At 45.9% G+C, this 72,089-nt stretch overlaps 1 protein-coding gene and 1 long non-coding RNA gene across 2 annotated transcripts; one reads left to right on the top strand and one right to left on the bottom strand.

The window, feature by feature from the left end:
* The first annotated feature begins 24,911 nt into the window (after positions 1 to 24,911).
* On the top strand, positions 24,912 to 27,314 carry LOC123180438 (laccase-19-like). The gene is made up of 2 exons (XM_044592493.1): positions 24,912 to 25,063; positions 25,448 to 27,314. The coding sequence occupies exons 1-2, from the start codon at positions 24,962 to 24,964 to the stop codon at positions 27,110 to 27,112; spliced, it is 1,767 nt and encodes a 588-aa protein (XP_044448428.1). The 5' UTR covers positions 24,912 to 24,961; the 3' UTR covers positions 27,113 to 27,314.
* Positions 27,315 to 27,515: 201 nt separating this feature from the next.
* LOC123180439 (uncharacterized) lies at positions 27,516 to 34,138 on the bottom strand. The gene is made up of 5 exons (XR_006491004.1): positions 33,894 to 34,138; positions 33,028 to 33,086; positions 32,396 to 32,491; positions 32,217 to 32,267; positions 27,516 to 27,890 (listed from the first exon to the last, which is right to left on the bottom strand). It is a non-coding gene; the product is annotated as an uncharacterized lncRNA (long non-coding RNA).
* Between the last annotated feature and the right edge of the window lie 37,951 nt (positions 34,139 to 72,089).

The following is a 72,089-nucleotide window of genomic DNA, read 5'->3' as shown; positions in this document are numbered from 1 at the left end:
GATGGACCATCGATGGGCTGGGTGCAGGACCCTCATATTCAAGAGCTGCTTCTCAAGCAGACGGGTAACGCAAGAGCTGCCGCCCGAGAGAAAGCCAAGCTGGATCAACTGGAGATAGACGCGGTTACTCCATTGTATGAAGGATGCAGGCCCGAGGATACCCGCCTGAAAGTAACGCTCATGGCTCTGGAGATGAAGGTAAAACACAAAATGACCGACGCATGCTTCGACGAGAACATGTCATTCTGGCACGAACGTCTTCCCAAGGGGAACAAGTGCCCGACCAGTTTCGAGGAGGCGAAGAAAATCGTGTGTCCTCTGGATTTACCGCACGTGAAATACCATGTGTGCATGAACGATTGCATCATTTATCGGGACGAGCACGCGGAGTCTACCATATGTCCGGTGTGCGGCGTCACTCGATACAAGAAGAGGAAGAAAGCTCCTCGAAAAGTGGTGTGGTACTTTCCGATCACTCCTCGTCTGCAGCGGTATTTCGCGGACCCTAAGCTAGCAAAGCTCCTGCGTTGGCACGCGGATAGGGAGGAGAAGAAGCGAGAAGATGACGGAAATGATCCGGAGATAAATAAAAAAGACAAGATGCTGAGTCACCCTAAGGATGCGAGCCAGTGGCAAGCGTTGAACTTCGAACACCCAGAATTTGGGGACGATCCAAGGAAAATCGTGCTGGGCGCGAGCACCGATGGAGTCAATCCGTTTGGCAGCCAGAGAAGCACACATAGCACCTGGCCTGTGTTTGTGTGGATGTACAACCTTCCCCCTGGTTGTGCATGAAGAGGAAGTACATTCACATGAGTATGCTAATTGAAGGGTCGAAACAACCAGGGAACAACATCAATCTGTATCTGGGGCTGCTGAAAGAGGAGCTAGACACACTGTGGAAAACGCCAGCCAATATGTGGGACGCCGCAGAGAAAGAATATTTCCCTATGAGAGCCGCACTGCTCACGACGGTGCACGACTATCTCGGTTACGGATATGTCGCGGGGCAGGTGGTCCACGGATTTTGGCATGCGTCAGGTGCATGGATGACACAACGTATCGCCAGCTAGATAGAGATCCCGGGTCTTCGAAAACCGTGTTCATGGGACATCGAAGGTGGCTTCGTGACGATGACGCATGGAGAAAACGCAAGGATCTATTCGATGGTGAAACCGAACCCCGAAGATGCCCGCGTACGAGGAGCGGCGATGAAATAGACGAGCTGTTGAAAAATTGGAAAGAGTGCCTACCACCGGGAAAGAAGCGAAAGGCGCCAGAGCCGCTGCTGAAGGTATGGAAAACGAGGTCTGTTTCTGGGACTTACCGTACTAGAAGATCCTCCGTGTGCCTCACAGCCTTGATGTCATGCATATCACGAAGAACGTGTGCAAGAGTCTGCTTGGTACCCTGCTCAACATGCCAGAGAGGACCAAAGATGGGCCGAAAGCAAGGGCAGACTTGCAATCAATGGGCATCAGGGAGGAGCTTCAACGCCCTAATGATGATGATGATGATGAGGCGAAGGACACGGAAAGTCGTCGCAAAGGCAAAAAGGCCAAGAAGATCGAATATGACTACCCTCCTGCGTGGTTCACTCTAAGTCAGGAGGAGATCGAGCACTTTTTCACCTGCCTCGTAGGAGTAAAACTTCCTTACGGTTACGCGGGGAAGATAAGCAGATACCTGGACTCAGCGAAATAGAAGTTCAGCGGGATGAAGTCTCACGACTGTCACGTGCTGATGACGCAGATACTTCCAGTTGCAATCTGTGGGATCATGGACGCGCACGTCCGTGAAATGCTATTTGGCCTATGCAACTTTTTCGACGTCATCTCTCGGAAGTTGGTTGGCGTGAGGCAACTCAGAAGGCTACATGAAGAGATCGTGGTGATACTATGCGAGCTTGAGATCTACTTCCCGCCCGCATTCTTCGACGTTATGGTGCATCTGCTGGTCCATATCGTGGAGGATATCTTCCAACTCAGGCCGACGTTCCTGCACAGCATGATGCCGTTCGAAAGGATGAATGGTGTCATCAAAGGATACGTTCGCAACATGGCACGTCCAGATGGAAGCATAGCCAAGGGCTTTCTGGCCGAAGAGTGCATCTCCTATTGCACGAATTATCTAGGCATCGAGAACCCCGTTGGTCTGCCCGTCAACAGGCACCTCGGCAGGCTCGCTGGATGGGGTCACCGCGAGGGTCGCCGCGAAATGCATGTCGACTTCAAGGGTCGACTCGCCGACTTTGAAAGAGCAAACCTAGTCGCGCTACAACACATAGACGTGGTCGATCCTTGGGTGGTAGAGCACAAAACCTTTATTGAGAAGACGTACAATGACCGAGGCCAACAGAGGACGGACGGAGATATAATCAAAGAGCACAACTCATGTTTCACGCGTTTGTTCAAGGACAAGCTTCTGTCGTACCCTTTACATGAGGATTCTTCCGCGGAAGAAAAACTCATATTCGCCTTGTCACAGGGCGTCGAGCACAACCTGATGACCTATGAGGCGTACGATATCAACGGCTACACATTCTACACCAAGGAAAAGGACATGAAGAGCGATTATCAGAACTCCGGGGTAACAATGGCATCCTACACCGGTAACGACAAGGACAGATACTATGGAAGGATCGAGGAGATCTGGGAGCTGAGCTACGCTGGAGAGAAGGTCCCGATGTTCCGTGTCAGATGGGCCAAGAGCGTCCTAAAAGAAGACCGGTATTTCACCACCATGGTTATACCCGAAGCCAAATCCAAGACTGCGGGCGCAAACGTCACCGTGAAAAATGAGCCATGGGTACTGGCTTCCCAAGTGGACCAATGCTTCTTCATTACTGACCCGTCAAAGCCCAGTCGTGTTGTCGTGAGGAGAGGCAAAAGGAACATCATCGGAATGGATGGAGTCGCCAATGAGCAAGACTTCGACAAGTACGGCGACCCGAAGATGGAAGATGACGACGACGATGAAGTACCATACACCACAAGAAGAAGCAGGACCATCCTACCTAAAGGACGCACGTTCAAGAGAAGAACTCCATTTGCGAAAAAGAAGGGCAAGAAGATTGTGAAAAGATAGTTAAGATCGAATCATGACGTGTCGGCCACGTGTGTGTGTGTGTCAGTGGCAAGCTCAATTATTACATGCAACTAAATTATTACATGTATCACTTGATTTCAACCATGTCATCTAATTCTAAATCTTTGCACAATGGTTTAAATTGTAGTCTTTATTTCTCGATTGTATTTCGACATATAGAAATGGCATTTCTTCTGTTCTAGTCCTCTATTCAGTAACCTCTTTTGTTCAAAACAGTGGGGATTAATGTTGCCTGTACTTACCTTCCTTTTGTAACTTCTCCATCACCAAGTTGAAGTATCGACCACCTTCTTCTTGGATTTGGAATTTTTGTTCTTCTCCCTCTTGTTTTGTTGCAAATCATCATTTACAGGCACCTTGGGCTTCTTTGTGTTTTCTTCTGGTATTTTAATTGTTTTTATTTATGTTTATTCCGGTAAAATAAAAAAAGTTAGTAATGGCACACCAAGAGAAGGTGCGCCATTGCTATCACTGTGTTTATGGCGCACCCCTAGAAGGTGCTCCATTGATATACCAATTTTTATTTATGTTTATTCTGGTATTTTATTTTTCAGTGTTTCTTTTCCTGCTTAAATTTGCAAACTTTTTTGAAAATGCGAACATTTTTCTAACTCAGAAAAAGTATTGAATTTGTTAATATTTTTTGAACTCATGAATATTTTTAAATTTCATGGGCACTTTTTGAATTCATGAATATTTTTTCAAATTTGATGATATTGTTCCATATTCATAAATATTTTACCAATTCACAAATGTTTTGCAACACAAGTATTTGAAAATTAGTAATAACTACTTATATCGTAACATTTTAAAATGTATGGTCATTTTCTAAAAAAAATATTAGATGCAACTAAAAATCCAAAAAAAATAAAAAGTTAGTAATGGCGCACGAGGAGAAGGTGCGCCATTGCTATCATGGTGTTTACGGCGCACCCCTAAAAGGTGGGCCATTGCTAACCTCCCCCCCACTAAAATATCCAAGACGACCCAGCCGGTCGTCCTTCTCCCATCTCGCCCCTCGCCCCTCTCCTCTCGCTACCGCCGCCGATCCCCTTCCACCACCACCGCCACACGACGCCGCTTCGCCGTCGCCGTCGTTCTCGTCCCCGCCCCCCCGCCGCGCCCAGCGGCTGCTCCCACGAGATCACCGCCCTCCCGACTCTGACCCCACCGCCGTCCACTGCCACGAGCTCACCGTCGCCCTCCCCCGAGTCCGCCGTCCCCATGGCCACCTACTCCGAGCCGACAGTCGCCCCCTTCCTCGACCCCACCGTCGCGCTCCCCTTCTCCCAAGATGAGCTCCGCTAGATCCCTCCCCCTCCCTTCAATTTTCATCGATGCAGAGCTGTTCTGCTGCGTGTGATTCAATCTGAAGCTCCTCCTTCCTCCCACTCAGGTGCACCGCCGGCCCTCTCCCTCCCACTCAGGTGCGCCGCCGGCCCTCTCCGTCCCTCTCTGTTGTGTCGCCGGCCCTCTCCCTCTATCCATCTCCCACGCCACGGATCTCTCCCTCGATCCAGCCTTCTCTTCCTTCGATCTCCATGGACGGCTTATTCATATCACCCTCTCTCGATCTGCAGGGTACAAGGTGAAGAAGGCAGGTGCTACTCCGGCACGGCGGCAGAGCGAAGCAAACCCTCCTCTCCTCAAGGTACGAATCCCTCTTTCTCTCCCCTTGTATATGCTGCTGTCCAGCACATTTTTCCTCAAATTGCTGCTATCCAGTACATTATTTTGCTCAAATTGGTGCTGTTCATTACATATTTTTGTTCAAATTGCTTCTTTCCAAACACTGGAACGGAACCACCCCGTTCCACCTTGGTGCTGCTGCTAATCCGCCTAGCCACAATTTATTCAGGACTTGCTGCTGCTAATCCGAGCCGCACCACCTACCTCGCTGAAGATCTGTCCCGGCAGGTGTCTGTGAGGTAAAAAAATTAACTTTTGTGATGTACAAGCCCCTGTAGCATGAGGAGTTTCTGTTCTGGGTTGATGATGATGTGCAAATGGGTAGTGCTAGGTTAGTTGTCATGTATGTGTATCATTCCTGACATGTTTTTGTGAATTCTTGCTGCCATATTTGTGTGAATTCTTGCTGCCATAATACAAACTGTGTTGATGTATGTCAAATACTATGGTCAAATTAGCCTATATTAGTATATGTGTTGATTGATTAAAGTGTTATGGCAGCAATGCAGACAGCAGTATGTGCCAGTCTTTGATTTCTTTTGAGAGTTTGCTGAAAGCATGGTTTCATGTTTCCTTTCATCATGAATGCTACTTTAAGTTGAGTCAGGTTTAGCAATGGTGCACTTAGTAGGATATAAAATATATAATCTGCAATAGTGCACTTAGTAGGATAGGAATAGTGCACTTGGAACAATCTTTTGGGTAAAGGGGTGTTTATAACCTGTAATGTGAAAATATATAGGATAGAAGAATAGATACTACCCTGATCTCATCCAATAACTCTAGTAGCCTTTTTTCCTATTTAGAGCGAACATGGCCGACAACGATGAGGCCGGCGGTTCGGGCAAGTCATTCTGGGAGCTGTCCGAGGAGATGGAGGAAGAACCTTACCGCTATGAGGATGCCGCGGAAGACACCGATGCCGACTACACAACCCCTAGTGGCGTCGGGGATGACACCACTGATGGTGCCGCCGGGGATGCCACCACTGATGATGGCAGCAAACACATAGATGGCAGCCAACCGAAGAGGCAACGGAAGGACCGGCGCCCGAACATGCTCGACACCGTCAAGGAGGAATTTACTGAAGTGTCCTCCAGTGGGCATCCAACGGCGCCCAAAGAATTAGTCAGTGGGTACGCGAGACAACTCGGGTGCATTCTCCGGAGCACCGTCTCGATCAACACCGAGAACCTAAGACATCGTGACCGAGGGAATTTGCGCAACCTCCTCTTCACGAAGCTGCACGAACGATACAAGTTCCCTAGTGACTTCGCAAACACACGCCTCTCAGGGAATAAAGTGAACAGTGCCGCCCTCACGAAGATGAGCACGACCCTGGCTCCTTGGAGAGCCGCGGTGAAGAGAAGGATTCTAAGTGGTGATAGTTATGAGAAGATCAAGGAGACAAATCCTTCGATCAGCGAAGCTGACTACCTGGAGTTCAAGATCAAGTGCGAGAGCAACGCATCCACGGAATCAAGTCAGTGGGGGAAAGGTATGCGGGACTTGAACTTAGGACACCACACACTCGGTCCCGGCGGTTACAAAGTGGCGGAACCTATATGGGACAAGGAGGACACGGAGCGTGCCGAGCAAGGCCTACCGCCCCTCTTCGATAAATACCGTGACAAGCAGACCAAGAACTATGTCAGGGCCCGGTACAAGGTGGACCCGGTAACAAAGGAGCTTACCACGGATCCGAGGACCAAGGCGCTTGAGCTTGTTCTGGTAAGGAATACACCCCCGCATAATTAGCTCCATATGGTTGCATTCTAATTAATGAAGCCAAATTTCTAAATGGTTCATGTTCCTTCCGTAGGAAACTGAAAGCAGTAGCGCGAGTTCTCAGAGCTCCCCGTCTGTCCCTTGGGACAACACTTTAAATAGGGCATTGAACGTAATGAAACACAAGGCGTCAGCTGGTCGTGTGGCCGGCAAAGGCTTGTCCACGAAATGGTCGGAATACTATAAGGCTGGGCGAAAGGAGAGAAAGACCAGCTCAGAAATCCAGGAGCGCGAGGTTAAAGAACTCAAGGCACAAGTGGCGCGGATTATGGAGATAGTCGAAGAGCAAGTGCGAGACCAACTGGGAGCGATGATCACCGCCATTATGCCTACCTTGCTTGAGGGGCTGCAGGCGTGGATTGCGGGCGGCCAACAGGGGCCGCCCCGGATTCCCAGCTTCACGGGCAGCAACTCGCACAACGCGCCGGCGCCATTGGTGTCTCCGGTGGAGGCGGCATTGGTGTCTCCGGCGTCGGCGCCGGCATTGGAGCTTAATGCACCCGGGTGTGGGAAGAATACGCCGGCCGGTACCTCGGAAGCAAGCGGCCCCTCCGTCACTTGCACGCCCGCCGTTGGCGGTGCCTCAACATTAGCCGAGCTCGACGCCATCACGATAACTAAGCCTCGGCCGATAACTTCATCTCCTTGCCTTTGACTGGGCATCCCTGACGCCCTACATGTTTTCACAGGGCGCCGCCGACGTTCCATGCACTCTCCTGCACTTCGTGGACGGCGAGTTGATGTATGTCGCCAAGGCCATAATCGTTCAACCGGGCAACCGCGTGTTCCAAGGTAATCCAATGCCACCCACCATGTATAGGGTTCAACTGGTTCGGGTGCTGCGGGGCTGCGACGACTTGTTACCTCCGTATCGACCCCCTGGGGCCGACGAAGATGATGTGATGACCCTCAGCGCCTGCATAAGCTGGTCCATGCTTTCGCCGAAGAGCTAGATTCGTTTGGGGGCGGGGGACACCACCCCACAGACAACACCGCTAGTCGTGCCGGCGCCAAGCCATGGCAAGACCGCCGCAACGCTACCGTCGTCAGCTGATCCGGACATGCATATGGCACAGGATCCGGATGACGACGACGATACATTTTCCAACATCGATAAGTACTTCAACGAACATGGGTACGGTGATGAATTCTTGGGGCCTCCTTCTCAAGAACCCAACCCTGCAAAGGACGATCGTGATCTAGCTGGTATCGCGGAGAAACCCAATTGCAACAGGCGTCGTCTGGCGTTCAGTTCTCAGGAGACGCCTCCAGCTGTCGCCTTCACCGAGCCTCAGATAGCCGAGGTGCGAAATATTATCAGCCCCAACACACTCAAGAAGGTGGTCTCTGAGCAGAACTCGATCCCATTACAGCAGAAGAAGCAGAAGGGACGGAAAAGAAAAAATAACAAGGGTCCAAGCCAGCCGGCACTGAGTACGATCCGTGCTCAGGACGGGCCACCTTCACCTAAGGATATCTCGAGGAGGGTGCATGTGGCGGGTAGGCCGATGCTACCAACTAATCTGCTTAATGCTGCAACCGGTGCTATGCGGAGTCTGCATGATAGTGTTCTTTCTATGGAGAAGCGGCGTCTCTCCGAGAATGATGTGGCATACCTGGTTTTCGTGGTCAAGGTGCCAGAGGGCAAGGTCTTTGTCGATAGCACCATCAGGCGTATGATCGTCCTGCGGTTTGATGACATCTTCGCTATGCTTAACCTTCATCCGGTTGCACTACACCTTCATTCGGCTATTTTCGCTCAGTATGGAGATGCCGATCATTAGAGACAAGACCCCAGACATCGTGATAGTCGACCCTTCTACATGCGTGCCAAGATCTTGGGCAGCGCCGGGGACCGGCAAGTCGCGAGTTCATACCTCGAAGGCGTCATTCTGGCGAACCCAGATAAGGATAACTTCCTCGTGCCGTACTTTTCCGAGTAAGTCATCCCCTCACCGCCCCGTAACATATGATTTCTTAGATTTCGATCGTTCTTTTTTTTCTAACATTCCGTGTTTTGTGCAGTGACACACATTGCACACTCATCCTCTTAAGCCCGAAATATTCCATGGCCACGTATTTCGACTCGGACCGTCAGTCGAAGAAAGACTACACAAATATGAAGAAAGTTCTTGATAATGCTCTCCCCGGCTACGCCAAATCTGGAGGCAAGCACGTGTTCACCCACGTAACGACGTTCCCCTGCGTCAAGCAGCCGCCTAGCAGTCAAAAGGATGCCTACTATGCCCTCCATCACATGCGGGCGATCGTACGGGACCATAATCACCTTATGCTACCAAATAATCTCAAAGATTGGGCCTGGAGGAAATATGCCCTAGAGGCAATAATAAAGTTATTATTTATTTCCTTATATCATGATAAATGTTTATTATTCATGCTAGAATTATATTAACCGGAAACATAATACTTGTGTGAATACATAGACAAACAGAGTGTCACTAGTATGCCTCTACTTGACTAGCTTGTTGATCAAAGATGGTTATGTTTCCTAGGCATTGACATGAGTTGTCATTTGATTAACGGGATCACATCATTAGGAGAATGATGTGATTGACTTGACCCATTCCGTTAGCTTAGCACACGATCGTTTAGTATTCTGCTATTGCTTTCTTCATGACTTATACATGTTCCTATGACTATGAGATTATGCAACTCCCGTTTACCAGAGGAACACTTTGTGTGCTACCAAACGTCACAACGTAGCTGGGTGATTATAAAGGTGCTCTACAGGTGTCTCCGAAGGTACTTGTTGGGTTGGCGTATTTCGAGATTAGGATTTGTCACTCCGATTGTCGGAGAGGTATCTCTGGGCCCACTCGGTAATGCACATCACTATAAGCCTTGCAAGCATTGCAACTAGTGAGTGAGTTGCGGGATGATGTATTACAAAACGAGTAAAGAGACTTGCCGGTAACGAGATCGAACTAGGTATTGAGATACCGACGATCGAATCTCGGGCAAGTAACATACCGATGACAAAGGGAACAACGTATGTTGTTAGGCGGTCTGACCGATAAAGACCTTCGTAGAATATGTGGGAGCCAATATGAGCATCCAGGTTCCGCTATTGGTTATAGGCCGGAGACGTGTGTCGGTCATGTCTACATAGTTCTCGAACCCGTAGGGTCCGCACGCTTAAAGTTTTGATGACAGTTATATTATGAGTTTATATGTTTTGATGTACCGAAGGTAGTTCGGAGTCCCGGATGTGATCACGGACATGACGAGGAGTCTCAAAATGGTCGAGACATGAATATTGATATATTGGACGACTATATTCGGACACCGGAATGGTTCCGGGGGTTATCGGATATATACCGGAGTACCGGGGGGTTACCGGAACCCCCCGGAGGTTATTGGGCCTCATGGGCCCAATTGGTGCAAGAGGAGAGGCGGCCAAGGGGTAGCCGCGCGCCCCTCCCCCCAAGTCCGAATTGGACAAGGAAGGGGGGCGGCGCCCCTCTTTCCTTTCCCCCCTCTCTCCTTCCCTCTCCACTCCTAATCCAACAGGGAAAAGGGAGGGAGTCCTACTCCCGGTGGGAGTAGGACTCCTCCTGGCGCACCCCTCCTAGCTGGCCGCCTCTCCCCCTTGCTCCTTTATATAAGGGGGCAGGGGGGACCCTAGAGACACAACAATTGATCTGTTGATCTTTTAGACGTGTGCGGTGCCCCCCTCCACCATAGTCCACCTCGATAATACTGTAGCGGTGCTTAGGCGAAGCCCTGCGTCGGTAGAACATCATCATCGTCACCACGCCGTCGTGCTGACGAAACTCTCCCTCAACACTCGGCTGGATCGGAGTTCGAGGGACGTCATCGGGCTGAACGTGTGCTGAACTCGGAGGTGCCGTGCGTTCGGTACTTGATCGGTCGGATCGTGAAGACGTACGACTACATCAACCGCGTTGTGCTAACGCTTCCGCTTTCGGTCTACGAGGGTACGTGGACAACACTCTCCCCTCTCGTTGCTATGCATCACCATGATCTTGCGTGTGCGTAGGATTTTTTTTTGAAATTACTACGTTCCCCAATAGTGGTATCAGAGCCAGGTTTTATGCATAGATGTCATATGCACGAGTAGAACACAAGTGAGTTGTGGGCGATATAAGTCATACTGCTTACCAGCATGTCATACTTTGGTTCGGCGGTATTGTTGGATGAAGCGGCCCGGACCGACATTACGCGTACGCTTACGCGAGACTGGTTCTACCGATGTGCTTTGCACACAGGTGGCTGGCGGGTGTCAGTTTCTCCAACTTTAGTTGAACCGAGTGTGGCTACGCCTGGTCCTTGCGAAGGTTAAAACATCACCAACTTGACAAACTATCGTTGTGGTTTTGATGCGTAGGTAAGAACGGTTCTTGCTAAGCCCGTAGCAGCCACGTAAAATTTGCAACAACAAAGTAGAGGACGTCTAACTTGTTTTTGCAGGGCATGTTGTGATGTGATATGGTCAAGACATGATGCTAAATTTTATTGTATGAGATGATCATGTTTTATAATCGGGTTATCGGCAACTGGCAGGAGCCATATGGTTGAGCTTTATTGTATGCAATGTAATCGCCCTGTAATGCTTTACTTTATCACTAAGCGGTAGCGATAGTCGTAGAAGCATAAGATTGGCGAGACGACAACGATGCTACGATGGAGATCAAGGTGTCGCGCCGGTGACGATGGTGATCATGACGGTGCTTCGGAGATGGAGATCACAAGCACAAGATGATGATGGCCATATCATATCACTTATATTGATTGCATGTGATGTTTATCTTTTATGCATCTTATCTTGCTTTGATTGACGGTAGCATTTTAAGATGATCTCTCACTAAATTATCAAAGTATAAGTGTTCTCCCTGAGTATGCACCGTTGCGAAAGTTCTTCGTGCTGAGACACCACGTGATGATCGGGTGTGATAGGCTCTACGTTCAAATACAACGGGTGCAAAACAGTTGCACACGCGGAATACTCAGGTTAAACTTGACGAGCCTAGCATATAACAGATATGGCCTCGGAACACGGAGACCGAAAGGTCGAGCGTGAATCATATAGTAGATATGATCAACATAGTGATGTTCACCATTGAAACTACTCCATCTCACGTGATGATCGGACATGGTTTAGTTGATTTGGATCACGTGATCACTTAGAGGATTAGAGGGATGTCTATCTAAGTGGGAGTTCTTAAGTAATATGATTAATTGAACTTAAATTTATCATGAACTTAGTACCTGATAGTATTTTGCTTGTCTATGTTGATTGTAGATAGATGGCCCGTGCTGTTGTTCCGTTGAATTTTAATGCGTTCCTTGAGAAAGCAAAGTTGAAAGATGATGGTAGCAATTACACGGACTGGGTCCGTAACTTGAGGATTATCCTCATTGCTGCACAGAAGAATTACGTCCTGGAAGCACCGCTGGGTGCCAGACCTGCTGGAGGAGCAACACCAGATGTTATGAACGTCTGGCAGAGCAAAGCTGATGACTACTCGATAGTTCAGTGTGCCATGCTTTACGGCTTAGAACCGGGTCTTCAACGACGTTTTGAACGTCATGGAGCATATGAGATGTTCCAGGAGTTGAAGTTAATATTTCAAGCAAATGCCCGGATTGAGAGATATGAAGTCTCCAATAAGTTCTACAGCTGCAAGATGGAGGAGAATAGTTCTGTCAGTGAGCATATACTCAAAATGTCTGGGTATAACAATCACTTGATTCAACTGGGAGTTAATCTTCCGGATGATAGCGTCATTGACAGAATTCTTCAATCACTGCCACCAAGCTACAAAAGCTTCGTGATGAACTATAACATGCAAGGGATGGATAAGACGATTCCCGAGCTCTTCGCAATGCTAAAGGCTGCGGAGGTAGAAATCAAAAAGGAGCATCAAGTGTTGATGGTCAATAAGACCACCAGTTTCAAGAAAAAGGGCAAAGGGAAGAAGAAGGGGAACTTCAAGAAGAACAGCAAGCAAGTTGCTGCTCAGGAGAAGAAACCCAAGTCTGGACCTAAGCCTGAGACTGAGTGCTTCTACTGCAAGCAGACTGGTCACTGGAAGCGGAACTGCCCCAAGTATTTGGCGGATAAGAAGGATGGCAAGGTGAACAAAGGTATATGTGATATACATGTTATTGATGTGTACCTTACTAATGCTCGCAGTAGCACCTGGGTATTTGATACTGGTTCTGTTGCTAATATTTGCAACTCGAAACAGGGACTACGGATTAAGCGAAGATTGGCTAAGGACGAGGTGACGATGCGCGTGGGAAATGGTTCCAAAGTCGATGTGATCGCGGTCGGCACGCTACCTCTACATCTACCTTCGGGATTAGTTTTAGACCTGAATAATTGTTATTTGGTGCCAGCGTTGAGCATGAACATTATATCTGGATCTTGTTTGATGCGAGACGGTTATTCATTTAAATCAGAGAATAATGGTTGTTCTATTTATATGAGTAATATCTTTTATGGTCATGCACCCTTGAAGAGTGGTCTATTTTTGTTGAATCTCGATAGTAGTGATACACATATTCATAATATTGAAGCCAAAAGATGCAGAGTTGATAATGATAGTGCAACTTATTTGTGGCACTGCCATTTAGGTCATATCGGTGTAAAGCGCATGAAGAAACTCCATACTGATGGACTTTTGGAACCACTTGATTATGAATCACTTGGTACTTGCGAACCGTGCCTCATGGGCAAGATGACTAAAACGCCGTTCTCCGGAACTATGGAGCGAGCAACAGATTTGTTGGAAATCATACATACAGATGTATGTGGTCCGATGAATATTGAGGCTCGAGGTGGATATCGTTATTTTCTCACCTTCACAGATGATTTGAGCAGATATGGGTATATTTACTTAATGAAACATAAGTCTGAAACATTTGAAAAGTTCAAAGAATTTCAGAGTGAAGCTGAAAATCATCGTAACAAGAAAATAAAGTTTCTACGATCTGATCGTGGAGGAGAATATTTGAGTTACGAGTTTGGTCTTCATTTGAAAAATTGCGGAATAGTTTCGCGACTCACGCCACCCGGAACACCACAGCATAATGGTGTGTCCGAACGTCGTAATCGTACTTTACTTGATATGGTACGATCTATGATGTCTCTTACTGATTTACCGCTATCGTTTTGGGGTTATGCTTTAGAGACGCTGCATTCACGTTAAATAGGACACCATCGAAATCCGTTGAGACGACGCCTTATGAACTGTGGTTTGGCAAGAAACCAAAGTTGTCGCTTCTTAAAGTTTGGGGCTGCGATGCTTATGTGAAAAAGCTTCAACCTGATAAGCTCAAACCCAAATCGAAAAAATGTGTCTTCATAGGATACCCAAAAGACACTGTTGGGTATACCTTCTATCGCAGATCCGAAGGCAAGACTTTTGTTGCCAAATTTGGAATCTTTCTAGAGAAGGAGTTTCTCTCGAAAGAAGTGAGTGGGAGGAAAGTAGAACCAGATGAGATAACTGTACCTGCTCCCTTATTGGAAAGTAGTTCATCACAGAAACCGGTTTCTGTGACACCTACACCAATTAGTGAGGAAGTTAATGATGATGATCATGAAACTTCAGATCAAGTTGTTACTGAACCTCGTAGGTCAACCAGAGTAAGATCCGCACCAAAGTGGTACGGTAATCCTGTTCTAGAAGTTATGTTGCTAGACCATGACGAACCTACAAACTATGAAGAAGTGATGGTGAGGCCAGATTCCGCAAAATGGCTTGAGGCCATGAAATCTGAGATGGGATCCATGTATAAGAACAAAGTGTGGACTTTGGTTGACTTGCCCGATGATCGGCAAGCCATTGAGAATAAATGGATCTTCAAGAAGAAGATTGACGCTGACGGTAATGTTACTGTCTATAAAGCTCGACTTGTTGCGAAAGGTTTTCGACAAGTTCAAGGGATTGACTATGATTAGACCTTCTCACCCGTAGCGATGCTTAAGTCTGTCCGAATCATGTTAGCAATTGCCGCATTTTATGATTATGAAATTTGGCAAATGGATGTAAAAACTGCATTCCTGAATGGATTTCTGGAAGAAGAGTTGTATATGATGCAACCAGAAGGTTTTGTCGATCCAAAGGGAGCTAACAAAGTGTGCAAGCTCCAGCGATCCATTTATGGACTGGTGCAAGCCTCTCGGAGTTGGAATAAACGCTTTGATAGTGTGATCAAAGCATTTGGTTTTATACAGACTTTTGGGGAAGCCTGTATTTACAAGAAAGTGAGTGGGAGCTCTGTAGCCTTTCTGATATTATATGTGGATGACATATTGCTGATTGGAAATGATATAGAATTTCTGGATAGCATAAAGGGATACTTGAATAAGAGTTTTTCAATGAAAGACCTCGGTGAAGCTGCGTATATATTGGGCATCAAGATCTATAGAGATAGATCAAGACGCTTAATTGGACTTTCACAAAGCACATACCTTGACAAAGTTTTGAAGAAGTTCAAAATGGATCAAGCAAAGAAAGGGTTCTTGCCTGTGTTACAAGGTGTGAAGTTGAGTAAGACTCAATGCCCGACCACTGCAGAAGATAGAGAGAAGATGAAAGATGTTCCCTATGCTTCAGCCATAGGCTCTATCATGTATGCAATGCTGTGTACCAGAACTGATGTGTGCCTTGCTATAAGTTTATCAGGGAGGTACCAAAGTAATCCAGGAGTGGATCACTGGACAACGGTCAAGAACATCGTAAAATACCTGAAAAGGACTAACGATATGTTTCTCGTTTATGGAGGTGACAAAGAGCTCATTGTAAATGGTTACGTTGATGCAAGCTTTGACACTGATCCAGATGATTCTAAATCACAAACCGGATACGTGTTTACATTGAACGGTGGAGCTGTCAGTTGGTGCGGTTCTAAACAAAGCGTCGCGGCGGGATCTACGTGTGAAGCGGAATACATAGCTGCTTCGGAAGCAGCAAATGAAGGAGTCTGGATGAAGGAGTTCATATCCGATCTAGGTGTCATACCTAGTGCATCGGGTCCAATGAAAATCTTTTGTGACAATACTGGTGCAATTGCCTTGGCGAAGGAATCCAGATTTCACAAGAGAACCAAGAACATCAAGAGACGCTTCAATTCCATCCGGGATTTAGTCCAGGTGGGAGACATAGAAATTTGCAAGATACATACGGATCTGAATGTTGCAGACCCGTTGACTAAGCCTCTTCCACGAGCAAAACATAATCAGCACCAAGGCTCCATGGGTGTTAGAATCATTACAGTGTAATCTAGATTATTGACTCTAGTGCAAGTGGGATACTGAAGGAATATGCCCTAGAGGCAATAATAAAGTTATTATTTATTTCCATATATCATGATAAATGTTTATTATTCATGCTAGAATTGTATTAACCGGAAACATAATACTTGTGTGAATACATAGACAAACAGAGTGTCACTAGTATGCCTCTACTTGACTAGCTCGTTGATCAAAGATGGTTATGTTTCCTAGCCATTGACACGAGTTGTCATTTGATTAACGGGGTCACATCATTAGGAGAATGATGTGATTGACTTGACCCATTCCGTTAGCTTAGCACATGATCGTTTAGTATTCTGCTATTGCTTTCTTCATGACTTATACATGTTCCTATGACTATGAGATTATGCAACTCCCGTTTACCGGAGGAACACTTTGTGTGCTACCAAACATCACAACGTAACTGGGTGATTATAAAGGTGCTCTACAGGTGTCTCCGAAGGTACTTGTTGGGTTGGCGTATTCCGAAATTAGGATTTGTCACTCCGATTGTCGGAGAGGTATCTCTGGGCCCACTCGGTAATGCACATCACTATAAGCCTTGCAAGCATTGCAACTAGTGAGTTAGTTGCGGGATGATGTATTACAGAACGAGTAAAGAGACTTGTCGGTAACGAGATTGAACTAGGTATTGAGATACCGACGATCGAATCTCGGGCAAGTAACATACCGATGACAAAGGGAACAACATATGTTGTTATGCGGCCTGACCGATAAAGATCTTCGTACAATATGTGGGAGCCAATATGAGCATCCAGGTTCTGCTATTGGTTATTGGTCGGAGACGTGTCTCGGTCATGTCTACATAGTTCTCGAACCCGTAGGGTCCGCACGCTTAAAGTTTCGATGACAGTTATATTATGAGTTTATATGTTTTGATGTACCTAAGGTAGTTCGGAGTCCCGGATGTGATCACGGACATGACGAGGAGTCTCGAAATGGTCGAGACATGAAGATTGATATATTGGACGACTATATTCGGACACCGGAATGGTTCCGGAGGTTATCGGATATATACCGGAGTACCGGGGGGTTACCGGAACCCCCCGGAGGTTATTGGGCCTCATGGGCCCAATTGGTGGAAGAGGAGAGGCGGCCAAGGGGCAGCCGCGTGCCCCTCCCCCCAATTCCGAATTGGACAAGGAAGGGGGGCGACGCCCCCCCTTTCCTTTCCCCCTCTCTCCTTCCCTCTCCACTCCTAATCCAACAAGGAAAAGGGAGGGAGTCGTACTCCCGGTGGGAGTAGGACTCCTCCTGGTGCGCCCCTCCTAGCCGGCCGCCTCTCCCCCCCCTTGCTCCTTTATATACGGGGGCAGGGGGCACCCTAGAGACACAACAATTGATCTGTTGATCTTTTAGCCGTGTGCGGTGCCCCCCCTCCACCATAGTCCACCTCGATAATACTGTAGTAGTGCTTAGGCGAAGCCCTGCGTCAGTAGAACATCATCATCGTCACCACGCCGTCATGCTGACGAAACTCTCCCTCAACACTCGGCTGGATCGGAGTTCGAGGGACGTCATCGGGCTGAACGTGTGCTGAACTCGGAGGTGCCGTGCGTTCGGTACTTGATTGGTCGGATCGTGAAGACGTACGACTACATCAACCGCGTTGTGCTAACGCTTCCGCTTTCGGTCTACGAGGGTACGTGGACAACACTCTCCCCTCCTGTTGCTATGCATCACCATGATCTTGCGTGTGCGTAGGAATTTTTTTGAAATTACTACGTTCCCCAATAGGGCCGCACACTTGTCGGCAATCCAGGACGAGGACATCAGACAAGAATTCTTTCGCATCCAGTCGGAGTTTGCGGAAATCATCTATCAAGATGTCCTTCGTACCTCCGGGCAGTTCTACCTCAAATATCAACCGTCCAACAGTGAAATAGAAACAACGCTACAAATGCAGGTTGACAACGACCGCACATTCATGACCATCACGAAAGACGGTGGCTTCATCCACGCTCCGGTCCCTGAGTCGATTCGAAAGTATTGATGCTATGTAGTTCTGAAATATCGATTAGCCGCTCATGATGTAATTAAACTTTAATGAACTTGTATGTCTCTTTAGTTTGGACAGTCGTTCAACTTATATGTAATCGATGCTATTTATTAGTAGGACCATGAATCTTGCTATTAATGTGTTGCTTTTCTCTTCCAATCCTTTTGTTGCATACTTATATATTGCTTATATATTATATGTGAATTGCTACTAACGTTTTGTTTGTCTAGTGCATAGAGATGTCGTCGTATGTCGTGTACAAGGGTTAGGTTCCCGGAGTCTACGACGACTGGGAGGAGTGTCGGAGACAGGTTCACCATTTCAGCGTTAACAGTTACAAAGGGTACACCACTAGGGCGGAGGCGGAAGCTAGATACGCACGCTATCTAGCGGGAGAGAGGAGGGAGCGGAGGAGGAACCGGATGAAGACCAGTTTCATTGCGATGATGCTCATCGTGACCGCAGCTCTCTTCTATGTGATGGTAGTTTAGATGATCGATATCGACTTTGTAATGTGACGACAAACTCGGCTAATATGATGAACTTTGCTAATGTCTCGAGACCTAAACTTGGCTAATGTTTGAACTTTGTTCGCTATTTCGAATTTGGAGACTAATATGATGAATTCTATTGTGTGATGTTTATATTCTGTGCTGTAACATATTTTGTAACCTGTGCAAATACCAGAAAAGCAAAAAATAATAATTCCTAATATTCATAGTAGTGGCGCACCATATTGAGCATTAGTGGCGCACCAGGGTTCTTCTATTCCACTCGTAGCTCTTCTTTTTTTTAAAGCTTAACTCACATTTCGGGAGCGGATGCTGCTCGAGCTAAAGATATGCCCCCAACTCTTGAACAGCTCTCACTTGCCTTGGCCTAAATACCAGTGGCGCATTATGGGGCATAGTAATGGCGCACTTGGGGGCATACGTGAAGGTAAATATGCCCCCCTAGGAGGCATAGTAATGGAGCATTGTTGGACATAGTAATGGCGCACTATGTGGTGCGCCACTATTATCTGGGATACTAATGGCGCACCAGAGGTGCGCCATTACTATTTGTTACTAGTGGCGTGTTAATAGTGGCGCACCTATAGTGCGCCATTAATAGCAAAAACAGGTGCGCCACTAACAACCTTTTTTCTAGTAGTGGTATAGGAGTAACTTGCCTTATCCATGTACTTCTTTAATTCTGACCCCCTAAAACCAGCAGTCTGGAAGTTTTGGTAGATGTGTCTAAGGCAGAATCTTTGGGGGCAATTGGGGAAAACTTGGCTCACAGCTTTCAGAAGACCCTATTTGGAGAAATGACCAAACCTACTAATAAGCAATGAATATTAACTACTTCTAGCAATTACTATGAACTACTTATATCAACTAGTAATGAGCAATGAATATTAACTAATACTAAGCAAATTTTATGAACTACTAGTAAACAATTATTACTATGACTACTAATATCAATTACTAATATGAGTAATAACAAAGATAATACCTTCTGTCTATCAAAGATTATGGTGTAAAAACCAAATCTCCCAGATTCTCCACCAATAGCTGCCTCCAGTTCTGTGAGAAACCAGGTCCAACTCTTTGTGTCCTCTTTGTCCACAACTCCAAAGGCAATGGGATAGATGTTATTATTCCCATCCCTTCCTGTGGCAGCAAGGATTTGTTGGCCAGTAGAGAGCTTGATGAAACATCCATCCACACCTGCAATGGCACACAAGATATGCTATAAACAAAGTATGTAGTACTAAGCATGCACCACATTTATGTCATATATAACACAGTTTAGTAGTCACCTATGAATGGTCTGCATCCATTCAGGAATCCTTCCTTGCAAGCATTCAAACATATGAACAAACCATGGAACCTTGGATTGATGCTTGGATGGTCTTTTAGGAACTTAGTAGTGACAATGCACCTACTGCCTGGATTGGTGTCTAACACAGCCTGCAAGTAATCCCTAATCCTGGTGTATTGCCCCCTCTGATCTCCTTGCACCACCTTAATAGTATTGTTCTTAGCCTTGTAGGCCATATGAGTGCTGATCTCAACTCCATACTTGCTCTTCAGATTTTGCATTATTGTACTTATTGGTGTGTTCAGGTCTGTTCTTATTGCTTCTAAAACTTGATGTGTAACCCACTTTGTAGTCACCTTGGTGCTCTCTGCTACGGCTGGACATGTGTGCAGCAAATTTGTTTTCCTAATGCAGAAAGTTTTCTCTTTTCCCACCACAGAAGCTGCAATGAAGAAAGGGCAGTCTTCATGTGTGCACACAGCTATAATTCTGTCATTGCAGTTCCTATGAAACTGATAGTTTTTGTTCTGTGCTATGTGGAAAGTTAGAAGTGCCCTTCTAAATTGGTACACATTATCAAAGCATAGCTTCTTAGCAAACTGCAGCTCTGGGCTCTCTCTATCCTCATGATGCCATACCCTTGGTTTGGGTTTTTTAGCCCTAGTCTTACTGCCAAGCACAAATGCTAGGGGTACATCCCCATCATCTCCCTCCTCCTTCAAATCACTAGGATCTGGATCCTCATCAGATGATGGTACCCAAACATCCTCAAACTGTTGCTCCAAACTAGCATGTGATCTTGTTGTTGGCCCCTTTCTTACTTTCAACTTCTTCCTCTTTTGCCCCTGTGGTAGCACCTCTTTTTCAAGTTCCTCATCATCTCCATGCTCCTCTTGCTCTGCATTTTCCTCATGCACTTCCTCTTGTATCTCATAAGGTTCATCTACATCAGCGTCCACCTTCAAAGTGTAAGAGTGGGTCCTCTCTCTGCCTCCTTAGCTCAGCCATCCTAGCCATGAAATCCTCATCTTCATCCAAGTCAGAGTCATCTTAAGTTAGTAGCATAGGAAGTTTTCTTTTCACTGCCTGCACCCTCTCAACATTCTTCTGACGCTGCTTAAATCTCTGAATTTTTGATCTCCTTCTAAGCTCCATACTTCTTTCTAACTCCTGTTGCTCCATGTCAACATCATCTCCATTGCCTTGCTTAATATCAACATCTGCTTCATTGCCTTGCTCCATATCAACATTGTGGCTCTGCTGTGTGGAGAAAAACTGGATTGGTTCAGCCTCCTCAACTACTGCATCTCTTTTTGATACTTTGGATGGTGACTTGTACACCACCCCAACATCATTCACCTCATATACAATGCTCTCTCCAACATTGGCTATAGGAACTTGCTGATCACAAACATAACCTCTGTTTATATCTGCAGGTCTAGGCTCACTACTCCTAACTATTGTCAGGTTTACTATGTTCTGATCTTTATTGGCAATGTGATCCAGCATCTCATCCACCTTGTCATCATCACATATCTCCTCCAAACCAGCTACTCCCAACCCAGCACCCCTCACATAATACATATAGTCTTTACTTCCATATCATGCTGTCTCTATGAGTGCTAACAGATTGTAAAAAGTGATGTCTGAAACACACATAGTCCTTTCCAAGTTATCCCTATCATGAAAGTGCAGTCTAACCTCCCAAACATCATCAGACAAGCTACAAAAAGGAACAATTCTTGTACTTATTAATTAAACAGTATAGTACTAACTACAAACAATACAAGTGGCCAATTTAAAATATACAGTGCATGCCAATTTAAATAAGAGCAAATTGTGACCCTAATGTCTACTACATAAACAGTGCATAGTAACCCAAATATCATCAGTGCCAATTTGAATACACTGAAAATAAGAGTACACTTTGTACTAAATCATACAATAAAATTAGCATTGTCTACTACATAAACAATGCATAGCAATTTAAATAAACTCTAAATGGATACTAAAATAGTGCATAACTATTTGTCTACTAAACAGAGCATGGGAATAACACTCTCTGCTGAACTAAAAAATTATCACTATATTGTCTCCTGAACAGAGCATAGTAATATCACTACAATCTAATTTACAGGGCGGATGAACACTTAATACTAGGCAAAAGAACCATTTTTGATTTACACACCTAACCCTAACTATGGAATCGACAAAAAATGAGGGTGGTCGTGGGGGGGGGGGGGGGACAGAGGAGATATCTTACTCCACACCGCCGAATGCAGATGCCCAGTGGTGGCTCCCCGTCGGAGTAGCCTGCACAGCACAGGCGAGAGCGCCGGCAACACGGTACTCCAGCGACGGGGACGGTGGTCTGCTCCGCGGGGCCTGGCTAGGGTTAGAGCTCCCGCAGACCTCCTCGGGTGGCTTTGGATCTCCGCCGCCAAGCAACCCTCCTGCGCCGTCGCCGCCTCCGCCATCCACTCCGCCGCCGGCGTCCGGGCTCGCCGTTGCCATGAATGAGACAGAGAGAGAGGAGAGCGTACCGTCGCGGGGATGGTGGGGAAATTTTCAGATGCAGGAGAAGTGCCGATTCGATCGGGTCTCTTGACCTAGCGGGGGCGTCGGTGGGCACTGTAGCGCCGTTACACGCTGTCAGCTCGCAGCCATTAGCCACGTCGATGAGACAGGGTCCCACCTGTCATAATAGTGCTTAAACTGCCCGAACAGAAGGTTTGGTGTTTTTTTACAAAAGATTAGAAAAAAATCAATGTTTTCTGCAGCAAAAACGTAGAAGAGTGTTTTCTGCAAATCTAAGTTAAAATGTGGTGGTTTTCTACTATTCACTCCGTTAGCCTTTATAATAGTCATAAGTCAAGGCTGCTGAAGTAACAAGAGATGTACGTATCCGAGTCATTAAAATACTACACCTTGCCTGCAGCGTGGAACATCCTTCGCCGTGCAGTATCCGTTGCCCAACAGAGCATCGCGGTCAGACTATGATCGATGCTAGGTCGGTAGAGGTAGGTGGACACAGTCTTTGCATATCACTGGTAGTAGTACTGTAGACTGTAGTGTGTGAAGGAGTGGATTTATTTCAGTTTCCTTAAGGAAGAAAAACCATTACTACTCACGTTGCGCAACCTCAGTCTTGCGGCTAACTGTATAGTACTCCCTCCGTAAACTAATATAAAAACATTTAGATCACTATTTTAGTAATCTTAACGCTCTTATATTAATTTACAGAGGGAGTACTTCTTAGTACTACCTTTGTAAACTTTTATAAAATCTTTTAGGGAGTAAGGACATTTCTAACCGATCCCCTATAACCGGTTAATGAAGAATGTTTAGCTTTTTACTCATACTTCACTAATCGGCATCTAGCCGATCCCCTATCCGGTCTAACGGAGTATAATTTTACGCTTCAACTTAAACATTTCCCTATTTATACTCACTCTCTCCTTCACCGAGTAAAACGGCGTGGCTCTCTTCGGCTGCCTTTCCCTTCCCTACCGCGCCGCATCTTTGCACCCACCGCCCCTCCTACCCCTCCTCCTCCCCGCCGGCACCGGTCCACTGCCGGGGAAGCTTTGTAGGCTCCACCGCTGTCCTCCACCACCTCCTCGTCCCGCCGCCGACCGAAAATCGAGGGGATCTGCGGCTGCTGTCGCCACCGCCAGATTTGGCGTTTCCGGCCAGCGGCGGCTGCGCCTTGCCATGGATTGGCGGGAAATGGCCCACAAAGCCCCGACAAAGCCTCCGCGCCACATGCAGGTACCGGCTCTTCCTCTAGCCACTTTAATCACTCCCGTCGTCGATTCACCGACAAATACACGGCCGGCCGTCGCCCGGGCTCGGCGCTGGCGCAGCGGCTCGCCGGCTCGCAGCTGCCGGTCATACAGTGCGACGACTGCACACGACAAGTGGTGCGTCGAGTTTCTACCACGCCGCAACATCCCAATGGGTGTTCTTCAAATGCACAAACGATGAGGTATGTGCTTGTTTTGATTCGGTTTTCACTAGATTCAGTTCAATTTCAGTAGCTCATTGATACTCATCTATGTGTGTAGGATGATGGATGCTCGTTTTGGTATTGGGAAGAAGATTACATCAATCTATTGATAGCACGTAAATCAAATAGATGTTCGTGCACTCGTTACTAGAATTGAGGCTAAAGATGAGACTAGATGGGAGATTAGAGGGAAACAACGTCTACTTCTTTAGAATCAAAGAAGAAGAATGAAATATGCAAGGTCGAGAATCCGCAGATCAACAATAAAGACATCGAGAAGATATTAATCCAACTAGTGGAAGCAGTTATGAAAGTTGGATATCTTCTAAAATGTCTAATTGTGGTTCTTGTTTTCTTTTGTCTTGCTCTTCTAGCAAATACATGGTGAATTATTATGTAATCCAATGTCATTGAATGAAATAAAAAAAGTAAAGAAATGTGTTTCAATGGCCGAAATTGAAATGCAAATGATTTTTTCTACTCCCTAAGTTTAGCGGATCGGTTAGGTCTGGCCAAAACTTAGTGAAGTATATATATATAAGCCTTTTACTTCGTCAACTTATTGGGGATCCGTTAGAGTTGCCCTAAGTACTACAGTGCCGACCGATTTGCGTGATGATGCCCATTCATGAACGCCTAATTAGGTTACTGAAAAACAGTACTCCGTCCTTCCATCCCTCTTTTGATCCCGCGTTAACTCAGTGCGCACTGCACTTTCTCATGCCGGCTAGAGGAAGTCTCGTCGCTTAATTCATAGTCACGATTGACTTTGTCATTGTCTCTGGATTATCAAGTACTGCTAAACTAATTTAGCCTCAAGGCGAAAGGTTAGGTGGCCTCTTACCGGCGCAACGAAAAGTAGTGTAGTACGTGCCAATGATGCTAATCTGTAACCCCCCTTCACATCACGGTCCTTCCTTGAAGCCTCATCTCTAGCCAGCCTATAGCTAGCTAATAGTAATAGCCATGCATTGCATATTGCATGCATGCCCATGCCACAAGGTTGCGGGGTACGAAAAAGTAGCATAGTGATCTACTGGGCTTGCGTGATGGATGCTATCATGGCGTTTCATGTCGATCGCTTGGTTTGATTATCCTGGTCAGCGGTTGCAAACGGCCGTTGGATGCCGACGCCTTGGCCCACGAGTGTATAAATAGGCCACAGCTCAGGCTTTGCAAAAGCATCTTTCCACTGAGCAGCGAGTTGGGTAGCCAACTACTGATCAAGAGCACTGAGCTTGCAGAGCAACCAAGCATGGAGAAGCTCTCCATGGCGGCGACCATCTTCTGCGCCGTTGTCCTTGCGGCTCTGGCGGCGGCCGGCGGCGAGGCGGCGGTCGTGGAGCACACCTTTGTCGTGAGTACAATATATATATCTTTCTATCTGGTTAATTATGATATGTTGTTGATCACTTCATGGTAGGTTTAACTTTGGTGGAGTATATATTGTCCGTAATTGTAGCATGATTCGTTTAACTTTGGAAGGTCGTGAAGACAGTTATCTTGCTTTGGGCTCGCTAAAATCTTAGGCTTACTACGTTGGATAGAGTATGCACTATAGCTTTGCTACTCCTATCTACTGTATAACTTTCTTTTTGCGATTCCTATCTATAACCTCTTGATTAGTTATGAGATCTCATTAGTTGACTAATGACCAATCAATTAGTAGTTGATTAATGATGTTCAGGTGCACGAGATGAACCACTATTGACCAATCAATTATCTGATTAATGATGTTCAGGTCCACGAGATGAACCAGACGCACCTGTGCAACACGACCAAGATTTACGTGGTGAACGGGCAGCTCCCGGGCCCCACCATCCACGTCACCGACGGCGACACGGTTGTCGTCCACGTCGTGAACCGTCTCCCTCATGGGCTCACCATCCACTGGCATGGCGTCCGGCAGATCAGGAGCTGCTGGTCCGATGGCGCCGGCTTCGTCACCGAATGCCCCATCCCTCCCGGCGGCAAGCACATGTACCGCTTCAACGTCACCGGCCAGGTTGGCACGCTATGGTGGCATGCCCACGTCACGTGCCTTCGTGCCACAGTCGCCGGCGCCTTCATCATCCGCCCCAAAGGCGGGAGGTACCCATTCCCGACGCCCGCCAAAGACGTCCCCATCATCATCGGTGAGTGGTGGCAGCTCGACCTCGTCGAGCTCGACAAGAGGATGCACGACGGTAACTTTGCCGACAACCCGTTGTCGGCGACCATCAACGGTAAGCTCGGCGACCTCAAGAACTGCTCCGGCAAGCCGGAGGAGAGCTTCGTCCTTGACGTGGTGCGCGGGGAGACATACCTGCTGCGGATCGTGAACACGGCCCTCTTTTCGGAGTACTACTTCAAGGTCGCTGGGCACACGTTCACGGTGGTGGGCGCCGACGGGTACTACCTGACACCGTACAAGACGGACATGGTGACCGTCGCGCCAGGGGAGGCCATCGACGTGCTCATGGCCGCCGACGCCCCGCCCGCACACTACCATATGGTTGCGCTCGCGAACCAGCCGCCGGAGCCTGACCCGCAGATCCCAGGGTTCGATTCCCGCGGCCTTGTCCGCTACGCCGGATCCTCCCACAACAACAATGGGTTGCCGGTGTCGACGCCGCTCATGCCCAGCCAGCATAACACCATGCCGTCCTACTACTTTCACAACAACCTCACTGGCCTCGCCCACCCAGACCGCCACCGCGTTCCCATGGACGTCGAGGAGCGCCTCTACTTCACGCTTGGCCTTGGCTCCATCTGCCGCAACGGCACGAAGACGTGCCAGCGCCGACGGAGTCGCGAGACCATTGTTGTGGCCACCATGAACAATGTGTCCTTCCGCCACCCGACCAACACGTCCCTCCTCGAGAGGTACTACGACGGCCGGACAAGTGGCCTGTACACGGAGGACCTTCCCGACCATCCACCGCACCCGTACAACTATACCGACCGCGCCCTGATCCCGCCGGGCCCACTGGAGGAGGCGCTGGAGCCGATGTTCAAGGCGACCAAGCTACGGAGATTCCGGTACAACACCTCAGTGGAGATCATCTTCCAGAGCACGGCACTGCTGCAGAGCGACTCAAACCCCATGCACCTCCATGGGTACGACTTCTTCGTCCTCGCCATGGGGATCGGCAACTACAACCCCAAAACAGACCCCGAGAAGTTCAACTATCACAACCCACAGCTGAGGAACACGGTGCAGGTGCCCAGGACCGGCTGGGCTGCTGTGCGCTTCGTCACCGACAACCCCGGAATGTGGTACCTCCACTGCCATTTCGAGTTCCACATCATCATGGGCATGGCGACGGCGTTCATCGTGGAGAACGGGCCGACCCCGGAGACCAGCCTGCCCCCGCCGCCACCAGAATTCAAGAGGTGTGGCTCCAATGGCTTAACTCAGCCATAGAGCTAATTAATCTGGATAAGGACTAAGGACGTACTTATGAAAGTTGGGTCATGAATTTTTATGTTAGGGTCTGTCTACGTATCAGTCGACTGAGACTTCGCGAAGTCTCAGCCGGCTGATGTCACCCATGCAGATTAGGCCTGTTGACCAGCTCTCCCTCTCCTGGACTATATCCGACCTGGCTTCTGGGCTTTTTTCTTTATTTTCCTGTTTGTTTGTTTGTTTTGGCTGGGCTTTCTTAATTTGTTTGTTCTGATTGGGTCGGGCTGGCCTATGAAAATATTTTTTACCAACACATGTGAAAAAAGCTATTGGACAAACAAAAAGGAACAAAATAAAGCCCAGCAGATAGAGACAAGAAACTATATGCTAAATTGAACGGTGCTGTCCATGGTTCATGGAGTTGATCACAGGAACTTATGGATGTTTTTTCAGCAAGTCAACTAGCAACTTACATAGACACCAAGTAGCTAGTTAACAAAATTCATGCATTAGCTATTTTAAAACTACAGCAAAAAGCATGGAGACAAGGCAACACAACAAGTTAAAGATCATGTTTTTCCTAGTTAACGTCCTGTATCAACTACTAAAACTCTAGAAAAAATATGAATATATTTAGAGGTTACAAACCAGTGTAGGCAAGCCCTCCGACACTTCCGTGTACTCTACATGATATCCTCCCTCTTCTGACTCTATATCTTCAACACATTGCTCTTTGCCTTTTGCATTTCTTTTGCTCAGGGTCGCATCCTTCGTCATCCATGTGAGTGTCTGTGCACTGTTGTATTCATAAATGTATATGATACATTAGTGTTGAAAGCAAGTTAAAAATAGAGGGGGTAGGAGAAAGTATGACAAAGAAGAAGCTAAAATCGTGGCACTAGCTAGAAGAGAATTTCTACTACTAGTTTGTAAATCAGCATATCATGCCCGCCTGGTGCACTAGCGACACTATCTCTGAGATTGAACACATGCGCATTTAAAAAAAATCTGAACAGAAAAAAAAAATCTGAACATATATCCAGCAGCTACTAGTTGTGATCTCTGTTATGAAAAACATTCATCCCAACACACACACGCGTGCAAAGCCCAGGATTGGGTAGCCAGCTTTTACAAATGATTTGATGTTTGTTATCTCAAGCAGGGCACTGCCAAGCCTACAAAAAATCTGGCTAGCATAACAAAGACACCATCGTTGTCATTATAGTAAACAAAAACTGAACCTGGAACAGGCATACACATTGTCTCGACTCTACTTCAGGAATATACAAACTTTAGTGATTGCTTGAGTTAAAAAAAAACAAGACAAAAAAAATATATAATCATTCCCCTGGGATCCCACAATGTCATGGCCCCTCAAACATCTCCCAAATCATGTCCACCCCTCCCCACTCCCCCAAGCAACTGATCTGCTGCTAGTATTTGAAAATGTAAGCATGCATCGACGCACAGCGAAAAAAGTCACCAAAAATTACAGCCCCCGTCAGCACACATGACATCACATCCATGTTGACTGCAGAAAAAAAGAGGACTTAGTGCTACTGTAGTTAGCAAGTGTCCGTTTGAAAAAAGAGTGTTGTGGAAGCACATAAGGTTGATGCCAAGTTAAACTGAAGCAATACGCACCATGCAGATATATTTTGGTCCATTTTCATTCTTTAAACAAAAGCCTGCCTACCAAATACCACTGCTAACAATCCCTTTAATTCAGCTACAAACTCAACAAGACTATTCCTGCAAAAACTACTACACAGATTCAGAGAACTAAAAAAATGACAAACAAACACACATTCAGGTTAACTCAGGTGAAAAGAACTCTCTGCAAAATCCAGCTTCACCGGAGACCTCTCGACCTAAAAATAATCAAAAGAGGAACTATCTGTACTTAATGAACCCATCTCTAGCAGTACACTTGCAATTAGGATATTGGGACAACAAAATCAAAACGGAAGTAAGGTGCAGATCCAAAAAAACAATGCGTGAGCTTACTCTGAATAAACATCATGTGCTTACACGCGTCAGGTTTTGGATGGATTTGAAATTCGAAATCAAAAGCTAGTCTCACCTCTAGCTGCTTAGGTTAGTACAACAATGGTCTCACCTTTTTTGCATGACTAATGTCGGACATGCAACTGTCCCCCTTCTCCTCATCGCCCCCTCCTCCCGACAAAACAAAGGCGAGTTGCAACCAGGTTAGAAAACATGCAGATGTGGTTGGGGGCGTCGCTTGCAGTTACATGGCTAGCGTCAGACATGTAACTGCCCCCATCTCCCTGCCGCCCCTCTGACAAAACAATACCTAGTCGCAGCCATGTTGGAAGACATGCAATTGCAATCGGGGGTGACGCTTGCAGTTGCATAACTAGTGTCGGACATGCAACTATCCCTCCTCTCACCGTCGTCCCCTCCAACAAAACCCAGTTGCAACCATGTTGGAAGACATGTAGTTGCAGTCGAGAGGCGTCACTTGCAGTTGCATGCTAGTGTCAGAGATGCAACTTACACATTCCATCAAAACAAAAAGGCCAGTTGCGACCACATTGGAAGGCATGCAACTTGCAGTTGCATAACTAGTGTCGGACATGCAACTATCCCTCCTCTCACTGTCGTCCCCTCCAACAAAACCCAGTTGCAACCATGTTGGAAGACATGTAATTGTAGTTGAGAGGCGACACTTGCAGTTGCATGCTAGTGTCAGAGATGCAACTTACACATTCCATCAAAACAAAAAAGCCAGTTGACCACATTGGAAGGCATGCAGTTGCAGTCCGGGGTTGACAATTGCAGTTGGATGCCTAGAATCGTACATGCAACTCCCACCATCCCACAATACAAAAAGACTAGTTGCGACCATGTTGGGAGAGTTGCAGTCGGAGGTAATGTTGTAGTTGCATGCTTAGTACTCGAAACACAAGACTAGTTATGGTCAGTAGGGAGACATGCAAATGCAGTTGGGGGTGACACCTACAGTTGCAAGCCTACTGTTGAACATGCAGTTGCAACCATGTTGGAAAGCATGCAGTTGCATGCCTAATATTGGACATACAACTCCCACCTTCCAACAAAACAAAACGACCAGTTGTAACCATGTTGGAAGGCATGCAGTTGCAGTCCGGTGGTGACAGTTGCAATTGCATGCCTAGTATCATACTTCAACTCCCACCTTCCCACAAACAAATAGACCAGTGGCGACCATATTGGGAGATTTTAGGTGCAATCGGGGGTGACACTTGCAGTTGCATGCCTAGTACTAGACTTGCAACTACCTCACCCCCGCCGCCCTCCAACAAAAACGCAAGGCCGGTTCGGGTTGGTAGGGAGACATGCAAATGCAGTTGGGGGCAACACTTGCCGTTGAAAGCCTACTGTCTTGCAAACATGTTGGAAGGCATGCAAATGCGGGGTGGGGGTGACAATTGCAGTTGCATGCCTACTATCAGACATGCAACTCCCACCTTCCAACAAAACAAAAGGACTAGTTGCGACCACTTTGAAAGGCATGCAGTTTGTAGTCGGGGGTGACGACTACAGTTGCATGCCTAGTATGACACATGCAACTCCCACTTTCCAACAAAACAAAAAGACTAGTTGCAACAACATTAGCAGTGGTGCAATTGCAGTTGCGGGTGACTGTTGCAGTTGCATGCCTAGCACTGCACTTGCAATTACCACCTCCCTCGACTTGCAACTACCTCACCTCCCCTCTCTCTTTCCCCCTCCAACAGAAACACAAAGCCAGTTGCATTCGGTAGGGAGACATGCAGTAATAGTTGGGCGCGACACCTATAGTTGCAAGCTACTATCGGACATGCGGTTGCAGTCATGGGTGACAGTTGCATGCCTAGTACCGGACATGCAACTCCCCCCCCCCACTTGCAACTACGTCACCCCCTCTCTCCTCCGCCGCCCTACGACAAAAACACAGACATGCAATTACAGTTGGGCGTGAGACTTGTAGTTGCAAGCCAACTAACGAAATGCGGTTGTAGTCGGTGGTCACAGTTGTAGTTGCATGCCCAGTATCGGTCATGCAATTCCCCAAAAAAACTCGTTGCATCCCTTGTTGGAAGGCATGCAATTGCAGTTGGGGTGTGACCGTTGCAAGTGCATGCCTACTACTGGACATGCAAATGCCCTCCCCCTCGGACTTCCAACTACCCCACCCCTCACCCTATGACAAGAAAGCCCTGGGAAAATACAACAAAACCCTACAAAAGCCCCTAGCTGTGGGTCGAGGGTTGAGTTGGCATTGGGTCGGGCCCCTAGGGGTGCAAGTGCAACTACAAAATCCCGAGGAAAAGCTCCCGGGTTGTGAGTCAAGCGTTGACTAGCAACTTGGGCACCTACAAAATCCTAGGAAAAAGCTCCCAGGATGTGAGTCAAAAGGTTGACTTGCAACTCAGGCTACTACAGAAAATGTATGAAAAAGCCCCTAGTTGCGAGTCGAGGGGTGACTTGCAAATTGGGGGCAACTACAAAAACCTATGAAAAAATTCATAGTTGTGAGTCAAGGGTTGACTTGCAACTAGGGCAGTTACAAAACCTATGAAAAAGCCTCCCTAGGAGCATGTCGATACTTGACATGCAACTAGGTCGGGGGCCTGGGGTGCAACTACAAAAGCCTACGAAAAAGCCTCAATTGTGAGTCAAGGGTTGACTTCCAACTGCCCCTCCCCCCTACAAACTATGAAAAAAGCCTAGTTGAGTGCCAATAGTTGACATGCAACTGGGAGCAGGGTCCTAGGGTGCAACTACAAAACTACGAAAAAGCCCCCAATTAAGAGTCGAGGGTTGACTTGTAAGACAAATATGAGTGTTCTATCAAACTATCATTCCTAAAAAAACCTCTCCAGGAAAAAGAATATAAAATGTGTTATTATAACAAAAAATAGTAAAAAATATAACAAAAACAAGTAAAACAATTTCAGATTTTTACTTGAAGTATACCGAAAACAAAAAAAAAGCTGAAAACTGGAAAACATGTACATCCATACTTGAAAAAATGCAGTTCAGAGTTACAAAAACTAAAAACCCTACAAAAAGCTTATAGTTCAGATTTTCAGTTCAGATTTGAATTATGTATTTGGTTTGCCACAAACGTCACCTTCGCTCCCATCATGTTGTTGAAACGGACCCTTTCATTGCATGGCACAACCTATTTTGGTTGAACACAAAAAAGCAAAGAACAAAAGTTAGGAGTGGTGTCATGACAAAGACTAATATAAAAAGAAACAAAGGATAAAAAATGAGAAAATATATTAAAAAAAGAAGCTAGTGAGTTACCCCTGCGTTTTTGAAGTGCTCCCATACATACATGCTGAAACCGCTTCCCTCACTATCATAGTTGCAATGGTTCAAACAAACTCCACAAGCCATCTCCTGAGCGCATAAAATAGAAGCAAAAAAGAAAATAATTAAATGGGTAACTCACTAATAGCACAAATATGAAAAAGTAAAAAACTGGATTCAGAAAAGCATAACTAGAAAAGAAATGATTGCAAAATATCTAGATTTCAGCATTTATTCCTGTATGTTTATGACTGTGGTGTGAACCCAAATCCTGCTTACCAGATGCTAAGCGCCATTATTTATACACAACAAAAAAGAACTATTGCTGCCCCTAATTAATCTAATATAGCAGTGGTGACAAACTACTAGGGGCATGTGCCAGCAAATATCCCCGCTGTGTCGGCACTCAGCAGAAACAACAGCAAGATCAAGTTGTCAAAAAAAATGACTAGTAGAGGTTATATCCTAACAAAAGGTCAACTTAGGCACCCTAAAAACACATGCTCCTCCTGTATAGAAGCATGGAAGAACTAGCTTAATTAATATTTGTTCTCCTGCAAACGAAGTCTCCCTGATTTAATGACTCTCAAAAAGTCATAGCATAAAAATAGCAGTACTGGCAGTACTTTTGCTCAATACTATTCCAGATCTTCTCGGCCAAAGATCCTAATTAATCTCTAAGTACCTACAAAGCAAAAAAAAAAGATTAGTAGTACTCGTAGTACTAGTTCTGGTCCTACACATGTATAGATCAATCAGGTCAGCTCTAGTGCTGTTGAGCTTTTGCACCTGCACAAAACTGTAAAAAACCAGTACCACACCAGAAAAATGGGTTTCAGTACAAATCTGAAAATTTAAAAATCAACATGCCGCTGCTAGTGATGGGTTCAGTAATCATTATCTTGATTCCATAGAAAAAATTAGAGCATGGTACTGATTCTAGGGTTCAGCAAAATCTGAAAAACAAAAAAATGCTACTGCTAGAAAATACGTTCAGTAATCATTCTCTTTGACTCCTTAGAAAGATTTGAACATGCTACTGATTAATAGGGTTTCAGCAAAAATCTGAAAAAACAAAAAAATACAAGCCCACTCCTAGTGATAGGTTCAGTAATAATCTCTTGTTTCCAGAGAATGGTTTCAAAACAAGCTACTGATTAATAGGGTTTCAGCAAAATCTGAAAAAAAAACATGTCACTCCTAGTGATAGGTTCAGTATTAATCCTCTTGTTTCCAGAGAATGATTTCAACATGCTACTGATTGCACAAGGGTTTCAGCAATCTGAAAAAAATCAAACAAAAATGGACGCACTACATACCACTGCTTGAAGAAAAAGGACACGAAAAAAGGACTAAATCTGGGAGGGATTTCATGCTTCAAGCTACTAATCTAGACTTGATCCAAACAAAAAATGGAACCCAATCCCCTCAGATCTGAAGCAGAGCGCCAACAAATAAACAAAAAAATTGGAGGAAAGAGGGTAACACTTACTCCACTAGCAGCATCGCCCAGGCTCTCACTGGCCGTTCAAGAGCAAAGGCGATTTCTTTCGTTCCACCGCAGAGATCTTTGGCTTTTTTACAGAGAAAGAACAGAGAGATAGACGAAGAAATGGACTGATTACTGGCCACGGGGTGCTCTCGGCCGCCGCTTCCCATTCCATTTCTTTACTGCGGCCAAAAAAACAAGACAGTAAAAAAAAGAACAAACAAACAAAAAGGCCCACCCCGAGCACCTGTCCAGCCCACAAAAGGCAAGCGCGATGACGCTCCGACTAAAAAAAAAGAAAAACGGGCCGGTCGGCGCCTTATATAGGCCGAAACATAGGGCAAAGCACCGAACACGAATCTTGGAACAACCAAAGCATCCAATGGCTAGCTCGTCGACTGAGACTTCGCGAAGTCTCAGTCGACTGAGATTTAGCAGTTCCGTTTATGTTAATTAGTACAGTACAAATTAAGAGCAAATAAAGATGCACGTGGATTCTTCATTGTACCGACAGATGATTCCTACTGTAAAGAGATCTCTACTGTAAAAGATATATATTTTTTGATTTTATTTCCCAATTGTAATAATGTTTGAACTACATCAAGCTCAAAGTCGGTCCAGTAGGACTCAGTTTGTTAAGTGAAAAGTAACGGACTTATGAATCATTGTTTTTTACTATTGATGATGAGAGACCGGCTTTTCTATCATACATGGGAGATACCGTCCATGGCATTATCATCAACTCCATTATGACAGCCAACACACCTACTCCAATCTATCCCCTACCTAGTTTCTCTCTCCTCAATGTACCCATGCATTTTTTTAGTCTCAAATTTAAAACCGTTGCAGTTCCTAAATATTTTTTTTGCTTTCTGATCGGTTTACATATTTGCGTTCCGCTAACGAGATGATTTCAACAATATGAATGTATTTTTTTATCATTTTTGAAATATGAATTTTGAAACTTGATTAAACAATAAAAACTATGGTTGTTGGACTAATCAAAATTTTCACTGTGTTTTGGAGCGCTTTATAATATTTTCTCTCAGCGTACTACATTGGTTTTACCTTGTTATGGTATATTTCACTATTTTGCACTCCATTTCGTACATGTTTCACTTTGATTCAAAAACTCAAATCTGTCAAAACATATTAAATATTGAGCTTGTTTTGAAGATATCACCGAAATAAAGACGCACGTTCAAATGGATAGTTTATCCTACATTTATTTTAAAATATATGGTTGTTTGTGTTGGGAAACATAGCATGCAATTTTAAAAAATTTCCTACCACTAGTAGAAAAAGGGCCTTTAGTCCCGGTTCATAAGGGCCTTTAGTCCCGGTTCTGGAACGGGGACTAAAGGTTCGTTACTAAAGCCTCCCCCTTTAGTCCCTGTTCTTACACGAACCGGGACTAAAGGCCCTCCACGTGGCCGCTGCCTGGAGGTCCACCTTTAGTCCCGGTTGGTAACACCAACCGGTACTAAAGAAATTTTATGATTCTTTTTTTGAATTTTTTTTTAATTTTCAAATTTCTGAATTATTTTAACCTCTAATCTCTAATCACCCCTCATCACTACTCAATTTAACCTCTAATCTCTAATCACCCCTCATCATTCCAAATCATCTAATTTCTCGGATGGTCACCCATCCTCTCACTACTCCAGCCTGAGCACGCTTAACTTTCGGGTTCTATTCTCCCTCGTTTCCAAGTCTGCACTTGTTGTTTTCCTGACAATAGTAAGATGTCAATCCTATTAACCCTCAGGAATTTAGCTTGAGCATGAAGTCACACATTTCACTTTTTGAGTTTGAAACTATTGTTCTAAAAAACAATAATTATTTAGTAACACTAATATTTCTTGAATAAGTTGTTTGACCATAGTTTGACCAGATTTGACCAAAATTAAAAAAACTGAAATAATTATTTAGTAACACTAATATTTCTTGAATAATTAGTTTGACCATTGTTTGACCATAGTTTGACCACAGTTTGACCAGATTTGACCAAAATTCCAAAAAATTGAAATAATTATTTAGTAACACTAATATTCTTGAATAATTATTTAGTAACACTAATACTTCTTGAATAAGTAGTTTGACCATAGTTTGACCAGATTTAACAAAAATTCAAAAAAACAGAAATTTGAGCATAACTTTTTTTCCTTTTAGAATTTGAGGATTCTAAAAATTTGCAAACAGACCATAGGCTGTCAAAATCGGATGCGGATTTTCGTGCTGAACATTTTGATATATTATACTTTTTTCCTGACATCGTATGCAAAAGTTATAGCCGTTTTACATTTTCCCTACACTTTTTGCAAAACATGTCCAAATTTAAGTTTTTAAATTTTCCTAACTAGTACATGTAGTAACATAATGTTGGGGAACGTAGTAATTTCAAAAAATTTCCTACGCACACGCAAGATCATGGTGATGCATAACAACGAGAGGGGAGAGTGTTGTCCACGTACCCTCGTAGACCGAAAGCGGAAGCGTTAACACAACGCGGTTGATGTAGTCGTACGTCTTCACGATCCGACCGATCAAGTACCGAACGTACGGCACCTCCGAGTTCAGCACACGTTCAGCTCGATGACGTCCCTCGAACTCCGATCCAGCCGAGTGTTGAGGGAGAGTTTCGTCAGCACGACGGCCTGGTGACGATGATGATGTTCTACCGACGCAGGGCTTCGCCTAAGCACCGCTACGATATTATCGAGGTGTAATATGGTGGAGGGGGGCACCGCACACGGCTAAGAGATCAATAGATCAATTGTTGTGTCTATGGGGTCCCCCCTGCCCCCGTATATAAAGGAGCAAGGGGGAGGCCGGCCGGCCCTTGTTGGCGCGCCAGGAGGAGGAGTCCTCCTCCTAGTAGGAGTAGGACTCCCCTCTTTCCTACTCCTACTAGGAGGGGGAAAGGAAGGGGGAGAGGGAGAAGGAAAGGGGGGGCGCCGCCCCCCCTCTCCTAGTCCAATTCGGACCAGAGGGGGAGGGGGCGCGCGGCCCCTCCTGGCTGCCCCTCTCTCTCTCCACTAAGGCCCACAAGGCCCATTACTTCTCCCGGGGGGTTCCCGTAACCCTCCGGCACTCCGGTTTTCTCTGAAATCACCCGGAACATTTCCGGTGTCCGAATATAGTCGTCCAATATATCAATCTTTATGTCTCGACCATTTCGAGACTCCTCGTCATGTCCGTGATCATATCCGGGACTCCAAACAACCTTCGGTACATCAAAACATATAAACTCATAATATAACTGTCACCGTAACGTTAAGCGTGCGGACCCTACGGGTTCGAGAACTATGTAGACATGACCAAGACACGTCTCCGGTCAATAACGAATAGCGGAACCTGGATGCTCATATTGGCTCCCACATATTCTACGAAGATCTTTATCGGTCAGACCGCATAACAACATACGTTGTTCCCTTTGTCATCGGTATGTTACTTGCCCGAGATTCGATCGTCGGTATCTCAATACCTAGTTCAATCTCGTTACCGGCAAGTCTCTTTACTCGTTCCGTAATACATCATCTTGCAACAAACTCTTTAGTTGCAATGCTTGCAAGGCTTAAGTGATGTGCATTACCGAGAGGGCCCAGAGATACCTCTCCGACAATTGGAGTGACAAATCCTAATATCGAAATACGCCAACCCAACAAGTACCTTCGGAGAAACCTGTAGAGCACCTTTATAATCACCCAGTTACGTTGTGACGTTTGGTAGCACACAAAGTGTTCCTCCGGTAAACGGGAGTTGCATAATCTCATAGTCATAGGAACATGTATAAGTCATGAAGAAAGCAATAGCAACATACTAAACGATCAAGTGCTAAGCTAACGGGTCAAGTCAATCACATCATTCTCCTAATAATGTGATCCCGTTAATCAAATGACAACTCATGTCTATGGCTTGGAAACATAACCATCTTTGATCAATGAGCTAGTCAAGTAGAGGCATACTAGTGACACTCTGTTTGTCTATGTATTCACACAGGTATTATGTTTCCGGTTAATACAATTCTAGCATGAATAATAAACATTTATCATGAAATAAGGAAATAAATAATAACTTTATTATTGCCTCTAGGGCATATTTCCTTCAGTCTCCCACTTGCACTAGAGTCAATAATCTAGATTACACAGTAATGATTCTTACACCCATGGAGCCTTGGTGTTGATCATGTTTTGCTCGTGGAAGAGGCTTAGTCAACGGGTCTGCAACATTCAGATCCGTATGTATCTTGCAAATTTCTATGTCTCCCACCTGGACTAAATCCCGGATGGAATTGAAGCGTCTTTTGATGTGCTTGGTTCTCTTGTGAAATCTGGATTCCTTTGCTAAGGCAATTGCACCAGTATTGTCACAAAAGATTTTCATTGGACCCGATGCACTAGGTATGACAACTAGATCGGATATGAACTCCTTCATCCAGACTCCTTCATTTGCTGCTTCTGAAGCAGCTATGTACTCTGCTTCACACGTAGATCCTGCCACGACGCTTTGTTTAGAATTGCACCAACTGACAGCTCCACCGTTCAATGTAAACACGTATCCGGTTTGCGATTTAGAATCGTTCGGATCAGTGTCAAAGCTTGCATCGACGTAACCATTTACGATGAGCTCTTTGTCACCTCCATAAACGAGAAACATATCCTTAGTCCTTTTTAGGTATTTCAGGATGTTCTTGACCACTGTCCAGTGATCCACTCCTGGATTACTTTGGTACCTTCCTGCTAGACTTATAGCAAGGCATACATCTGGTCTGGTACACAGCATTGCATACATGATAGAGCCTATGGCCGAAGCATAGGGAACATTTTTCATCTTCTCTCTATCTTCTGAAGTGGTCGGGCATTGAGTCTTACTCAATTTCACACCTTGTAACACAGGCAAGAACCCTTTCTTTGCTTGTAACACAGGCATTGAGTCTTGTGACGTTTGGTAGCACACAAAGTATTCCTCCGATAAACGGGAGTTGCATAATCTCATAGTCATAGGAACATGTATAAGTCATGAAGAAAGCAATAGCAACATACTAAAACGATCAAGTGCTAAGCTAACGGAATGGGTCAAGTCAATCACATCATTCCCCTAATAATGTGATCCCGTTAATCAAATGACAACTCATGTCTATGGCTAGGAAACATAACCATCTTTGATCAACGAGCTAGTCAAGTGGAGGCATACTAGTGACACTCTGTTTGTCTATGTATTCACACAGGTATTATGTTTCCGGTTAATACAATTCTAGCATGAATAATAAACATTTATCATGAAATAAGGAAATAAATAATAACTTTATTATTGCCTCTAGGGCATATTTCCTTCACATAACTACATCTGGAAGTATTTTAATTTTTGAAGTTTTTATAATTTTCTTTTGCTTTTTACAAAACTGACAAGGCGATCCACAGGGGGGGTAGAGTTTGAAAATGGGACCTTTAGTACCGGTTCGTGCCATGAACCGGTACTAATGCCTCAAACCCCATTAGTACCGGTTGGTGGCTCGAACCGGGACTAAAGGTCTAACCTTTAGTACCGGTTGGTGCCACGAACCGGTACTAATGGGCATCGCACCCTTTAGTCCTGGTTCGTGGCACCAGCCGGGACTAAAGGTCCCATTTGAACCGGGACTAATGCATGTACGGTGCCCTAGCCGCTCGAACCGGGACTAATGCTCACATTAGTCCCAGTTCGTAATACAACCGGGATTAATGCTCTTTTCTGGCCGAACCAAAGCCCTGTTTTCTACTAGTGTATGATCACGCAAGATCTATCTAGGAGATGCATAGCAACGAGAGGGGGAGAGTGTGTCCACGTACCCTCGTAGACCGAAAGCAAAAGCGTTAGGTTAACGCGGTTGATGTAGTCGAACGTCTTCACAATCCAACCGATCTAGTACCGAACGTACGACACCTCCGAGTTCAGCACACGTTCAGCTCGATGACGTCCCTCGAACTCTTGATCCAGCAGAGGGTCGAGGGAGAGTTCCGTCAGCACGATGGCGTGGTGACGGTGATGGTGATGTGATCCGCGCAGGGCTTCACCTAAGCACTACGTGAATATGACCGGAGGCGTAAACTGTGGAGGGGGCACCGCACACGGCTAAGAGAATTCTTGGTGTGCCTTTGGGGTGACCCCGCCCCCGTATATAAAGGAGGGGGGAGGAGGCCGGCGGCCAGGAGGGGTGCGCCAAGGGGGGAGTCCTACTTGGACTCCTAGTCCAAGTAGGATTCACCCCCCCTTTTCCTTTCTCCACCGGAGAGAATAGGAAGGAGAGGGAGAGGGAAAGAGAAGGGGGGCGACGCCCCCTCCTCCTTGTCCTATTCGGACTCCCTAGGAGGGGGGGGTGCGCGGCCACCCCCGGGCTTCTCTCTCTCTCTCTCTCTCTCTCTCCCTTAGGCCCATGTTGGCCCAATACTTCCCCAGGGGGTTCCGGTAACCTCCCGATACTCTGGAAAAATATCTGAATCACTTGGAACCATTCCGATATCCAAATACAACTTTCCAATATATGAATATTTACCTCTTGACCATTTCGAGACTCCTCGTCATGTCCGTGATCTCATCCGGGACCCCGAACAAACTTCGGTCACCAAAACACATAACTCATAATACAAATCGTCATCGAACGTTAAACGTGCGGACCCCAGGGGTTCGAGAACTATGTAGACATGAGCGAGACACATCTCCGGTCAATAACCAATAGCGGAACCTGGATGCTCATATTGGCTCCTACATATTCTACGAGGATCTTTATCGGTCAAACCACATAACAACATACGTTATTCCCTTTGTCATCAGTATGTTACTTGCCCGAGATTCGATCGTCGGTATCATCATACCTAGTTCAATCTCGTTACCAGCAAGTCTCTTTACTCGTTCCGTGATGCATCATCCCGTAACTAACTCATTAGTCACATTGCTTGCAAGGCTTATTATGATGTGCATTACCGATAGGGCCCAGAGATACCTCTCCGATACTCGGAGTGACAAATCCTAATCTCGATCTATGCCAACCCTACAAAACACATTCGGAGATACCTGTAGAGCATCTTTATAATCACCCTTTTACGTTGTGACGTTTGATAGCACGCAAGGTATTCCTCCGATATTCGGGAGTTGCATAATCTCGTAGTCAAAGGAATATGTATAAGTCATGAAGAAATCAGTAGCATAACGATCATTATGCTAAGCTAACGGATGGGTCTTGTCCATCACATCATTCTCCTAATGATGTGATCCTGTTCATCAAGTGATAACACATGTCTATGGTCAGGAAACTTAACCATCTTTGATTATCGAGCTAGTCTAGTAGAGGCATATTAGGGACACTTTGTTTTGTCTATGTATTCACACATGTATCAAGTTTCCGGTTAATACAATTCTAGCATGAATGATAGATATTTATCATGACATAAGGAAATATAAATAACAACTTTATTATTGCCTCTAGGGCATATTTCCTAAAGTCTCGCAGTTGCACTAGAGTCAATAATCTAGTTCACATCGTCATGTGATTTAACACCAATTTCACATCTTTATGTGATTAGTTCACATCGCCATGTGACTAGCACCAAAAGAGTTTACTAGAGTCAACAATCTAGTTCACATCGCTATGTGATTAACACCCAAAGAGTACTAAGGTGTGATCATGTTTTGCTTGTGAGAGAAGTTTAGTCAACGGGTCTGTCACATTCAGAGCCGTATGTATTTTGCTAATTTTCTATGTCTACAATGCTCCGCATGGAGCTACTCTAGCTAATTGCTCCCACTTTCAATATGTATCCAGATTGTGACTCAGAGTCATCCGGATCGGTGTAAAAGCTTGCATCGACGTAACTCTTTATGACGAACTCTTTATCACCTCCATAACCAAGAAATATTTCCTTAGTCCTCTTAGGTAACTAAGGATAACTTTGACCGCTGTCTAGTGATCCACTCCTGGATCACTATCAATAGGTCTAGTACAGAACATAGCATACTTCATAGAACCTATGGCTGAGGCATAGGGAATGACTTTCATTCTCTTTTTCTATTTTCTGCCGTGGCCGGGTTTTGAGTCTTACTCAATTTTACACCTTGCAATACAAGCAAGAACTCCTTCTTTGATTGTTCCATTTTGAACTACTTCAAAATCTTGTCAAGGTATGTACTTATTGAAAAATCTTATCAAGCATCTTGATCTATCTCTATAGATCTTGATGCCCAATATGTAAGCAGCTTCACTGAGGTCTTTCTTTAAAAAACTCCTTTATGCATTCCAGAAAATTCTACATCATTTCTGATCAACAATATGGCATTCACATATACTTATCAGAAAGGCTGTAGTGCTCCCACTCACTTTCTTGTAAATACAGGCTTCACCGCAAGTTTGTATAAAACTATATGCTTTGATCAACTCATCAAAGCGTATATTCCAACTCCGAGATGCTTGCACCAGTCCATAGATGGATCGCCGGAGCTTGCACATTTTGTTAGCACCTTTAGGATTGACAAAACCTTCTGGTTACATCAAATACAACTCTTCTTTAATAAATTCATTAAGGAATGCAGTTTGTTATCCATTTGCCAGATTTCATAAAATGCGGCAATTGCTAACATGATTCGGACAGACTTAAGCATCGCTATGAGTGAGAAAATCTCATCGCAGTCAACACCTTGAACTTGTCGAAAACCTTTCGCGACAAGTCGAGCTTTGCAGATAGTAACACTACCATCAGCGTCCATCTTCCTCTTGAAGATCCATTTATTATCAATGGTTTGCCAATCATCGGGCAAGTCCACACTTTGTTCTTATATATGGATCCTATTTCAGATTTCATGGCCTCGAGCCATTTTGCGGAATCTGGGCTCATCATCGCTTCCTCATAGTTCGTAGGTTTGCCATGGTCTAGTAACACGACTTCTAGAACGGGTTACCGTACCACTCTGGTGCGGAACGTGCTCTGGTTGACCTACGAAGTTTGATAGTAACTTGATCTGAAGTTTCATGATCATCATCATTAGCTTCCTCACTAATTGGTGTAGGCATCACTGGAACTGATTTCTGTGATGAACTACTTTCCAATTCAAGACTAGGTACAATTACCTCATCAAGTTCTACTTTCCTCCCACTCACTTCTTTCGAGAGAAACTCTTTCTCTAGAAAGGATCCATTCTTAGCAACAAAGATCTTGCCTTCGGATCTATGATAGAAGGTGTACCCAACATTCTCTTTTGGGTATCCTATGAAGACGCACTTTTCCGATTTGGGTTCGAGCTTATCAGGCTGAAGCTTTTTCACATAAGCATCGCAACCTCAAACTTTAAGAAACGACAGGTTAGGTTTCTTGCCAAACCACAGTTCATTAGGTGTCGTCTCAACAAATTTAGATGATGCCCTATTTAAAGTGAATGCGGCTGTCTCTAATGCATAACCCCAAAACGATAGTGGTAAATCGGTAAGAGACATCATAGATCGCACCATATCTAATAAAGTATGGTTACGACGTTCGGACACACCATTACGCTGTGGTGTTCCAGGTGGCGTGAGTTGTGAAACTATTCCACATTGTTTTAAATGAAGGCCAAACTCGTAACTCAAATATTCGCCTCCGCGATCAGATCGTAGGGGCTTTATTTTCTTGTTACGATGATTCTCCACTTCACTCTGAATTTTTTTGAACTTTCCAAATGTTTCAGAATTGTGTTTCATTAAGTGGATATACCCATATCTTCTCAAATCATCTGTGAAGGTCAGAAAATAACGATACCCGCCGCGAGCCTCAAGACTCATCGGACCGCATACATCAGTATGTATTATTTCCAATAAGTTAGTAGCTCGCTCCATTGTTCCGAAGAACGTAGTTTTAGTCATCTTGCCCATGAGGCATGGTTTGCAAGTATCAAATGGTTCATAATCAAGTGATTCCAAAAGACCATCTGCATGGAGTTTCTTCATGCGCTTTACACCAATATGACCTAAACGGCGGTGCCACAAATATGTTGCACTATCATTATCAACTTTGCATCTTTGGCATCAATATTATGAATATGTGTATCACTACAATCGAGATTCAATAAACCATTTACCTTGGGTGTATGACCACAGAAGGTTTTATTCATGTAAACAGAACAACAATTATTCTCTGACTTAAATGAATAACCGTATTGCAATAAACATGATCTAATCATATTCACGCTTAACACAAACACCAAATATCATTTATTTTAGGTTCAACACTAATCCCGAAGGTGGAGGGAGTGTGGATGGTGATCGTTTTAACCTTGGAATCACTTCCAACACACATCGTTACCTCGCCCTGAACTAGTCTCTGTTCATTTTGCAACTCCTGTTTCAAGTTACTAATCTTAGCAACTGAACCGGTATCAAATACCCTTGGGTTACTATGAACACTAGTAAAGTACACATCAACAACATGTATATCAAATATACCTTTGTTCACTTTGCCATCCTTCTTATCCGCCAATTATTTGGGGTAGTTCCGCTTCTAGTGACCATTCCCTTTGCAGTAGAAGCACTCAGTTTCAGGCTTAGGTCTAGCTTTGGGCTTCTTCACGGGAGTGACAACTTGCTTGTCATTCTTCTTCAAGTTCCCTTTCTTTTTCCTTTTCCCTTTTCTTAAAACTAGTGGTTTTGTTAACCATCAACACTTGATGCTCTTTCTTGATTTCTACCTTCGCCAATTTCAGCATCGCGAAGAGCTCAGGAATCACTTTCGTCATCCCTTGCATATTATATTTCATCACGAAGTTCTAGTAGCTTGGTGATAGTGACTAGAGAACTTTGTCAATCGCTATCTTATCTGGAAGAATAACTCCCACTTGATTCAAGCGATTTGTAGTACTCAGACATTCTGAGCACATGGTCACTGGCTGAGCTATTCTCCTCCATCTTGTAGGCAAAGTACTTGTCAAAAGGTCTCATACCTCTTGACATGGGCATGACTCTGAAATACCAATTTCAACTCTTGGAACATCTCATATGCTCCGTGGTGTTCAAAACGTCTTTGAAGCCCCGATTCTAAGACGTAAAGCATGCTGCACTAAACTATGAAGTAGTCATCATATCGAGCTTGCCAAACGTTCATAACATCTGTATCTACTCCTGTAATCGGTCTGTCACCTAGCGGTGCATTAAGGACATAATTCTTCTGTGCAGCAATGAGGATAATCCTCAGATCACGGACCCAGTCCGCATCATTGCTACTAACATCTTTCAACTTATTTTTCTCTAGGAACATATCAAAAATAAACGGGGAGCTACATCACGACCTATTGATCTACAACATAATTTGCAAATACTATCAGGACTAAGTTCATGATAAATTAAAGTTCAATTAATCATATTACTTAAGAACTCCCACTTAGATAGACATCCCTCGAGTCATCTAAATGACCACGTGATCCAAATCAACTAAATCATGTCCGATCATCACGTGAGATGGAGTAGTCTTCAATGGTGAACATCTCTATGTTGATCATATCTACTATATGATTCACGTTCAACGTTTCGGTCTCAGTGTTCCGAGGCCATATCTGCATATGCTAGGCTCGTCAAGTTTAACCCGAGTATTCCACACGTGCAAAATTTTCTTGCACCTGTTGTATGTGAACGTAGAGCTTATCACACCCGACCATCACGTCGTGTCTCGGCACGATGAACTATCGCAACGGTGCATACTCAGGGAGAATGCTTATACCTTGAAATTTAGTGAGGGGTCATCTTATAATGCTACCGCCGTACTAAGCAGAATAAGATGTATAAAAGATAAACATCACATGCAATCAAAATATGTGACATGATATGGCCATCATCATCTTGTGCCTTTGATCTCCATCTTCAAAGCACCGTCATGATTTCCATTGTCGCCGGCTTGACACCTTGATCTCCATCGTAGCATCGTTGTCGCCTCGCTAACTATTGCTTCTTCAACTATCGCTACTGCATATTAATAAACTAAAGCAATTACATGGCGATTGCATTTCATAAAATAAAGCGACAACCATAAGGCTCCTGCCAGTTGCCGATAACTTTTACAAAACATGATCATCTCATACAAAAACTTATATCACATCATGTCTTGACCATATCATATCACAACATACCCTGCAAAAACAAGTTAGACATCCTCTACTTTGTTGTTGCAAGTTTTACGTGGCTACTACGGGCTTCTAGCAAGAACCGTTCTTACCTACGCATCAAAACCACAACAATTTTTCGTCAAGTGTGCTATTTTAACCTTCAACAAGGACCGTGTTGGGGAACGTATTAATTTCAAAAAATTTCCTCCGCACATGCAAGAGCATGGTGATGCATAGCAACGAGAGGGGAGAGTGTCGTCCACGTACCCTCGTAGACCGTTAAGCGGAAGCGTTATGAAAACACGGTTGATGTAGTCGTACGTCTTCATGATCGACCGATCCTCAGTACCAAACATACGGCACCTCCGCGTTCGGCACACGTTCAGCTCGGTGACGTCCTGCGATCTCACGATCCAGTAGAGCTCGAGGGAGAGTTTCTTCAGCACGATGGCGTGGTGACGATGTTGATGAAGCTACTGTCACAGGGCTTCGCCTAAGCACCGCTACGATATGACCAAGGTGGATTATGGTGGAGGGGGGGGGGGAGCGCACACGGCTGGGAGAGATCAATGATCAACTTGTGTGTTCTAGGGTGCCCCCTGCCCCCGTATATAAAGGAGCAAGGGGGAGGCCGGCCGGCCCTGTAGGGCGCGCCAGGAGGAGGAGTCCTCCTCCTAGTAGGAGTAGGACTCCCCTCTTTCCTACTCCTACTAGGAGGGGGAAAGGAAGGGGGAGAAGGAGAAGGAAAGGGGGGCGCTGCCCCCCCTCCTAGTCTAATTCAGACCAGAGGGAGAGGGGGCGCGTGGCCTGCCCTGGCCGACCCCCCTCTCTCTCCACTAGGGCCCAACAAGGCTCATTAACCCCCGGGGGGTTCCGGTAGCCCCTCCGGCACTCCGGTAAAATCTCGATTCTACCCGGAACTCTTCCGACGTCCAAATATAGGCTTCCAATATATCAATCTTTATGTCTCGACCATTTCGAGACTCCTCGTCATGTCCGTGATCATATTCGGGACTCCGAACTACCTTCGTTACATCAAAACATATAAACTCATAATACCGATCGTCACAGAACTTTAAGCGTGCGGACCCTACGGGTTCGAGAACTATGTAGACATGACCGAGACACGTCTCCGGTCAATAACCAATAGCGGAACCTGGATGCTCATATTGGTTCCTACATATTCTACCAAGATCTTTATCGGTCAAACCGCATAACAACATACGTTGTTCCCTTTGTCATCGGTATGTTACTTGCCCGAGATTCGATCGTCGGTATCTCAATACCTAGCTCAATCTCGTTACCGGCAAGTCTCTTTACTCGTTCCGTAATGCATCATCCCCGAACTAACTCATTAGTCACATTGCTTGCAAGGCTTATAGTGATGTGCATTACCGAGAGGGCCCAGAGATACCTCTCCGACAATCGGAGTGACAAATCCTAATCTCGATCTATGCCAACTCAACAAGTACCATCGGAGACACCTGTAGAGCACCTTTATAATCACCCAGTTACGTTGTGACGTTTGATAGCACACAAAGTGTTCCTCCGGTAATCGGGAGTTGCATAATCTCATAGTCATAGGAACATGTATAAGTCATGAAGAAAGCAATAGCAGTAAACTAAACGATCAAGTGCTAAGCTAACGGAATGGGTCAAGTCAATCACATCATTCTCCTAATGATGTGATCCCGTTAATCAAATGACAACTCATGTCTATGTCTAGGAAACTTAACCACCTTTGATCAACGAGCTAGTCAAGTAGAGGCATACTAGTGACACTGTGTTTGTCTATGTATTCACACATGTACTATATTTCCGGTTAATACAATTCTAGCATGAATAATAAACATTTATCATGATATGAGGAAATAAATAATAACTTTATTATTGCCTCTAGGGCATATTTCCTTCAGTCTCCCACTTGCACTAGAGTCAATAATCTAGATTACACAGTAATGATTCTAACACCCGTGGAGTTTTGGTGTTGATCATGTTTTGCTCGTGGAAGAGGCTTAGTCAACGGGTGTGCAACATTCAGATCCGTATGTATCTTGCAAATCTATATGCCTCCCACCTGGACTTGATCCCGGATGGAATTGAAGCGTCTCTTGATGTGCTTGGTTCTCTTGTGAAATCTGGATTCCTTTGCCAAGGAAATTACACCAGTATTGTCACAAAAGATTTTCATTGGACCCGATGCACTAGGTATGACACCTAGATCGGATATGAACTCCTTCATCCAGACTCCTTCATTTGCTGCTTCCGAAGCAGCTATGTATTCCGCTTCACACGTAGATCCCGCCACGACACTTTGTTTAGAACTGCACCAACTGACAGCTCCACCGTTCAATGTAAACACATATCCGGTTTGTGATTTAGAATCGTCCGGATTAGTGTCAAAGCTTGCATCGACGTAACCATTTACGACGAGCTCTTTGTCACCTCCATAAACGAGAAACATACCCTTAGTACTTTTCAGGTATTTCAGGATGTTCTTGACCGCTGTCCAGTGATCCACTCCTGGATTACTTTGGTACCTCCCTGCTAAGCTAATAGCAAGGCACACATCAGGTCTGGCACACAGCATTGCATACATGATAGAGCCTATGGCTGAAGCATAGGGAACATTTTTCATTTTCTCTCTATGTTCTGCAGTGGTTGGGCATTGAGTCTGACTCAACTTCATACCTTGTAACACAGGCAAGAATCCTTTCTTTGCTTGATCCATTTTGAACTTCTTCAAAACTTTATCAAGGTATGTGCTTTGTGAAAGTCCAATTAAGCGTCTTGATCTATCTCTATAGATCTTGATGCCCAATATATAAGCAGCTTCACCGAGGTCTTTCATTGAAAAACTCTTATTCAGGTATCCTTTTATGCTATCCAGAATTTCTATATCATTTCCAATCAGCAATATCTCATCCACATATAATATTAGAAATGCTACAGAGCTCCCACTCACTTTCTTGTGAATACAGGCTTCTCCAAAAGTCTGTATAAAACCATATGCTTTGATCACACTATCAAAACGTTTATTCCAACTCCGAGAGGCTTGCACCAGTCCATAAATGGATCGCTGGAGCTTGCACACTTTGTTAGCTCCCTTTGGATCGACAAAACCTTCCGGTTGCATCATATACAACTCTTCTTCCAGAAATCCATTCAAGAATGCAGTTTTGACATCCATTTGCCAAATTTCATAATCATAAAATGCGGCAATTGCTAACATGATTCGGACAGACTTAAGCATCGCTACGGGTGAGAAAGTCTCATCGTAGTCAACTCCTTGAACTTGTCGAAAACCTTTCGCAACAAGTCGAGCTTTGTAGACAGTAACATTACCATCAGCGTCAACCTTCTTCTTGAAGATCCATTTATTCTCTATGGCTTGCCGATCATCGGGCAAGTCAACCGAAGTCCATACTTTGTTCTCATACATGGATCCCATCTCAGATTTCATGGCCTCAAGCCATTTTGCGGAATCTGGGCTCACCATCGCTTCTTCATAGTTCATAGGTTCGCCTTGGTCAAGTAACATGACCTCCAGAATAGGATTACCGTACCATTCTGGTGCGGATCTTACTCTGGTTGACCTACGAGGTTTGGTAGTAACTTGATCTGAAGATTCATGATCAACATCATTAGCTTCCTCACTAATTGCTGTAGGTGTCACAGAAACCGGTTTCTGTGATGAACTACTTTCCAATAAGGGAGCAGTTACAGTTACCTCATCAAGTTCTACTTTCCTCCCACTCACTTCTTTCGAGAGAAACTCCTTCTCTAGAAAGGATCCATTTTTAGCAACAAATGTCTTGCCTTCGGATCTGTGATAGAAGGTGTACCCAACAGTTTCCTTTGGGTATCCTATGAAGACACATTTCTCCGATTTGGGTTCGAGCTTATCAGGTTGAAGCTTTTTCACATAAGCATCACAGCCCCAAACTTTAAGAAACGACAACTTTGGTTTCTTGCCAAACCACAGTTCATAAGGTGTCGTCTCAACGGATATCGATGGTTCCCTATTTAACGTGAATGCAGCCGTCTCTAAAGCATAACCCCAAAACGATAATGGTAAATCAGTAAGAGACATCATAGATCGCACCATATCTAGTAAAGTATGATTACGACGTTCGGACACACCATTACGTTGTGGTGTTTCGGGTGGCGTGAGTTGCGAAACTATTTCGCATTGTTTCAAATGTATACCAAACTCGTAACTCAAATATTCTCCTCCACGATCAGATCGTAGAAACTTTATTTTCTTGCTACGATGATTTTCCACTTCACTCTGAAATTCTTTGAACTTTTCAAATGTTTCAGACTTATGTTTCATTAAGTAGATATACCCATATCTGCTCAAATCATCTGTGAAGGTGAGAAAATAACGATACCCGCCGTGAGCCTCAATATTCATCGGACCACATACATCAGTATGTATGATTTCCAACAAATCTGTTGCTCACTCCATTGTGCCGGAGAACGGCGTTTTAGTCATCTTGCCCATGAGGCATGGTTCACAAGTACCAAGTGATTCATAATCAAGTGATTCCAAAAGTCCATCAGTTTGGAGTTTCTTCATGCGCTTTACACTAATATGACCCAAACTACAGTGCCACAAATAAGTTGCACTATCATTATCAACTCTGCATCTTTTGGCTTCAACATTATGAATATGTGTATCACTACTATCGAGATTCAATACAAATAGACCACTTTTCAAGGGTGCATGACCATAGAAGATATTACTCATATAAATAGAACAACCATTATTCTCAGATTTAAATGAATAACCGTCTCGCATCAAACAAGATCCAGATATAATGTTCATGCTTAACGCTGGCACCAAATAACATTTATTCAGGTCTCAAACTAATCCCGAAGGTAGATGTAGAGGTAGCGTGCCAACGGTGATCACATCGACTTTGGAACCATTTCCCACGCGCATCGTCACCTCGTCCTTAGCCAGTCTTCGCTTAATCCGTAGTCCCTGTTTCGAGTTGCAAATATTAGCAACAGAACCAGTATCAAATACCCAGGTGCTACTGCGAGCTCTAGTAAGGTACACATCAATAACATGTATATCACATATACCTTTGTTCACCTTGCCATCCTTCTTATCCGCCAAATACTTGGGGCAGTTCCGCTTCCAGTGACCAGTCTGTTTGCAGTAGAAGCACTCAGTCTCAGGCTTAGGTCCAGACTTGGGTTTCTTCTCCTGAGCAGCAACTTGTTTGCTGTTCTTCTTGAAGTTCCCCTTCTTCTTCCCTTTACCCTTTTTCTTGAAACTGGTGGTCTTGTTGACCATCAACACTTGATGCTCCTCTTGATTTCTACCTCCGCAGCCTTTAGCATTGCAAAGAGCTCGGGAATTGTCTTATCCATCCCTTGCATATTATAGTTCATCACGAAGCTCTTGTAGCTTGGTGGCAGTGATTGAAGAATTCTGTCAATGACACTATCATCCGGAAGATTAACTCCCAGTTGAATCAAGTGATTGTTATACCCAGACATTTGAGTATATGTTCACTGACAGAACTATTCTCCTCCATCTTGCATCGGTAGAACTTATTGGAGACTTCATATCTCTCAATCCGGGCATTTGCTTGAAATATTAACTTCAACTCCTGGAACATCTCATATGCTCCATGACGTTCAAAACGTCGTTGAAGTCCCAGTTCTAAGCCTTAAAGCATGGCACACTGAACTATCGAGTAGTCATCAACTTTGCTCTGCCAGACGTTCTTAACGCCGTCAGTTGCATCTGCAGCAGGCCTCGCACCCAGCGGTGCTTCCAGGACGTAATTCTTCTGTGCAGCAATGAGGATAATCCTCAAGTTACGGACCCAATCCGTGTAATTGCTACCATCATCTTTCAACTTTGCTTTCTCAAGGAACACATTAAAATTCAACGGAACAACAACACGGGCCATCTATCTACAACAGCATAGACAAGCAAGATACTATCAGGTACTAAGTTCATGATAAATTTAAGTTCAATTAGTCATATTACTTAAGAACTCCCACTTAGATAGACATCGCTCTAATCATCTAAGTGATCACGTGATCCATATCAACTAAACCATAACCGATCATCACGTGAAATGGAGTAGTTTTCAATGGTGAACATCACTATGTTGATCATATCTACTATATGATTCACGCTCGACCTTTCGGTCTCAGTGTTCCGAGGCCATATCTGCATATGCTAGGCTCATCAAGTTTAACCCGAGTATTCTGCGTGTGCAAAACTGTCTTACACCCGTTGTAGATGAACATTGAGCTTATCACACCCGATCATCACGTGGTGTCTCGGCACGACGAACTTTGGCAACGGTGCATACTCAGGGAGAACACTTTTACCTTGAAATTTTAGTGAGAGATCATCTTATAATGCTACCGTCAAACAAAGCAGAATAAGATGCATAAAGGATAAACATCACATGCAATCAATATAAGTGATATGATATGGCCATCATCATCTTGTGCCTTTGATCTCCATCTCCAAAGCACCGTCATGATCACCATTGTCACCGGCGCGACACCTTGATCTCCATCGTAGCATCGTTGTCGTCTTGCCAACTATTGCTTCTACGACTATCGCTACCGCTTAGAGATAAAGTAAAGCAATTACAGGGCGATTGCATTGCATACAATAAAGCGACGACCATATGGCTCCTGCCAGTTGCCGATAACTCCGTTACAAAACATGATCATCTCATACAATAAAATATAGCATCATGTCTTGACCATATCACATCACAACATGCCCTGCAAAAACAAGTTAGACGTCCTCTACTTTGTTGTTGCAAGTTTTACGTGGCTGCTACGGGCTGAGCAAGAACCGTTCTTACCTACGCATCAAAACCACAACGATAGTTCGTCAAGTTAGTGCTGTTTTAACCTTCTCAAGGACCCGGCCTTGCCACACTCGGTTCAACTAAAGCTGGAGAAACTGACACCCGTCAGCCACCTGTGTGCAAAGCACGTCGGTAGAACCAGTCTCGCGTAAGCGTACGCGTAATGTCGGTTCGGGCCGATTCATCCAACAATACCGCCGAACCAAAGTATGACATGCTGGTAAGCAGTATGACTTGTATCGCCCACAACTCGCTTGTGTTCTACTCGTGCATATAACATCTACGCATAAAACCAGGCTCGGATGCCACTGTTGGGGAACGTAGTAATTTCAAAAAAAATTCCTACGCACACGCAAGATCATGGTGATGCATAGCAACAAGAGGGGAGAGTGTCGTCCACGTACCCTCGTAGACCGTTAAGCGGAAGCGTTATGACAACGCGGTTGATGTAGTCATACGTCTTCACGATCGACCGATCCTCAGTACCGAACGTACGGCACCTACGCGTTCAACACATGTTCAGCTCGGTGACGTCCCATGATCTCACAATCCAGTAGAGCTCGAGGGAGAGTTTCGTCAGCATGACGGCGTGGTGAGATGTTGATGAAGCTACCGTTGCAGGGCTTCGCCTAAGCACCGCTACGATATGACCGAGGTGGATTATGGTGGACGGGGGCACCGCACACGGCTGGGAGAGATCAATGATCAACTTGTGTGTTCTAGGGTGACCCCCTGCCCCCGTATATAAAGGACCAAGGGGGAGGCCGGCCAGCCCTGTAGGGCACGCCAGGAGGAGGAGTCCTCCTCCTAGTAGGAGTAGGACTCCCCTCTTTCCTACTCCTACTAGGAGGGGGAAAGGAAGGGGGAGAAGGAGAAGGAAAGGGGGCGCCGCCCCTCCTAGTCCAATTCGGACTAGAGGGGGATGGGGCGCGCGGCCTTCCCTGGACGACCCCTCTCTCTCCACTAGGTGCCAACAAGGCCCATTAACCCCCGGGGGGTTCCGGTAAACCCTCCGGCACTCCGGTAAAATCCTGATTTCACCCGGAACTCTTCCGGCGTCCAAGTATAGGCTTCCAGTATATCGATCTTTATGTCTCGACAATTTCAAGACTCCTCGTCATGTCCGTGATCATATCCGGGACTCGGAACTACCTTAGGTACATCAAAACATATAAACTCATAATACCGATCGTCACAGAACTTTAAGCGTGCGGACCCTACGGGTTCGAGAACTATGTAGACATGACCGAGACACGTCTCCGGTCAATAACCAATAGCGGAACCTGGATGCTCATATTGGTTCCTACATATTCTACGAAGATCTTTATCGGTCAAACCGCATAACAACATACATTGTTCCCTTTGTCATCGGTATGTTACTTGCCCGAGATTCGATCGTTGGTATCTCAATACCTAGTTCAATCTCGTTACCGGCAAGTCTCTTTACTCATTCCGTAATGCGTCATCCCGCGACTAACTCATTAGTCACATTTCTTGCAAGGCTTATAGTGATGTGCATTACCGAGAGGGCCCAGAGATACCTCTCCGACAATCGGAGTGACAAATCCTAATCTCGATCTAAGTCAACTCAACAAGTACCATCGGAGACACCTGTAGAGCACCTTTATAATCACCCAGTTACGTTGTGACGTTTGGTAGGACACAAAGTGTTCCTCCGGTAAACGGGAGTTGCATAATCTCATGTTCATAGGAACATGTATAAGTCATGAAGAAAGCAATAGCAGTAAACTAAACAATCAAGTGCTAAGCTAACGGAATGGGTCAAGTCAATCACATCATTCTCCTAATGATGTGATCCCATTAATCAAATGACAACTCATGTATATGGCTAGGAAACTTAACCATCTTTGATCAACGAGCTAGTCAAGTAGAGGCATACTAGTGACACTGTGTTTGTCTATGCATTCACACATGTATCATGTTTCCGGTTAATACAATTCTAGCATGAATAATAAACATTTATCATGATATGAGGAAATAAATAATAACTTTATTATTGCCTCTAGGGCATATTTCCTTCAGACCGGCCATAGTCAAATTCGATTCAACTAAAGTTGGAGAAACAGACACCCGCCAGCCACCTTTATGCAAAACAAGTTGCATGTCTGTCGGTGGAACTGGTCTCATGAATGTGGTCATGTAAGGTTGGTCTGGGCCGCTTCATCCAAAAATACCGCCGAATCAAAATAGGACGTTGGTGGTAAGCAGTATGACTATTATCGCCCACAACTCATTGTGTTGTACTCGTGCATATCATCATCTACGCATAAACGTGGCTCTAATACCACTGTTGGGGAATGTAGCATGCAATTTCAAAAAATTTCCTATGATCACGCAAGATCTATCTAGGAGATGCATAGCAACAGGAGGGGGAGAGTGTGTCCACGTACCCTCGTAGACCGAAAGCGGAAGCGTTAGGTTAACGCGGTTGATGTAGTCGAATGTCTTCACGATCCAACCGATCTAGTACCGAACGTACGTCACCTCCGAGTTCAGCACACGTTCAACTCGATGACGTCCCTCAAACTCTTGATTCAGCAGAGGGTCAAGGGAGAGTTCCGTCAGCACGACGGCGTGGTGACGGTGATGGTGATGTGATCCGCGCAGGGCTTCGAGTAAGCACTACGTGAATATGATCGGAGGCGTAAACTGCGGAGGGGGCACTGCACACGGCTAACAGAATTCTTCGTGTGCCCCCGCCCTCGTATATAAAGGAGGGGGGGAGGAGGCCGGCGGCCAGGAGGGTCGCGCCAAGGGGGGAGTCCTACTTGGACTCCTAGTCCAAGTAGGATTCGCCCCCCCTTTCCTTTCTCCACCGGAGGGAATAGGAAGGAGAGGGAGAGGGAAAGGGAAGGGGGGCGCCACCCCCTCCTCCTTGTCCTATTTGGACTCCCTAGGAGGGGGGGGGGGGCGTGCGGCCACCCCCGCGGGCTTCCCTCTCCTTCCTTAGGCCCATGTTGGCTGATTACTTCCCCGGGGGGTTCCGGTAACCTCCCGGTACTCCGGAAAAATAGCCGAATCACTCGAAACCATTCTGATGTCCGAATACAACTTCCAATATATGAATATTTACCTCTCGACCATTTCGAGACTCCTCATCATGTCCGTGATCTCATCCGGGACTCCGAACAAACTTCGGTCACCAAAAGACATAACTCATAATACAAATCATCATCAAACATTAAGCGTGCGGACCCTACGGGTTCGAGAACTATGCAGAGATGACCGAGACACATCTCCGGTCAATAACCAATAGCGAAACCTGGATGCTCATATTGGCTCCTACATATTCTACGAAGATCTTTATCGGTCAAACCGCATAACAACATACGTTATTCACTGTGTCATCGGTATGTTACTTGCCCGAGATTCGATCGTCGGTATCATCATACCTAGTTCAATCTCGTTACTGGCAAGTCTCTTTACTCGTTCCGTAATGCAGCATCCCGTAACTAACTCATTAGTCACATTGCTTGCAAGGCTTATTATGATGTGTATTACCGAGAGGTCCTAGAGATACCTCTCCGATACTTGGAGTGACAAATCCTAATCTCGATCTATGCCAACCCAACAAAACACCTTCGGAGATACCTGTAGAGCATCTTTATAATCACCTTTTTATGTTGTGACGTTTGATAGCACACAAGGTATTCCTCCGGTATTCGGGAGTTGCATAATCTCATAGTCAAAGGAATATGTATAGTCATGAAGAAAGCAGTAGCAATAAAACTTAACGATCATTATGCTAAGCTAACGGATGGGTCTTGTCCATCACATCATTCTCCTAATGATGTGCTCCTGTTCATCAAATGACAACACATGTCTATGGTCAGGAAACTTAACCATCTTTGATTAACGAGCTAGTCTAGTAGAGGCATACTAGGGAAACTTTGTTTTGTCTATGTATTCACACATGTATCAAGTTTTCGGTTAATACAATTCTAGCATGGATAATAGGTATTTATCATGACATAAGGAAATATAAATAACAACTTTATTATTGCCTCTAGGGCATATTTCCTTCAGTTTGAAGTTTAAGAATGAAAATAAAATCCATGCAATAGTGTGTAGGAGAGAAAACTAGTAGGTGGGAGAGAGGAATGAAGTGCATCGACCTAGCATAAGCATTTCTCCATAAAGTTTTCATATGAATTTAAATATCAGAATGAATACATGACATGGGTGCACGAATCTCCAACCAAGATGAAAGGCCCAGCCATGCGCGGGATATCCCGTGCATGGTAGAATCACTTTTCTCTTGATGATGATGCATATGCCTTGTAGAGCTTCTCCACTGTCTCAAATCCTTCAAATGTCATACTTACTTTAGACTTCAAATTGTGATAACATTCAGGCGTAAACGACGAACACTGCAGCATAAAGAATAAAATTGTGATAACCACATTCACACTAAGATAACTAAATTGATTGGGATCAATTGTAAGGCGCAAACTCATCAAAATTACACCTAGAGGTATGGCTACATTCTCTTTCGGTGTGCCAAACTATCCCTCGCTCATATGCATTTGCATGTACTTAGTTGGCACCATATGACTGCAAATGCACCTATAGGATCAAGCTTTCACATGTGGCAATGACACATGTTTTAATATACCAAGGACTGGACTTTTTTTGGTTGTGATACGTGAAACTTGTGATGTTGTAGTGTTGCTGATTGCTAGTGATCCCGTGGTTGTTCATTAAAGCAACTGGCTGATCTAGCGTATCAGAGCTCCATAGACTACGATAAGGACATTATGCATGCGCCGGCAGCTGCCGGTGAACGCTGAGATCATGTTAACTGGGACGGCCAACACTTGCATGAGTAGGCGCTTGCCGGTGGATGCCGTCACACTAACCAGAGAGCAGAGGGGCATGGACATTCAAGCTAGGATTCCACACCACCATTGGAGAGAGGAGTACCGAGAACAGTCAATTACGCACAAGATGCAGTCGGACGACTAGAGTTGTTATTGGAAAGTAAAATTGTTGGTATAGGCGTGTCAATGAAAAATTACTGCAAATTAAGCTAAATCAAAGGGTTTAGATCAAGGGCCTAAGAACACAGGGATGCAGGGATACATGTAGGCATCGGATTCACAAGATATGTTCCCTATAACAATCTGAGTGGGTGCATCTGACAGACGCGACCCTTACAAAAGTAAAAAAAGATGGCAACGAACAACGATTCAAAACTTATATCAGATGCTCATAAATAGGGATTATCCCAAAATTATCCAGACCAATGTATCATCATTATAATCTTTCCTACTTATAAAAGCTGGAGTCGATGGTCAGTTCACAGGAGGGCCAACAACCTTCACAATAAACAAATACACCTCTCTTCCTCTTCACATGTGGAAGTAGCAAACTTCCAAGAGTTATATAAACAATTGCATTTTAGGTGTGGGACCTAACACAAACAAACAAATAAACTACTACCTTAATGAGAAACCAACACTCATGTCGAAGACACAAATAACAATTGCAAAAAATATGACTCCCAACTCCAAATTATGATTTTGATTTTAGTTTTCCCTCCCAACAAAATTTCCAAGTTCTATATCAACCATGGAAGAGTGAACAAATTGTAATGCCCATTCTCCCATGTTTCAAATTCAAAATGTTGTATCACTATAAATCTTTCAAATGAACTACTATAGAGAAATCAAATTCTTTGACACCTACCGCATCTCTCTTACTGTATTTTTGCTCTTTTTTATCGCGAATCATGCAAGATATATACTAACGTTTTTTTATCATCTTCTAAGTCGGTGGCCTAACATCTATCCTTTTTAATAGCTCGGTAGCAACGCACATGCACTGTGCTGGTTATTTCTTAGGACATGGTATTTTCTGGTGATTCCTAACTACTTGGTTATGTGGGGAATTTTGAATTCCATATTGTTTTAATACAAAAAAATCAGGAGGAACAACATGATGCAAGAAAAAGCCCACCCACCTTTGTGAGTACACTTGCATGCAACAAGCAATAGAGTGTAAAATGAGGGTACTACCCTACACTCATGTGGATAAGTCCTTCTAAACGCACAAGCCACATTAGCATGAGAATTGACTTCAAGTTATTCTACTAAGCGATGGGTAGAGAGAACTACAATTGGAAGGGCATTTCCTGCATCCAACGTTCCTTCATGTACACCATTAACATTGAAGTCATTCCTTCAACTTGTGGATTCAACGGGATCACACAAGTATCGACCCTTTATTCATGAAGCCCTTCCGCGGCCACCAATAGTAATCAAGCACAACAGACTTACGATGGGCTTGTGCAAAACAGTTTATTTCTCTATTTTTTACCCTTTAACTTGTGTTCTTTCTACACCTGACAACTAGCTTGTGTTCATTCTACAGTTGATTATTGACTAGCTTGTGCATGATGCCACTTGTATTCTTTCTATGCTTATGTGATTTGTATGCGAATGTATTTTGTGAACTGATGTTGAATAAATACATTGTGTTATATGTTTGAATTTTCCAACTAGATGCATGCACCCTTTGGCCCACACTTACACTGGACACAGATGCATCATTTTTTTGAAAAGGAGCATTACACCCGGCCTCTGCATCAAGCGATGCACACAACTATCTTATTAAGAAAATAAGTCGCAAAGTACGCAATTCAACTCAAGTACGTAAGCAAAAGAGAATCATAAAGCAGAAAGCGACAACTGGCAAAATTGGACAAGATCATTAAACACTTATCCTATTATTAGACCGCCATTCAACTGGCCCCACCGAAAATGGGCATTCATGGAAAAATTCGGTCATCACCTAAGACACGATCTTACATGACAGAAAAAGTGGTACCGTCAAGAAATTATTTTTGTGATGGAAATTCGGCGACGATGGGGGTGATGGCCAAAAACAGTCACCAGAGCATTTTCGATGACGAAAATCAATTTTACATGGCACAAGTGGGCCGTCGCAAAAAACCTCCGTATTGTAGTGTTGGTAGCTCCATGTGCACCTCAATGCTTCTCAACTTTCGTATAGAGAGTGGTAGCCCCAGGTAATTGCAAGGGAAAACACCACTCACCCCTCCAAAATCTTGCACTAGCCCCTGAACATCCAAATTATGGCATTGAATTGGGTATATGACACTCCTCGCCTGGTTCACTTTCAGCCCTGATATTTCCCCAAAACTTGTCAAAAAACATGGGTTCACAAACAGGAAGGCATCGTCTGCATAGAAGCTTGTCCTTAGCCTGGCAACACGTAAGAGAATGGGTAACAACATGTCGGCCTCTATGGCCTTCTGAAGCAGCCGCTGCATGGGATCCATCATAGGGATTGATGAAGATCATGGGGGACAAGGGTCCCCCTGCCCGAGTCCACGCCTATGCATGAAAGGAGATCTAGGGGTTCCAGTGAGCATCACCCTTGATGAAGCATAATGCACACAATGTCTCTCCACCGCTGTCAAAACCCAAATGTTGTGCGCATGCGACGCCCGATGAGAGTCTGCTGAGCCGGTTTGTGCCCTCGACATGCCGTTGGCGGTTTGGTTGAGGCCTCTGATTTTAGATGTTGGGTTTGGTGTGAGGTCTGGGCAAGCGGCCCTGATCATGTGCACCTCCTTCATGAAGTTGATAGGAGTAGCGGCAGATGTTGCCAGGAAGGTGGCTTCAGACTTACTGATGTATTACTTTGTAAGGTCTCAGTGTATAATTAATAAAATGGCTGTATGCATCGGTCGATACAAAGGCTGGGGGTCATCCTCCTTTCCTAAAAAAGTAATTGGCGCCAATGAAGAGGTCTCAGAACATAGTGATAAGGTGTAGATTACTTTTGAATAGTTTCAAGTCGCTGTTGGTGGCCACGACCGCTAGTAGCTTGAAGATGAATTAGGAATCTCTGAAATTCCATTGGTTAATTTGTAGCACCTCGATGGGCAGTTTAGCAAAAAGGAAAGTACACGTGTTGTGTTTGATCAACATGATGAGAAGGCGCCGCGAGGACGACACATTGCCGGTAAAGATTGTATCATCAAGTTTTTCTTGTGGATAATATCTCGCCTTGAGAACTGTGCGCACAAAATTTCTGGCCTAGATAATAATCTGCATGCTTGATGAGCCAACAAAGCGTCGTTGAACAAAGGGAAGTTATGGAAGCCTGCACCACCCCTATCTTTGGGTTGTAAAAGGTGATCGCAACTTTTTCATCAGTGAACTTTCCTTTTTCCCTTCCGGGAGTCCCAACAAAAATTTCTCACCATTTTCATGAGATCATCACATACCGAAAAGAGTAGTTTGAACACTCCCATAATATAGGTCGGTAGGACCAGAGCCACCAACCTAATTAGAACCTCTCTACCGGGCTGACCTAGGTGCTCATCTCCCCACTGAATAAGCCGTTTTTTGACTTGTTTAAAGATTCTGAAATCTGGCCTTTGACATACGTATTTCCGGGGTTGGGAGACCCAATTACTTCTCCTCGAAGACAGAACTTGTAACACTAAAGATGATGGTCCCGCAAGTGCTATTTCATGTAAAAAGTAACATCAAAGTTAGACGTTGTAGGTTAGAGAAGGTTAAAGAAAAACTATTAATTGGGGAGTCGCACAAATGCACAATACACATGTGTGAAAAATTATTTCATTTTTGTCTTCCGTTATGCCACTATTATTGCATTTTGTCTTTAATAAATGTGAAAATTTCAACCTCATCATCCTTTTATTTTTTGCAAGCAATTTCTCAATTTGCGCATTTCATGCATTTGATGGATCATGGATGTGGTGTATTTGAAGGAGATTCTATCAAATGGTGAATGGCAATCCAGTAAAAAGGATAATACAGGAAATATTTCAAAGTGTTTATTTTACCATTTTATTAGTTTTCTCGCAGGAAAAAAAAGTTTCTTAGCCGGGCCTACATCTATAGCCTGTGTATGGTCTGCCGGGCCGAGTGGTTTCGGCCCCAGGTAAATGCCAGTCGTTTCTCAAAAGAAAAAAGGTAAATGCCAGGCGGGAGCTAAAAATTTGATTTATGTTTTGGCGCTCCCCAAACCTAAATAACGTTGCGTTTCTTACCAAATTTTCTGTGGGGAGCGTTTCCTACCATATTTGATGGCCGAGATAAGATTGTATCGAATTAAAACTTGACAGCCAGCCGTGCACATGGACGTTGTCAACAGCTTGCAACCCTCCATTTCTGGGCTCTACACCACTACATAAGCACTCCATCTACGACACCCCATGGCATCATCCACCCCTAATTCCATTGCTGCAAAGCCCCAAGCATAAACAAGAGAAGCCTCGACTAGACAGTAGACACAAACCACACATCGCTCGCCATCCACGACGTACGCGCTGCAATGGCGGGCTGGTCCTCTCTCGCGTACGACCTCGTCATCGAAGTCGGCGACCGTCTCCTCGCCGCTGGCGACCTCGACTTCTACATGAACATGCGCGCCATCTGCCGCGGCTGGCGTGACGCAACCGACAGCCCTAGGGCCAATCCGGCGGACCCTCGCTTCCTGCTCCGGCAGTGGGTCCCGCTGGACGAGAAGTTCCCAACGAGGGGTGACGCCCTCGCCGCCGGCCGCCTCTTCCTCAACACCACCACAGGACGCTCCGTCCGCAGAGAGCTCCCATGCCTCCCAAACCACTACTTCGTGACGAGCACAGGTGGTCTCCTCGTCATGGCAACCAGGGTCGCTCCCCACGCCGTATGCGTCGTCAACCCTATCACGGCTTCCCCCATCAAGTTCATGGCGTCCATACCTGACACGGTGCAGCACACCACCGCCTATCTCCACCAGGTTGGCAATGGCATTTCACCCACCCTGGTCCTGGAGATCGGCGTGTCGCGTGACACGGCGTACTCGGCCCAGCCCGATGCCGAGCTCTTCGAGCTGGTGGAGCACACACTGCTGGACAAGGGGCTCAACATCTGGGGCATCGACCGGCATCAGCAGGGCATTGATGGTCTCATCAGCAGCATCCTCGCCGTCCTTCCTGACGAGATGTACTCCATCTATCCCTGCTGCTACTTCCTGGGTTCCCCGGGGGATAACCTGCTCGTCGTCCCCCGTCAACGGCCAGCCCACGGCGTGGAGGTCTTCAAGGTGGACGTGGAAAGAATGGAGATCCAGCCGACAAGATGCATCGGTAATCACGCTCTGCTCCTCGGTGACAACAGATGCCTGTCCGTCGCTGCTGACAAGCTCCATGCTGTCCAAGGCGAGGAGCTCCATTCCATCCGCCGCAACTGTATCTACTACTATGTCGGTGGCGAAGCTCCAGGCATGTGCGTGTACGACCTCACCAATGACAGGGAGGAGCGGCTCGCCCCGTTTGATGCTGGATGGAATGAAACGTGCATCATGGATGAATCGGTCCGTCTCTCCATGCTTCAGAAGCTCATGAACTACTGCACCGATATCACATGGACTCAGATAGGGCAGGAACAGCGTTACCGGCAATGGCAGGAGATCTACAAGGCGTTGCTACAGAGTCGTGCGTGAGTGATCTCTCAATTATATGGGTTATGCATTCCGAATTTCTGAGTTCTCTGTGTGATTTATGTCGATCCGAATCCTGTTGATTCATTTGAGTTGAAGATTGTTATAATTGATCTTCAGTTGAGAGATCAATTAATTGATGACATTTTTCCCTTTCATATTTAAAATCAAACTTTTCAATTCCTGTTTGTTGATTGTGTGAAAATGAAACATGCATGACAGTGCATCAGTTCGTTTATTTGCTTGAGTTTACACCCGTGCTCATATTTTTTTGGTCAAGCAGGACGTGAGTTTTGGATTCTTCGTCAGAATGATTTCACAAAAAGTGGTACGAACAATTTTTTTTTTTGTGAAACGCGATCCCTTAGGGCCCGATTCATACAAACATGCATTCACGTAAGCTAATCGACACAGGTCATACGCGATAGCACATACATGACGCATGGCAACACAAGACCCCCATTTGTAAGTTAACCTTAACGTACGATCATGGTACGATGCTGTCTCTCGATATATCGACACACATCAGTAACATGTTAAAAGGGTGTTAACAGTTAACACATACGAACATTCGTATCATAGGAAATGGATAATTTCAGTTGTGTAATGCATCCTATAATTATTTGAAAAAAAGATGATTTAGTAAAGCATGGATGCTGAAATCATGAGTGTTAATATAGTGAAGGAGCCACGATGGGTTTTAATTATAGTGGACGTATATGTCTCTGTTCATGGGTTCTATGTGTGCTACTCGTTAGAACTAGCGACAAGCTCTCTCCATAATTCTGAAAGAGATGTGACGTACACACCGGAAATGCAAAATGGCTCCTGGGCGTACAATTTTCTACATTTCAGAGAAATAGCCATGTGTTTTGTTCGTGTTTTTTGGGTGTCTGATAATTTACATGGAAAGGGTAAAATTTTGCGGCCTACATGAAATAATTAATTTAGTGCTTCAAAAATTGATTTCCTAGAGCACAGACTTGTTTTGATCAAATCACAACACAAAGCATTTTTTCAATAAAACTTTGCACACAAATTGATGATAAGAACATTTATGTTTTCGAAGCAATTATGAGACGTTGTTCGGTTAACCATGGGGCAAGACGTGACAGTCGTGTGACCTGACACCTAGCAGGTTGCTCGGGCCCTCTCCAAACCGAGGCAATTATTAGATTTTGAAACAAGGCAAAATATTTGCCATTTTCATTGATTAAGAAGAAGAGTCTGAGAGACAGTAACCACAATAGCAGAACAAAGACATCGAGCTAGGCTCGCGACATTATATTACAAACGTGCTTAGCCCCAGGTATGGCCTGAATAATTGCTTCGTCTTTAATGTAGCGCACAATCACTGCACCAGTGTCGCCTTGGCCCTAAAGACGTGTGCATTCCTTTCCTTTCAAATCTTCCAACCCACGCCTTCCCACCAAGATTTGACCATGACATATCGATGCCAAAGCGCAATGCTGACATGAAGATCAGACCAACAAAGCCCAGCAATGGCTTACCAACGGCTCAGCCAGCAAGAAGCAAGCTGCACTATTACAGAATACTTACAAATTTTATTTCATCATTGACGGGTGTGGACTACCAGTGAAAACCCTTGGCTTTCATAGACAATTGGTGTGTTCAGTCAGTGCAGAGGGTGAGGGAGTCCTGGATTACGGGGTCCTCGGGCGTCCGGGCTATGCGACATGGGCCAGACTCATGTGCCGTGAAGATACAAGATGAAAGGATTTTCCCCGTGTCCGGATGGGACTCTCCTTGGCGTGGAAGGCAAGCTTGGCGTTCGGCTATGAAGATTCCTTTCTCTGTAAATCGACTATGTACAACCCTATCCCCCTCCAGTGTCTATATAAACTGGAGGGTTTTGTCCGTAGAGGATGATCATAATCATATAAACTAGACATCTAGGGTTTAGCCATTACGATCTCAAGGTAGATCAACTCTTGTAACCCCTATACTCATCAAAGTCAATCAAGCAGGAAGTAGGGTATTACCTCTATCGAGAGGGCCCGAACCTGGGTAAACATTGTGTCCCCTGCCTCCTGTTACCATCGATCCTTAGACGCACAGTTCGGGACCCCCTACCCGAGATCTGCCGGTTTTGACACCGACATTGGTGCTTTCATTGAGAGTTCCACTGTGCCGTCGTCGAAAGGCTCGATGGCTCCATCAATCATCTACAACGGTGCTGCCGGGAACGAGGTTTTTCTCCCCGGCCAGATCTTCGTATTCGGCGGCTTCGCACTACGTGCCAACTCGGTTGGCCACCTGGAGCAAATCGACAGCTACGCCCCTGGTCATCAGATCAGTTTTGGAAATCTGAACTATGTCGCTGATATCCAAGGAGACTTGATCTTCCAAGGGTTCGCGGCTCCAACCACAGCTCCGGCCTTGGATCCAGAGCGCGTCACCAGGTCCGAAGACGGGAGACTAGAGCCCGCCGGACTCTCTGCGGCTGCAGAGCTCAACGCGGGAGAACCAGAGGGAATAGTGTGACTAGCGCTCATCATAAAGCCGGACTCTTTTCCGAACACTGGCCCTAGACGCTCGCATCCCGCGTCATGCGGGCTCGGCCAGGGAACTTGGGTCCCCGCCCAAACCTCGCTCTTAAACGAGGCTCTGGACTTAATGCAGTCCCTCGCCATCACAGAGGAATCACTTCTGAATTGCCCCCAGCCCGGACTAGGGGCTGGAAATAGGGAACTTTACTTCCCACCCACCACCCACTTTGTAGCCACTGTCGAAGACCTAACCGACATGCTCGACTATGCCTCCGATGACATTGACGGTATGGACGACGATGCCGGAGAGGAGCAGGCCCAAATCCCGCCGTTCATCGGATGATGGACGGCCACTTCCTCGTACGACGTATACATGGGGGACACACCCAAAGAAGGCGACGGGGACGAAGAGAAGGACCCAGTCGAGGATGAACCTCCTGGAATACCACCGAAGCGTCGACGTCAGCGGCGCCGCTCTAAATCGCGTCGCGGAAAAGACAGCAATACCGGCACCGGAGATGATGTTACTCCGGAGAACGCCAAAGACTAAGAAGACCCCATCGAGCCAATATCCGAACAGGATGATCAGGAGCACGGGCAAATTGACCCTGACGAGCAAGTGGGGAACGAAGACTCAGAGGATAGCAACTATCTACCACCCTCGGAGAACGACGTGACCTCGGCGACGAAGATTTCATCATGCCAGAAGAACCCCTCGAACAAGAGTGCTTTAAGCGCCGGCTAATAGCTACAGCAAGAAGCCTTAAAAAGAAGCAGCAGCAACTTCGAGCTGACCAAGATTTGCTCAACGACAGATGGACTAATGTCCTGACAGCCGAAGAATACAGCCTTGAACGCCCAAAGAAGAGTTACCCGAAGCGTAAGCTGCTACCTCAATTCGACGACGAGGCGCTGGAGCCCATACCACCCACGCGTAACGCGGCTGACGGACCTGACCGACCACCACGTGGCCGGGACAGATCGGCAACTCAAGCCGAACACCAGCCCGCGCCGCCTCACCATAAAAGCAGAGAAACAACAACTCGGGGATACACATATGACCTATGACAGGACCTGGAAAATAGAGCAGGTCAGACAAGATCAATATACGGATCGCAGGGGCGTGCCCCGGCACATGAGGACGGCTATCAACCCTGACGCGACAAGCACAACGACGCTCGGGCCAAAACCGCATACGGACTTCATCCGAACTGCGTCGTGATGTTGCCCCATACAGAGGCGCCACACCCCCTATGCTTCACCGATGAGGTAATGGAGCACCAGTTCCCAGAAGGGTTTAAACCCGTGAACATCGAATCATACGATGGCACAACAGATCCCGCGGTATGGATTGAAGATTTTCTTCTCCAAATTCACATGGCACGTGGTGATGATCTGCATGCCATTAAATACCTCCCCCTAAAACTCAAGGGGCCAGCACGGCACTGGCTGAACAGCCTACCAGAAAACTCTATTGGTAGCTGGGAAGACTTAGTGGACGCATCTAGAGACAACTTCCAAGGCACCTATGTTCGCCCCCAGACGCCGATGACCTTAGTCATATAATCCAGCAACCCGGGGAATCGGCCCGGCAGCTTTGGACCAGGTTCCTCGTCATAAAGAACCAGATCATGGATTGTCCGGACACCGAAGCCCTCGCGGCCTTCAAGCATAGCATCCGAGACGAGTGGCTCGCCCGACACCTCGGCCAAGAAAAGCCGAAATCCATGGCAGCCCCACCGCACTTATGACCAGCTTTTGCGCGGGAGAGGATAGCTGGCTTGCTCGTAGAAGCAACAGCACCAGCGACCCTAGCACCTCCGAACCCAGGGACGGCAATGGCAAGCCACGACGCAACAAGCACAAGCATCGAAACAATAACGAAGAAGCCCAGGACACGGCGGTCAACGCCGGATTCAGTGGCTCCAAACCCGGTCAACGGAAGAAGCCATTCAAGGCAAACAGAGATGGCCCATCCAGTTTAGACAGAATACTTGATCGGCCTTGCCAGATTCATGGCACCCCCGATAAGCCCGCTAATCACACCAACAGAAATTGTTGGGTCTTTAAACAGGCCGGCAAACTCAACGCCGAACATAAGGAGAAAGGGTCGCCCAGCGACGGCGATGACCAAGAGCCTCGTCAGCCGAACACAGGGGGACAAAAGCAATTTCCCCCCAAGGTAAAAACAGTGAATATGATATATGTCACACACATCCCTAAAAGGGAACGCAAGCACGCACTACGGGACGTCTACGCCTTAGAGCCGGTCGCTACAAAAGGACCATCCAACCAGTATCTGTCATGAAGGTTCGGCAGCTCTGGTCCTCGATCCAATCATCGACGGATTCCACCTCACGCGAGTCCTCATGGATGGAGGTAGCAGCCTCAATCTACTCTAGCAAGACACCATCCGCAAAATGGGTATTGATCCATCAAGGATCAAGCCCACCAAAACTACCTTTAAAGGAGTAATACCTGGTGTAGAGGCCCGCTGCACGGGCTCAATCACATTGGAGGTCATCTTTGGTTCACCGGATAACTTCTGAAGCGAAGACTTGACCTTCGACATCGTCCCTTCCGCAGTGGCTATCACACACTGCTCGGACGAACTGCGTTCGCTCGCTTTAACATGGTCCCGCACTACGCCTATCTAAAGCTTAAGATGCCCGGTCCACGTGGCATCATTACAATCAAAGGAAACATGGAGCGCTCCCTCCTTACTGAGGAGCACACCGTGGCCATCGTGGCCGAAGTACAAAGCGGCCCTATCAAGCTGCACACCTCATCGGCTATTAAGCCACCGGACTTTATCACTCAAGGCCGGTCAGGTCTCCATGCTGGCAGCCCGGCAATCCCAGGGCTGGATTAGCAGTTTCGCCTCCGTCGACTGCCACCACTACAGAAAAAGACACATCCGTGACATTTTGGGCCGAACGAAAATCTTTTCTGTCATACTTATGACACTTCTATGACGATAATTGTGACAAAACCCGGTATCATCATAGATGTGGTGGGGTCCTACTTCTATGACAAAAAATCATGACAGAAAATGGGCTTTTCATCCTAGAGGGGCCGGAGACGCAGCTGCATGACATTCTTTGGGCCGTCCATGACCGAAAAAACCGTGGTAGAAGCGAGGGCGCGGAAAATATCGGGGAGTCCCCGGTTACGGTGGGTGGTCGGGGGCCGAGCGATGCGCGTTTCTCTCGTACGAACGCGCGTGTGTGCGAGGCGTTGGGCTCTAACTGAACCCGAGCGAGGCGTTGGGCTCTAACTGAACCTGAGCGATTGCACTACAGGCTACGCGTTACTGAACCCAAGCGATCGATCGATGGCTGTTAACTGAACTTGATCGAGCGATTCCTTCGCTACTGCTGCTAACTGAAGCCTCTAGACGAACAGTGAGCGTTGTGGGGGGGGGGGGGTTGGATGAACAGTTCCCGGTGGGGGTGGATGAACAGGACCCCGTGGTGTTGCCTCTGGATGAACAGTACCCCGATCGATCGAGCTGGTTGGGGCTGGATGAACAGGACCCCGTGGAGGGCTGGATGAACAGGACCACCCCGTGGAGGGCAGGATGAACAGTAGACGGTGGAGGGTAGGATGAACAGTAGCCCATGGAGGGGTGGTTGAACAAGAGCCCGTGGAGAGGGCTGGTTGAACAGTAGCCGGTGGAGTAGCGCGCGGTGGAGGCTGGATGAACAGGAGCCCCGTGGATGAACAGTCGCAGGTGGAGGCTGGAGGAGGTCGACGGTGGATGAACAGTAGCCCATGGAGGCTGGAGGGGGTCGACGGTGGAGACGAACACTATCCCGTGGAGTCCCGTTTTGTGGTACGCCACACCCCTCCCGATGAACAGGCCCCCTGTTTCGACCGTAGCGCTCCAACACAAGTCCGTTTCCTCCGTTTTGCGGTACGCCAAACCCCTCCCGATCAACAGGACCCCCGTTTCGACCATAGGAGGTCTATTTCCTCCGTTTTGCGGTACGCCAGACCCCTCCCGATGAACAGGATCCCGTTTCAAACGTGGCCGGTCGAACACAAGGCCGTTTCCTCCGTTCTGCGGTATGCCAGGCCTCGTTTCCATCGGCTGTTCCGTCCAAGCCCTCCCGATGAACACGACGACGCATTCCGTTCCGACCCAGCCGGTTGGCTCCCCATGAACACGACGACGATGTTTCTCCGTTCCGACCCAGCCATGTACACGAGTCCTGGCCGTATGTATGCGCGAGTAGGCGTTCGAGACCCTGCCCATATGTACGTACGTGGCCGTATTTTCTTTCTTGCACACTGGCCGATGTACGTATGTGTACATGCTACGTGCGCGCCTCTACTACGACACGTGCGCGCCTCTACATCGACCAGTATGTATGTACACGCGACCAGAATGACAACGCTACGTACGCTTCGACCAGGTGGGTCCTGACTGTCAGGCACTTCCTTGCGTGCGAAGATGTAGCTGGTGGGTCCCAGCAGTCAGGGGGGCGAATCGTGTTTTTTTGCCCGGACGCACTTCCTTGCGTGCGAAGATGTAGCTGGTGGGTCCCAACAGTCAGGGGGAAACATTTTTTTCACGAAATACGGTGGCCCATCCGGTGGGTCCCCGCTGTCAGGTGGAGGAATAATTATTTTGCTTCTAATAAGGAGGCACTTCCTTACTGCGGCCGTGGACCCAGCTGTCAGCCTCTCCATGTACAGTCCACGTCCGATGGAAGCCGTTCCTTGACCACGTTGACCACGCCGCACCGAGAGCACCAGGGTGGTGGACGACGGCGAGGCCTAGGAAGGGGACGATGCGGAGCCGAGGAAGACGCGGCAGTGGATGCCCACGCATAGAGGAGTATGAGGGTTCACTAGTTCGCTGCGGTGTGAGGCTGGCGTCGCCGCAGAATAACAGGGGGTGTGGGTGAGTAGAGGGATGGCCTGGCCAGCGGTGGGAGTAGTAGGGGGCGGTGAGGCCTCCGCCGCATCGCAGCCGGCCACGGGAGGCAGGAGCATGAGGCACGACCGACGCTGGTTTGGCGGCTGGAGCAAGAAGACCAGAGGTTGAAGAAGCACTACGGCCGTTGGATGGACATCGTACGGTCAGTGGAGCTAGAATTGTGCATATTGACTAAGTTGACAAAGCCCTCCGTCCCCGTCAACTTAGTAGGCCCACAAGTCAGCCTGCCACTATACTGGGTCCCAGCTAGCAGGGGGAGTATTCATTTTTTGTGCGTAATAAGGAGGCACTTCCTTGCGTGCGAAGATATAGCTGGTGGGTCCAAGCTGTCAGCGGCAGTAACATTTTTTTCGCGAAATACAGAGGCCCTTTCAGTGGGTCCCAGATGTCAGTGGAGGAATCATTATTTTGCGCGTAATAAGGAGACATTTCCTTGCGTGCGTCCGTGGACCCAGCTGTCAGCCTCTCCACATACAGTCCACTTCAGATGCATGTCGGTCGTTGACCAGGCCGCGCCGAGAGCACCAGGGCGGTGGACGACGGCGAGGCCTAGGAAGGGAACGACACGGAGGCAGGGAAGACTCGGCAGTTGTTTCCCACGCGGAGGGGAGTACGACTGTACGAGGGTTTACTGGTTCGTCTGCTGTCGCCGGAGAATAACAGCAGGTGTGGGTGAGTAGAGGGATGGATAGGCCAGCGATGGGAGTACGGTGGGGCGGTGAGACCTGCGTGGCAGCACAGCCGGCCGCGGGGAGGAGGGAGCAGGCAGTCCAGCCGGCGCTTGTTTGAGCGGCTGGAGCAGGAAGAGCAGAGATTGAAGAAGCACGACGACCGTTGGATGGAAATCCAACAGTCACTACTTGTGCGTCAACCTTTTTTTTCGGAAATTCTCAAATCTGTGAAAAACAGCATGCAACCCATCTGCCATTATTTCTAATAATTTACAGCCCATTTGCTAATTCTTAAGGTTTTTTTGGAGCCCATATTCTTTTTGTTAACATTACAGCCCATATTGTGGCCACGGTTAAAAAATTATACGAAATTTTGCATATTTCGGTGCGGTCCGAACTGTTTTTAATCCCGAAATTTTGAGTCACATTCAAACTGATTTAAAAAATAAATGTATATCAATATAAAATCCAACAAATTGTCCACGCATAAAAATCAATGCAATTTAAAATCTCGAAATGAAAAAAAGAAATTTGAAACTAATTGCCGGTTTGATGTGTTTTAAAAATATACAGCCCATTTCTCATTACTGATAGGCCATTTTCTTGGCCAGCCG

The sequence above is a fragment of the Triticum aestivum genome, chromosome 1D (genome assembly GCF_018294505.1).
Source record: "Triticum aestivum cultivar Chinese Spring chromosome 1D, IWGSC CS RefSeq v2.1, whole genome shotgun sequence".
Taxonomy (NCBI): domain Eukaryota; kingdom Viridiplantae; phylum Streptophyta; class Magnoliopsida; order Poales; family Poaceae; genus Triticum; species Triticum aestivum.
Note: the sequence above shows the minus strand (reverse complement) of the source record. Positions and strands in the feature narration are given on the sequence as shown.

Bases quoted from the DNA above. Each gene is read 5' to 3' on its own strand.
- LOC123180438 (XM_044592493.1), top strand. From the start codon at position 24,962: ATGGAGAAGCTCTCCATGGCGGCGACCATCTTCTGCGCCGTTGTCCTT. The intron at 25,064-25,447 runs GTGAGTACAATA...AATGATGTTCAG, and splicing joins TCGTGGAGCACACCTTTGTC to GTCCACGAGATGAACCAGAC.